This window comes from Malania oleifera, unplaced genomic scaffold (assembly GCF_029873635.1).
Source record: "Malania oleifera isolate guangnan ecotype guangnan unplaced genomic scaffold, ASM2987363v1 ctg584, whole genome shotgun sequence".
Classification (NCBI taxonomy): domain Eukaryota; kingdom Viridiplantae; phylum Streptophyta; class Magnoliopsida; order Santalales; family Ximeniaceae; genus Malania; species Malania oleifera.
In genome coordinates this window covers 1-69,643 of record NW_026652104.1, presented here as the reverse complement: position 1 = coordinate 69,643, position 69,643 = coordinate 1, and the positions used below count along the sequence as shown (strand labels likewise).

Here is a 69,643-nt window from a genome sequence, read left to right as displayed (position 1 = left end):
GGGGTAAGCCGAACCTCGTAAAAGTGGTGTGTACTCCTTTTTCCCTTACTTTCTTTTACATTTAAAGCAACGATATAACCTAGTGGATGTTTTAAGTATTGTTTTAATATCATAAAGTAACACATATTGGAAATTAATTAAACCCAAAGTCCTAATTTGGTTTGGGGGTTTGCGCAACCGAAAGGGAGTTCGTTTGGATCATTGATCCTTTTTCGAAACCAAAAGGAAGCACTTGATTATTTAACATCCCAAAACCATGAGATGAAGGTTTTATTTGAAATTTTGATTTAAAAGGATGCTTGGATGTCATTTAATATCAAGTTCAAAAAGCCAACTTCAGGACTTGACTCTATACATGGTTCACTAATATTCCAAATTGATTTCTTGGTGTATGTGGTTTTTTTTCTTAATAGTTGATTTATTGATTGTTGTTGTTTTGATTGTTTGATTATATAGAAATAGGAGTTGTGGTGGGATTGATCGGTTAACAAGAATACAAGAAAGCCTTTTTAAATGTAAAATGAACAAAATGATCAAGGAAATTTTTAAAAGACCCCAATTCAACCCCCCCCTCCCCTCTTGGGACACCACTTTAGGTTTCAATATGAAAATGTAAATACATGGTTCTAAATACCTATTCCCCATGACGTTCTTGAACTGTCACTTGTTTTCATTCTTGTAATCTTTTGAGTTCCGATGGATCTTTGCCAAGATATGACTTCTTTGTTCTTTATGCCTCCTGACTGTATCCTTCTGTGTATGCTAATATGTTTCATGTTCACAATATCATGCATTAGATCATACCAAGTGATTTTGGTCATTTTCAAAACGGATTGACTCAAAGTCAACAATCTCGCCTTTTTTTGATATGACACTAACCGTCAAAAATATATAATGGGTTACGCCTAACAAGTCCCCCCTTAAATAATGCATCCAATATTCAATAAAGGAAATATGCTCATGTCAAATGGAATATGCTCATGTTTATACATACGTTGTTTAGCTTGATTCCAAATGAAATATGCTCATGCTCATACACATGTTCTTTAATTCTTCTCCTATAACCTGATTGTCTCTCCCCCTGTTACGCAACTCATGTTTGCTAACAATATTTTCTATTCTTCTCACCCTTTTCACAATTTTTCTATTTTGCCCTAATTCTTCTCCCCCTTTTGACATCAACAAAAAGGTGTATAAAAATAGTGCATAAGTGTACATAACCTTATGTTCTTCGTCCATTTTAAATCTTAAAATTTTAAACTTGTTATACCATCAGATAAAAAAATTACTTCTCCCACTTTTGTTAGCAACCAACCCCTTTGCTAATGCATAAATCTGTGTTGTGGAATGTAAATTGCATTGTGAACATACACAGTGTGCCAAGTTTCAAACATTATGTGAGAATACCAAATGTTGATTAATGTGATGCCAAATGTTTACATCTAAAAATGTGATACCGATTGTTGAATAAATTAGCTAACCATGAGAATTTTAACAAATTGTGAATGTTAAGTGACATTGCTCCCCATTAATTATGTCATCTACTATAATTCTATGCAACCTCTCGACTATGCATAAAGCCTAATTCTCGCCTAATTTGGATAAACATATCCTCCGTAAGTGGTTTGGTGAATATATCTGCCCATTGTTTATCCGTGCATACAAACTCAAGTGTCACATCTCCTTTTTGCATATGATCACAAAGAAAATGATGTCTTATCTCTATATGTTTAGTTCGTGAATGTAATATAGGATTCTTTGAGATGTTTATTGCACTCATATTATCGCATCTTATGGGGATTGTTTCATAATTTAACCTAACATCCTTCAGTCGTTGCTTCATGTATAGCTTTTGAGCACAACAACTACCTGCTGCTATGTATTCAGCCTCAGCTGTGGAAAGAGCTACTGAATTTTGTTTCTTGGAAAACCAAGAGAATAAGGAATGTCCTAAGAAATAACAAGTACACTAGTTCTCTTCTTATCCACTTTGCTACCCCGCAAAATTAGCATCTAAATAGCTAATAATCTCAAAATATGTGTACTTAGGATACCATAATCCAATTTCCACGGTTCCTATTAGGTATCTAAGTATTCGTTTAACAGCTAGTAGATGTGACTCTTCTGTTGCCACCTGAAATCTTGCGCACAAACATATGCTAAACATTATATCAGGTCGACTGACATTCAAATAAAGTAAGCTACAGATCATTCCCCGATATCTACAGGAATACCTTGTTCATCTTTGTCTAATTTCAATGAAGAGCTTATAGGTGTACCTAGTATTTTTCCATCTTCCATATTAAACTTTTTGAGCAGATCTATAATATACTTCGATTGATTTATGAATATTCCATGTTTTGCTTGTTTGATCTAAAGTCCTAGGAAGAAATTTAGTTCACCCATCATGCTCATCTCAAATTCATTTTGCATAGTATTGGCAAATTCATTACACAATTCTTTATTTGTAGCTCCAAATATGATGTCATCTACATATACTTGCACTAGGAGTAAGTAATATTTCTTAGACTTTATGGGCAGAGTGGTATCTATCTTTCCTCTTATAAATCCATTTTCTAGTTGAAAACCACTTAGCCTTTCATACCAAACTCTAGGAGCTTGCTTTAAACCGTATAGGGCTTTTGTCAGTCTATAGACATGATCTAGATTCTTATGGTTTTCAAATCCTGGGGGTTGTTTTACGTACACTTCTTCACTTCTGTAGCCATTTAAAAATATGCTCTTGACATCCATTTGATATAATTTGAAATCCTTAAACGCTACATAGGCAAAAAGAATTCGAATGGCTTCCATTCTAACTACAGGTGTAAAGGTTTCTTCAAAATATATACCTTCTTCCTGGTTATATCCTTGAGCTACTAGTATAGCCTTATTTCTCACATTTATACCATGTTCATCTTTCTTATTCTTATGTCCATTTTGTTCTAATGATTGACTTATCCTCAGGTCTCGGAACTAATGTCCATATTTTGTTTCTCTCAAATTAATTTAACTCTTCTTGCATGGAAAACACCCATGATTTATCCTGAATTGCTTCACTCACATTCCTAGGTTCTTCTTGAGATAGAAATGCGAAATGAGTAATCATATTCCTAAGAGATGATCGAGTTGCTACTCCACGTAATGGTTCACCTATTATTTGATCAATGGGATGATTCTTTATGTACTTCCATTCTCTAGGTGGTTCATTAACCTCATTTTCAATGTGATTTGTTTCAATGGATGGTTCCTTAATTTCATTTTTCTTTTCTGAATCATTTTCAATGGATAGTTTCTCAAGTTCCTTGTTTATCTCAACTTCATCTTCCTCAGCTCTTTGGGAGAATGGATTTGTCTCATCGAGCACAACATGAATAGATTCTATAACCATCAATTTTCGTTTGTTATATACTCTATACGCTTTACTATCTAAGACATACCCTAGTAAGATGCCTTCATCACATTTCACATCAAACTTTCCTAGATGTTCGTTGTTTTAAGAACAAAACATTTACAGCCAAAGACATGAAAATCTGATATTTTTGGTCTATGGCCATTCCATAATTCATATGGAGTCTTATTAAGTGATGGTCTAATCAGAACTCTATTTAGCACATAGCAGGCAGTATTCACTGCCTCAGCCCATAAATACTTACGCAATTTATGTTCGTTAAGCATAGTTCTGGCCATTTCTTCTATAGACCTATTCTTCCTTTTAACTACACCATTTTGTTGTGGTGTTCTAGGGGCTAAAAAGTTATGGGCTATTCCTAATGAGTTTCAGTAGTCTCCCATGTCTTGATTTTTAAATTCTCTACCCCTATCACTTCGAATTTGGTGACAGTATAGCGCTTTCATTTTGGATTTTCTTGCACGAGTTTATGAATTGTTCATATGCTTCATCTTTGTGACCTAAGAATAATACCCATGTATATCTTGAAAAATCATCAACTATTACAAATGCGTATGATTTTCCTCCTAAACTCTGAATTGGGTTTAGACTGAATAAGTCTAAGTGTAGCATTTGGATTTGCCTAGTAGTGGAGATTTCTTTCTTCTTCTTAAAGCTTGTTCTTTGTTGTTTTCCTAGTTGACATGCATCACAGATTTTGTCTTTCATAAATTTAGTCTTAGGTAGTCCCTTAACTAATTCTTTCTTAACAAGTTTTGAGATTAAATCCATGCTTGCGTATCCTAGTCTCCTATGCCATATCCAACTAATTTCATTCATAGAAGAGAAGCATGTCACACTCTATGATGTTAAGTTATCAAAACTGGTGGTATATACGTTTTCATGACGCTCAGCTTTGAATAGTATTTTATTATCAGTTATGTGTTCAACTATGCACTTGTTATGTTCAAAAGATACTTTGTAACATTTATTACACAATTGACTTATACTCAATAAGTTGTGCTTTAAACCATCTACCAGTAAAACATCATCGATAATTAATGACGAATCATTACCAACTTTACCTACACCTGTGATCCTTCCCTTAACATTATCTCCAAGAGGGAGAAATCCTTCATCCTTGGGTGTGATGGATATGAACTTTGCTTTATCCCCAGTCATGTTACGTGAACATCTGCTATCCATATACCATTTGTCTTTTGAGGATGATGATCTTAAGCATATCTACAAGACACAATCAAACAACCAGCTTTGGTACCCAGATTTTCGTGGGTCCATGGGGGTTAGTGTTAGATTCTCCTTTTACCTTCCATACTTTATTAATTTTGACATCTCTATTTTTGAAAGGATAGTCGAATTTTATGTAACCCAACTTTTTACATTAAAAAAATGTAATATTTCTATGATAGTCCTTAGTTGGAACATATGATTTTGACTCTTTTACAAAGTATCCCATGTGAAGATTTCTTTCCCATTAAAACCAAGACCTTCCTTTTCTAGAGAATTTCTTTGAGCTCCTAGGAGGTTTTCAAAATTCTTTTGTCCTTCAGTAAATTTACAATGGATTTTAGATTTATCTTTCAAATCCTTTTCTAACTCCTCAATTTTCAATTCTTTATCTTTCATAAGGGATGCTTGTGATTCATTTTGACGTTTAACTAAGCTTGAAAGTTCTTTGACTTTACTTTTCAAATTAGAAATTTTCTTTGTTTTCTTCTCAAGCATTTTAATAGAGTACAATTATTCTTGTTTTAGTTCATCATATGAAATCATATAATTTTCATTTTCCGAATCACTGAAATAATATGGAGATGATGAAAGTGATGATTGTACCTCAAGGTCATCATGTGCCATTAGACACAGATTGGTAATCTTGTCGTCGCTGGATTTAGATCCTAAACAACTAGTTCTGTGTGTATCCTAACCAACTTTTAGCACTTTCTTCTTTTTCTTTGAGGCTTTTACTAGTTTGGGACACTCAAGCTTGATGTGCCCAACCTCTCGACAGTTGTAGCATGTTGGAGGACCTTCCTTCTTTTTCTTCATGCTTGACTCTCCTCTTTCTAATTTTGAGTTCCTAAATTTTCTATTGAACTTCTTATTCTTTTCAAGAACTTCCTAAACTTCTTTGTTAGCAAGGCCATGACATCATCTGATTCTGAGTCACTTCCTTCACTGGAGCTGTGAGATGTTGACTTAAGTGCTGTGGCTTTCTTTGCCTTGTTCTGTTCAGTTTTTCTCGCATTTATAGCAAGCTTATATGTGATGAGCGATCCAATGAGTTCGTCCACCGACATCTCCTTGAGATTTCTCCCTTCTACTATTACCGTAGCTTTCGCTTCCCACACTGGAGGTAATCCCCTGAGTATTTTCCTGATCAACTCATAAGTAGAGTAAGTTTTTCCAAGAGAATTTCAAGAATTTATGATGTGTGTGAATCTAGTGTACATGGATAGTATAAATTCATATGCAGTCATTTTGAATGCTTCATATTCACTAGTGAGCATGTCTATCCTACTATCCTTGACTTCCTTAGTGCCTTCATATGTAACTTCAAATTTTTCCTAAATTTCTTTAGCAGAGTTACAAGTCATTACCCTATTAAATTCATTTATATCTAATGCACAGAAAAGCAAGTTCATGGCGGTAGCATTGATTTGTACTGATTTCTAGTCTTCCTCTGTATACTCATCTTCAGTGTTAGGTACATTAATTTTATCAATTACTTTCATGGGAACATCATTTCCCTTAGTCACTATTTTCCATCCCTTCCAATCTACGTTCAATAGATATATGCTCATCCTACATTTCCAATAGGTATAATTTACACCACAGAAAATTGATGGTCAAGTGGATGAGTGTCCCTCACCGAATGGAGTTACACCGATATGTGTCATCTGATATTTTACAAATAAACTATTAATCCTATGTAAACCCGCTCAGATACCAAACATTGATTTAGGTGTAATCCCAAGCGGGGGGGGGGGTGTATTGGGTATTTTAAAAATTCTTTGAAACTTATTCACAATTCAGTCCCTATGTCTAAATTTAACCAATTACTTATCAAGTTCGTGTGAGATTATTCAACGAACATACATGCAATGTAAGTAATGAAATGTTGTTTGAAAAGTAAAGAGATAAGGGAAGAGAGAATGCAAACACAGTTTTTATGAAGTTTAGCTAACTCGGCCTACATCCTTGCCTTGAGCAACCCACTCAAGGATTCCACTATAATCCCTACTCCTTAAATTCGGACGGAGCTTCCCTTACAATTCACTGCTTACAAGAGGTACAACTTCCACCTACTCCATTGCTTACAAGAGATACAACTCTCTTCTCAAACCCGGTTCACAACCCGAATCGTGAATACAATGAAATCTGTAAAACACTCAAAGTTGCTTCCAACAAAGCTAGTGAGTACAATTCAAATTCCTAATACATTAACATATGATGAAACTTGAAGCTCTGAATGTATGAAATGATAGTAAACTATTGCCGAGTTGTGTTTCTGAAGTGTAGAACTAAATGTTGAATTAAGATAACAATGTCAAGGTGGAGGGATAATATGTGTTTTGGCTAGATATGTAAATTATAAGGATGGGGTCACTAAGCTATGTTTATTATCATTGCATTAAGGACCCGGGTAGTGGCAGTGCTCATGCTAGTGGTAGTAAGGGTGTAGGGCCATCGGGTGCAGGAGGGTTCTCAGGTGTAGGCGGGCTTGATTCAGATGCAGTATTACGTAGTGTGGCTCAGTGGGTTATGGTTGAGATCGCACGGAGCACTAGAGAGTAGGGAGGCCCATCTGCAGATCCTGGGTGTATGATAAAGAAATTCACCTAGATGAATCCTCGAGCATTTTAAAGAGGAGCTGATCCTGCAGTCACCGAAAACTGGATGCAGGAAATAGAGAAAGTTTTGGCAGTGCTACAGTGCACGGATGAGCATAGGGTCTTATTTTTCACTTATAAACTGACAGAGGAGGCTAAAAGATGGTGGACTACTATAAAAGTAATAGAGGAACAGAGGGCGGTGCCTATAGCTATGACTTGGTGCTAGTTTAAAGATTTGTTCTTCGACAGATACTTTCCAGCCACTACTAGAGAGGGCAAAGTGGATGAGTTCTTGAATCAGAAGCAAGGACAGCAATTAGTCCAGTAGTATGCAGCGAGGTTTATAGAATTATCCCACTTCGCCCCGTATATTGTACCCGATGAAGTAAAGAAAGCGAGACAGTTTGAAAGACGAATGAGGTGAGAAATTTATAAGCAAATAGTAGTATTGAAAGTCCAGGACTTTGTTGATTTGGTAGATAGAGTAGCTATGGCCGAGGCTTGTGAGCGGATGGGTGTAGAGGAGCAGAGACAGAAGAAGAGGTCCACGCATTCAGGCTATCAGCAGGGATCTAGTACGAGCAAGTGGAGGAGAGGTAACTATGGCAGGGGACAAAGGCTGGAGAGGATAGGTCATGAGACTCACGGTATGCAGATCTACCTAGTTTGTCAGACATGTGGAAAGAGACACTTGGGAGAGTGTAAAGCAGGGAGATGCTTTTGCTATCACTGCGGTGTCTCGATACATTTAGTATGAAGATTGCCCTACACCATCTGGTACTGGACCTGCTCCTAAACCACACCGATGAGATTATCAGGTGCCTTGTGGAGGCTAGCAGAGGAATGTAGCCCTGGCAATGGTTTATGCTTTGACGTCGGGAGATGCGGAGACCGCAGATGACGTCGTGATAGGTACCTTTACTGCTTTATCATATCAGGATATAATTTTATTTGATATAGGTTCCACCCACTCTTTTGTGTTTGCGGGATATGTTAAATTGTCGGATTTTGAGACATAGTTATTAGATGTTCAATTGTCAGTAGCAACACCAACAGGGTCAGTGGTGATGTGTCGTAGGGTGCTTAGGGTTTACCTAGTAGAAATTCAGGAGAGAGTATTGCTAGTTGACCTAATTATGCTAGATTTATATGGATTCAATGTAATACTGGGTATAGATTGGCTAACTACTAACCATGCTAGTATCACCTGTCATATGAAAGAGGTGATTTTCAGACCACCAAGAAAGCCTGAATTCAAATTTGTGGGATCGTGGGTGCGTTCCCCACCTCAATTAGTGTCAGCCTTGTAGGCAAGGAGACTACTTCTAGACGGATGTCAGGGGTTTATGTCTTTTGTAAAAGAGGTGACAAAAAATGAATTGAAACTTGTCAATACACTAGTAGTTAAGGAGTTTCTAGACGTTTTTCCAGAGGAATTACCTAAGTTGCCTCCCGATCGCAAGATAGATTTTAACTTACTTCCAAGAATGGCGTCGATCTCTAAAGCTCCTTACCAAATGGCTCCAGTAGAATTGGGAAAATTAAAGGATCAGCAGCAGAATTTATTGAATGAAGGGTTTATCAGACCTAGTGTATCACCCTAAGGAGCTCCAGTTATATTTGGGAAGAAGAAAGACGAATCTATGAGGATGTGCATAGATTATAGAGGAAAAAGAAAGTAACAATTAAGAACAAGTATCCTCTATCCCGTATAAATGACTTATTTGATCAACTTTAGGGTACATGGGTCTATTCCAAGATTAAATCAACCCGCTAAGTGAGCCTTATAGTGGTAATCCTTGTGCTTGCTAGCCAAGGCAGGGACGTAGGTAGTTTTCTGAACCTTGATAACAGTTTTGGGTGTCATCTCTTATTTATCGCTTTCTGGTGCATGCTTGATTAATTTTATTGTGCAATTTAATTTCCCCTGCATATTTAAATTGATTTAATTTATCTGCATTAGATTGACCATAAGGTTTTGTAATACTGCTGTTAGGGGAATAACCTAGGGCATTAATTTTTCAAAATACCAATTCACTCCCCCTCTTGGGTTCACGGTAAATCTAACAATTGGTATCAAAGCCATGTAGCATAGACTTAATAGTTATTTTGCAAAAGATCTTAGATGGCTTATAACATCATGACTCCTTTCCCTAAGGGACCATCTTCCACACAACCTCCGGTTTTCAGTGGTGTTAATTACATCTTTTGGAAATAGAGGATGCACATCTACCTTAAAAATATAAATTGGAAGGTGTGGAGGATTGTATCTAAGGGGAATTATGTTCCTATTAAAATAGAGGGTGAGACTAGAGTTCCTAAAACTAAAGAAGAATATTAAGATGAAGATATGAAAGTCGTTAGTTTGAAAGCCACTGCTATGAATAATTTGTATTGTGGTCTTTATGTGAATGAGTGTAATATAGTAGTGACATGTGCTACTGCAAAAGAAATCTGGGATAAATTAGAAGTCACATATGAAGACACTAGGGATGTAAAAGATAGTAGGATTAATATGCTGACTAGTGAATATGAGAGTTTTAGGATGAATATAGGTGAGTCCATTCAGAGTAAGTACACTAGATTGACACACATTATAAACTCACTGCATGCATTAGGTGAGACCTATCCTACATATGAGATAATTAGGAAGATCCTTAAAGGCTTGCCTCCTGTTTAGCAAGCTAAGGCCACGACCATTTTTTAGGGTAGAAACCTTAAGGCCATGACATTAGATGAACTGATAGGTTCTCTAATCACTTATAAATTAGCTATAAATGAGAGACTTAATGAATAGAATAAGGTGAAGAAGATGACTGCATTAAAACCTCCCTTAATACATCTAGTGAATGCAGCAAACTTGATTCTGAGGATGATATGGCCATGCTAACTAGAAAATTTAGCAAATTATTCAAGAAGAATAGAAAGCTATACAAAAGATATAGGGAGACTGCATCTGAGAAGGGAGATTCTAGTAAAAGAAAAGAAAAATCAAATGCTCCCACGTGCTACAATTGCAACAAGGTTGGGCACATCAAACCGGATTGCCAACTATTGAAAAAGATGCTAGGAAAAAGAAGAAAGCATGAAAGCAAGCACTTCATGGAATAAACTAAGTAGCAGTGACTCAAACTCATACTGCAGTGACTCAAAGGTTGCTAATCTATGCTTGATGGCACGTGATGATGAGGTATCGTCTTCTTGCTTCATATTATTCTTCTGATAATTGTGATTCTGACTACATGCCTACGTTTAGAGAATTACAATTTGAATATATTCTTGTATCTAAACTGTTGAATACAATGACCAAAGAAAATGATGATTTGAAAAAGAAATGCGAAAATTGGTCAAAATTGTTTGGAATCACAAAAACCTGTCATGTTTCAATTTTGAAAGAAAAAGATGTGACTATTGCTGAACTTGAGAGAAAATTGGAGGATAGCTCCAAAATTATTTTTAAATTCACTGAGGGCCAACGCAATTTTGAAAAACTACTTGGTGCCCAAAGAAATTCTCTAAGTAAAGAGGGTATAGGTTTTAACAGTATTGAAAATGTTAGATGACCTAATCTTTACTTGAGACATTTCACACGTGAATCAAAATCTCAAATCCCACCTAAAGATCCTAAGTGTAGAATGAAATGTTTTAAATGCAAAAAAAATTGGCCATATTTAGTTTGATTGTCCACTTAAGAATAAGCATGTGAAAATTAGAAATTTGTGGGTAGTTAAGGGTGATCCAATCACTAACCCCCGTGGACCCAATAGAATTTGGGGACCATCGTCAATCACTTAGTCTATCTTGCAAGTGTGCCTGAGATCGTCCTCCTCCAAGGATAGGTGGCACCTGGATAGCGGGTGCTCACGGAACATGATTGGCGATAAGGCAGAATTTGCGTCAATCATTCCCAAGGATGGTGGGTACGTGATGTTTGGCGACAATGCAAAGGGACACATCATTGGCGTAGGTAAGGTCGGTAAGGATTCTTCCCTGGTTATTGATAATGTTTTATTAGTTGACGACTTGAAGCATAATTTATTGAGCATAAGTCAATTGTGTGATAAAGGATATAAGGTTTCATTTGAAAATGATAAATGCATAGTTGAAAATAAATCAGATTATAAAATTCTTTTCACTGCGGATCGCCATGAAAATGTTTGTACTACTACTTTTGAAAATAACCTGTTTTTTCTGAAATAAATGAAACTAGTTGGTTATGGCATAACCACTTAGGACACGCTAGCATGGACTTGTTGTTAAAATTTGTAAGAAAATATTTAGTGAGAGGCTAGCCTAAGACACCATTTGTGAAAGATAAAATTTGTGATGCATGTCAAATGGGTAAGCAAACAAAATCTAGTTTTAAGAAAAAAAAAAAAAAAACTTATTTCTACCTCTAGACCACTTGAAATGCTTCATTTGGATTTGTTTGGTCCTAATTCTGTACAAAGTCTTGGTGGAAAATCATATGTTTTTTTCATTGTTGATGACTATTCTAGATTCACATAGGTGCTATTTCTCTCACATAAAAAAGAATCATGTGAACAATTTACTAAGCTTTGTAGGAGAACTCAAAACGAAAAAGGCTATAAGATAACTCACACAAGAGGTGATAGGGGCACTGAATTTCAAAATGAAAGCATAGAAGATTATTGTGACCTAGAGGGTATATCACACAACTTTTCAGCACCTAGTCCACAATAAAATGGCCTGGTAGAAAGAAAGAATATGTCATTACTAGAAATGGGTAGGACCATTGACCTAATATTTCCTATTTTCATGTTTTTGGTTGTAAATGCTTTGTGCTTAGGGATAGTGAGCATCAAGGAAAATTTGATTCTAAATTTGATGAAGGCATTTTCCTAAGTTATTCTCTTAATAGTAAAGCATATAGAGTGTTAATTCAGGTGTAATCCCAAGAGGGGGGGGGGTGAATTGGGTATTTTTAAAATTCTTTAAACTTATTCACAACATAATCCCTATTTCTATATTTAACAAATTTATTGCAGGAGTTTGAAACTGATTCAAATGATTATCTCAATAAATTATATTTTACCTAATTGATTATCAAGTCTGTGTGGGGTTATTCAATATACACACATGCAAGATAGGTAATGAAATGCGTTGCGAAAATTAAAAGGAGTAAAGGAGGAGAGAAGACAAACACAGTTTTTACGAGGTTCAGCCAACTCGGCCTGCGTCCTTGCCTTGAGCAACCCACTTAACGATTCCACTAAATCCTTACTCCTTTAACCAGGACAGAACTTACCTTACATCCACTGTTTACAAGAGGCACAACTTCCTCCTCACCTGGTTCACAACCTGAACCATGATTACAATATAGAATTTCAAATCTGTAAAACAAGTCAATATTGCATCTAAAAAAGCTAGTGAGTATAATGGAAAACCTAACACATATCCATATGATAAAACTTGAAGCTCAGTATGTATGTAATGATGTAATCGTTATATGAATGATATGCTTCCCAAAATTACCCTTTGATCAGATCTCCCAAAATAATTATATAAGTAAGTGTTTTGGAGAAGTTAGGGTTTTAAATAATCTTTGGTTTAAAAGCATATGACTATTCCACTTCAAATATTGAATCCAACCAAATGAGCTCAATACAAATATGTAATTTAGTTTTTCTCTGAATATCTAGATCGATAAATTTTATTCCAAATATCCAAAACACAATATGATCTTTTCATATGTATATGTATATATATAAGATATGTATTCCAAAGATCAAATACCTAATATAATATTTTTTAGAAAATATCCCTCAATAATATATATAGTTATAAGATCTAAGGATATTTAATCAAGTGGTTTTGTAATATTGAAAATATCGAGTCTTTAAATGAATACACACTTGAACAAAAAATATTTAACCATTGGCAAAACTTTTCTCAAGTAGTGATCTTATCAAAACAATCTATATGTATATAAGCACACTCAAGATCAATCTCTCAATTAATATTCAATAATAGATTTTGAGATGAAAAGCTCTTTGAGAATAAGTATTAACAAACAAATCGATTTACCAAACCTCAATACAGGGGTATCAGAGTAATTTTTTTTTTTTTAAATGGTGTAATTTTTGGGTAGTTGTAGTTCGGTATCAGAGGTTAGGTTGCTAGGTTTTGTAGACTCTAGAGTACAATGACAAACAATACCAGAATATAGGAATAGAATCTTAAGTAGAGTGGAACAAGATGACAATGAGTTAATGTTAGGGAATTAAGTTGAGAATTTAGGGTTTTGTTCTACGGTTTGGAGGTAGAGTTTCATGGTGGTTTCTGTGTTTTTCCTAGGGTGACGATTTTAGGAAAACTATAGTAAACTATATGGTAGGGTCAGACCTTAAATTAGTGATAATAGGTAAAGGGAATTTTAGTTAGTATAGTATTGTATGGTTCGAATTCTCAAAATAATTTTGTAATATTACAGGATGGACCCCAAAGGTAGTAGCCCTCACACTAGTGGCAATGACGGAGTAAGGCCTTTTGGTGCAGGAGGCGGGGATTAAGATGTTATGTTACGTAGTGTGGCTCATTAGGTCATGGCTAAGATTGCCCGGAGCGCTAGGGAGCAAGGAGGTCCATCTATAGCTCAGCGATGCATGATAGAAAAATTTATGAAGATGAGCCCACTAGCATTTTCAGGAGCGGCTGATCTTGTAGTTGCGGAGAATTGGATGCAAGAGATAGAGAAAATTTTGATAGTGCTTCACTGCACCGATGAGCAGAGGGTCTTCTATGCCATGTATAAGCTGATAGTGGAGGCTGAGAGATGCTGGATGACCGCTAGATTACTACAGGAGTAGAGATCAATTCCAATGTCGATGACCTGGGCCAAATTCAGGGACATATTCTTTGATATATACTATCCTTCCACGGTCAGAAAGGCTAGAATACAAGAGTTTCTAAGCTTCCCCCAGGGATTGATGGCAGTCCAGTAGTACGTGGCAAAATTTATCAAGTTGTCACACTTCTACACTTATATTGTTCCAGATGAAGCTAAAAAGGCCAAGATGTTTAAGAGGAATTTGAAGCGGGACATTTATAGATAGGTCGTAGTACAGAAGATACAGGATTTCTCAAAATTAGTTGACAGGGCCATAATAGCAGAGGAGGGTGTACCAAGAGAGATTGAAATACAGAGCCAGAAAAAGAGGGTTGCACCTTTGAGTTTTTCAGCGGGTTCTAGCAAAGGCCCTTGAAGAGGAGGTAGATTCGGTGGGGGTAAGAGGCAGCTGACAGAGCACAGTGAATTTTAGGGTGGTCAGGCCGACAAGATCTTTGGTGAGGTGTACGAAGGTATGGATTGCAGGGGTTTGATGTAATAGGTATGGATTGGCTGGTAGCTAATTATGCCAGCGTAAATTGCCATAAAAAAGAAGTGATTTTTAGACCCCTCGGTGAGTAAGAATACGAATTTTTGGGTTCATGTGTGCATCCCTCGCCATAGCTAGTGTCAGCTATTCAAGTGAGGAGACTGCTACAGGGTGGTTGCTAGGGGTATGTTGCCTACATAATGGAATTGCCAAAAGAAGAACTAAAGTAGGGTGATATTTCAGTAGTTAGAGAATTTCCAAATATTTTTCTAGAAGAATTGTCTAGCTTACCACCAGACCGAGAGATTGAATTTACCGTGGATCTACTACTGAGGTTGGCACCGATATCTAAAACACCATATCATCTGACTCTAGTTAAACTGAAGGAATTGAAAGATCATTTGCAGGAATTGCTGGATAAAAGATTTATCAAGCCCAGTGTGTCGCCGTAAGGGGCCCAGTCCTATTCGTGAAAAATAAAGATGGGACCATGAGGTTGTGCACAAATTTTAGGGAGATAAACAAATTGACAATCAATAATAGATATCCTCTTCCTAGGATTGACGACTTATTTGACTAGCTTCAAGGGACCCAGGTCTACTCTAAAATTGACCTGCAGTCGGGTTACCATCAAGTGCAAGTTAGAGTAGAGGATGTTTCGAAAACAGCATTCCGAACCAGATATGGGCATTACAAATTTTTGGTGACGCCGTTTGGGTTGACCAAAGCACCAGTAGTATTTATGAATTTAATAAATTAAGTGTTCCATCATTACCTAGACCAGTTTATTGTGGTTTTAATCGATGATATATTGGTCTACTCGAGAAGTTTTGAGGAGCACGAGCATCATCTAAGGTTGGTGTTGTAGATATTGAGAGAAAGAAAGTTGTATGCAATTAAGAAATGTAAATTCTGGTTAAGGTAAGTTACTTTCCTCAGGCATGTGATCTCCAAGGATGATATAACAGTTGACCCAAGTAAGATAGAGGCAGTGGTGAGTTGGGTAAGACTAGGAAATGTCCAAAAGGTCAGGAGTTTTTCGGGTTTGGCAGGCTACTACCGATGCTTTGTAGATGATTTCTCCAGATTATTAGGTCCACTAACACAACTTACGAGGAAAAATGTGAAGTTTGATTGGACCGATGATTGTGAGCTGAGCTTCCAGGAGTTAAGACGACGATTGGTTTCAGCACTGGTACTTGACGTGCCAGCAGGTTAAAGCTGAGCAATAGAGACTGGCAGGGCAGTTAGAGCCACTTTTCATCCCTAAGTGGAAGTGGGACCACATATCCATGGACTTCATCACTAGGCTACCGCTAGCACTGCATGCTTAGAATGTCATCTGGGTAGTTGTTGATTGGCTAACGAAGATAGTTCATTTCCTACCTATTAAAGTTAGCTACCCTATGAAAAGATTGGTAGAATTTTACATTCAAGAGATTGTTCGACCCCATGGAGTGCTAGTGTCTATAGTCTCGAATCGTGATCCAAGATTTACATAATGGTTTTGGACGAGCTTGCAAGAGGCTTTGGGGTCTTAATTAGCATTCAATACTGTTTTTCATCCTTAGACAGATGGTCAAACAGAAAGAATGATTTAGGTACTTGAGGATATGTTGTGAGCGTGTGTATTAGACTTTGGGGGTAGCTGGACCCAGTATTTGCCACTAGTTGAATGTGCTTACAATAACAACTATCAGACCAGCATCGGCATGGCACCTTACGAGGCACTTTATAGTAGGAGGTGTAGTTCTCCTTTATAGTAGGATGAGTTAGGTGAGAGGCATGTTTTGGGGCCAGAAATGGTGCAACAGGCCTACGATAAAGTTTGACTTATTCAAGATAGGATCGGTACAACTCAGAGTCAGCAGAAAAGCTACACATATACTCACCACTGGGAATTAGAATTTAAAGTGGGTGACCATGTGTTTTTGAAAATAGCACCATTGAAGGGATTCATGAGGTTGGGAAGAAGGGTAAGTTGAGCCCTAGGTTTATTGGTCCGTTTGAGATACTTGAGAAGGTTGGGTCAGTTGCCTATCAGCTAGCTCTACCACCAGTTATGTATAGAATACATAACGTATTTCATGTTTCTATCTTAAGAAAATACGTCTCAGATCCTTCCCATGTCATAACTTATGCAGAAATGGAATTCAGTGATGCTTTAGCTTAAGAAGAAATTCCAGTACAGATCTTAGATTGGAAGGAACATGAATTGAGCAATAAGAAAATACCACTAGCAAAAGTCCTGTGAAGGAATCACGTAGTGGAAGAAGCTTCTTAGGAGCTTGAAGAGAAAATCAGACGGAAATACCCACACCTGTTTAGTAGGTTACAATAGTGATTTGTAAAGTTCAAATAATGATAGTTTTTTTTTGTTTAATACAAAGTAATGAATGTATAATTGTAATTTAAAATATAGGATAGGTAGTGTTTTGGTTTTGGGAGAATTTTCTTTTATGAGTATATTTGTAATCTACTAGGACCCTAAATGTAACCACGGTATTCCTCCACCACAAGTGAGGGTTAGTAATAAAATAAGTAGCCATTTTTCTTTTAGGGTGGTGTACAATATAGATAGTAAATTTAGGGGACGAAATTTTTATAAGGTGGGAAGAATGTAGAGACCTAAAGAATCATAGTAATTAATAATAAAAGAAATGAGAGAAAAGAAATTTTTATTAAGAATGCAACAAGGCCTTGTCGATGAGTGTAGAAATGCTTCTCAACGAGCAGACTCATGGACTCGTCATTAGGGGCATGCCTCTCGTCAACAAGAACTTACCGAGAGGCCTTTTCTAGGGTCTAAAACTCGTCAATGAGGAGATGGTGTTTGTTAACAAGATCCCTTTATTGCATTGTCAACGAGGCGACATGTCTCATCAATGAGTCCACGTGGACAAGATTTCTATATAAAGCTGAAAAATCATTTTCTACGAGAATTTCAATCGAAAATATTCCCCCCCTCTCTCTCTCTCTATGAATTATCTCACTTCTCTCCAAGTTTTTTACTCTGTATCTCCTTGGTTTGACAATCAGAAGCCACCATGGTGATCCTGGGGAGATTCTCTACAACATAACCAAAGTGAAATGTTGATTTGAGAAGTTTGGGAACCATCTCAAAACCAGGGTAAGTGGATTATTTGAGTATTTCCAGTATTACTAAATTCATTTGAGCCTAGATTTCGTATTATATGAAAGTATACTAGAGTTTTGTGAAATAAAATTAGGGTATTATATTTTCAGGAACAGGTTGTTTTAGGAACCTTATAGGAGTGGGTTGAGGACCCCAATGGATATCTTTTAAGAAGCTCGGGTAAATAAAATCAGGGTTTTATTTATTGAGTTGTCACTTTTCTACCCTTATATTGTTCCAGATGAAGCTAAGAAGGCCAAGATGTTCGAGAGGAATTTGAAACGGGACATTTATGGATAGGTGGCAGTACTGAAGATACAAGATTTCTCAAAACTAGTTGATAAGGCCATAATAGCAGAGGAGGTGGTACTGAGAGAGACTAAAATACAGAGCTAGAAAACGAAGGTTGTACCTTCGAGTTTTTTAGCGGGTTCCAACTGAGGCCCTTGGAGAGAAGGTAGATCCGATGGGGGTCAGAGACAGACGACAGAGCACAGTGGATTTTAGGGTGGTCAGTCTTATCCCACCTACCCCAAATGTGGACAGAGACATCCAGGTGAGTGCCAACTAGGGGAGAATGTCTGCTATCATTGTGAGACCCAGCCATATGGCTCGATCATGTCAGGGACTGCCAATTTATGTACCAGCTCCTATAACGAACTGGGGTGGTCATCAAGTGCCCCGTGGAGGCCAGAAGAGGAATATAGTGCCAGCGAGGGTCTATGCATTGATGTTGGGAGATGCAAATATTGCCGGAGACGTTGTCATAGGTACATTTATTGTATTATCATACAAAATTACTATTTTGTTTAGCACAGATGCCACCCATTCCTTTATATCAATAACGTATGTTAAAGTTACTGGGGTAGAGGCACAGTTATTAGATGTTGAATTGTCTGTAGTCCTACCAAAGGGATCTTTGGTGAGGTGTAGGAAGGCACTTCGGAACTTTCCAGTAAGAAATCAGTAGAAAGTACTACCAGTTGATCTCGTGGTACTAGATATGCAGAGGTTTGATGTAATATTAGGTATGGATTGGCTGGCAGCTAATCATGCCAGCATAGATTGCCATAAAAAAGAAGTGATTTTCAAACCCCTGGGTGAGCAAGAATACAAATTTTTGGGTTCACGTGTGTGTGCCTCACCACAGCTAGTGTCAGCTATTCAGTTGAGGAGACTGCTACAAAGTGGTTGCCAAGGGTATGTTGCCTACATAAAGGAATTGCCAAAAGAAGAACTAAAATTGGCTGATATTTCAGTAGTTAGAGAATTTCCAAATGTTTTTCTAGAAGAATTGCTTGGCTTACCACTAGACCGTGAGATTGAATTTGTCGTAGATCTACTATCGGAGTTGGCACCAGTATCTAAAACACCATATTGTATAGCTTTAGTTGAATTGAAGGAATTGAAATATTAGTTGCAGGAGCTGCTGGATAAAGGATTCATCAGGCCAAGTGTGTCGTCGTGGGGGGTCCTAGTCCTATTCGTGAAAAAGAAAGATGGGACCATGAGGTTGTGCATAGATTCTAGGGAGATAAACAAATTGACAGTGAAGAATAGATATCCTCTTCCCAAGATTGGCGACTTATTTGATCAGCTCTAGGGGACCCAGGCCTACTCTAAAATTGACCTACGGTCGAGTTACCATCAGGTGAAAGTTAGAGTAGAGGATGTTTCAAAAACAGCATTTCGAACCAGATATGGGCATTACAAATTTTTGATGATGCTATTTGGGTTGGCTAATGCACCAGCAGTATTTATGAATTTAACGAATCGAGTGTTCCATCATTACCTAGACCAGTTTGTTGTGGTTTTTATTGATGAAATATCAGCCTACTTGAGAAGTTTTGGGGAGAACGAGCATCATCTGAGGATGGTGTTGCAAATATTAAGAGAAAGAAAGCTGTACGAAAAATTCAAGAAATGTAAATTCGGGTTAAGGCAAGTTACTTTCCTCGGGCATATGATCTCTGAGGATGATATATCGGTTGGCCCGAGTAAGATAGAGATAGTGGTAAGTTGGGTAAGGCCAGGAAATGTCCACGAGGTCAGGAGTTTTTCGGGTTTGGTTGGCTACTACCAATGCTTTGTAGATGATTTCTCTAGATTATCGGGTCCACTAACACAACTCATGAGGAAAAATGTGAAGTTTGATTGGACCGATCATTGTGAGCAGAGCTAGCAGGGGTTAAGGCGGTGATTGGTTTCAGCACTAGTACTGGCTATCCCATCAGAGGAGGATGCATTTGTGATATGCAGTGATGCATCTTTGAAGGGTCTTGGATGTGTGTTAATGCAGCATGGAAGAGTTATTACCTATGCATCTAGATAGCTTAAAGAATATAGAAGAACTATCCTATGCATGATTTAAAATTAGTTGCAGTTGTTTATGCAGTTACAACCACTTTTCATCCCTAAGTGGAAGTGGGACCACATATCCATGGACTTCATCATTGGGCTACCACCAGCACTGCATGGTCAGAATGCCATCTAGGTAGTTGTTGATCGGCTAACGAAGACAGCTCATTTCCTACCTATTAGAGTTAGCTACCCTATGAACAAATTGGCAGAGATTTGCATTCAGGAGATTGTTCGACCCCATGGAGTGCTAGTGTCTATAGTCTCGGACCGTGATCCACGCTTTACATCATGGTTTTGGAAGAGCTTGTAGGAGGCTTTAGGGTCTTAATTAGCATCTAGCACAACTTTTCATCCTCAGACAGATGGTCAAACAGAGAGAATGATTTAGGTACTTGAGAATATGCTGCGAGCATGTGCATTGTACTTTGGGGGTAGTTGGACCCAGTATTTGCTGCTAGTTGAATTTGCTTACAATAACAATTATCAGACTAGCATCGACATGACACCTTACGAGGCACTTTATAGTAGGAGGTGTAGTTCTCCTTTATAGTAGGATGAGTTAGAAGAGAGGCAAGTTTTGGGGCTGAAATGGTGCAGCAGGCCTACGATAAAGTTTGACTTATTCGAGATAGGATCAGCACAGCTTAGAGTTAGTAGAAAAGCTATGTAGATACTCTCTGCTAGGAATTAGAATTTAAAGTGGGTGATCATGTGTTTTTGAAAATAGCACCATTGAAGGGAGTCATGAGGTTTAGGAAGAAGGGTAAGTTGAGCCCTAGGTTTATTGGCTCTTTTGAGATACTTGAGAAGGTTGAGTTAGTTGCCTATCGGCTAACTTTACCACCAGCTTTGTGCAGAATACGTGATGTATTTTATGTTTCTATCTAAAGAAAATACATCTCAGATCCTTCCCATGTCATCAGTTATGCAAAATTGGAATTCAGTGATGCTTTAGCTTATGAAGAAATTCTAGTACTGATCTTAGATAGGAACGAACATGAATTGTGCAATAATAAAATACCACTAGTAAAAATATAATGGAGGAATCACGTAGTGGAAGAAGCTTCTTAAGAGCTTGAGGAGGAAATCAAATGGAAATACACACACATGTTTAGTAAGGTACAGTAGTGATTTGTAAAGTTCAAATAATGACAGTTTTATTTTGTTTACTACAAAGTAATGAATGTGTAATTGTAATTTAGAATATAGGATAGGTAGTGTTTTGGTTTTGGGAGAATTTTCTTTTATACGTATATTTGTAATCTCCTAGGACCCTAAATGTAACCATGGTATTCCTCCGCCACAAGTGAGGGTTAGTAATAAAATAAGTAGTCTTTTTTCTTTTAGGGTGGTGTACAATACAAATAGTAAATTTAGGGGACAAAATTTTTATCAGGAGGGAAGGATGTAGAGACCCGAAGAATTATTGTAATTAATAATAAAAGAAAGGAGATAAAAGGAATTTTTATTAAGGGTGCAGCAGGTCCTCGTCGATGAGCAGACTCTTGGACTCGTCGATGGGGGCGTGTGTCTCGTTGATGAGAACTTACCGAGAGGCTTGTTCTAGGGTCTGAAACTCGTCGATGAGGAGATGGTATTCGTCAATGAGATCCCTTCATTTCCATGTCGACGGGGCGACATGTCTCGTAAATGAGTCCACGTGGACAAGCTTTCTATATAAAGCCAAAAAATCATTTTCTACGAGAATTTCAGCCGCAAATCTTCTCTCTCTCTCTCTCTCTCTCTCTCTCTCTCTCTCTCTCTCTTTATGAATTCTCTCACTTCTCTCCAAGTTTTTGACTTCGTCTCTCGCCTGTTCGACGATCAGAAGCCACCATGGTGATCCTCGGGAGATTCTCTACAACATGAACAGAGCAAAATATTGATTTGAGAAATTTGGGAACTATCCCAAAACCAGGATAAGTGGATTATTTGAGTATTTCTAGTATTGCCAAGTTCATTTGGGCCTAGATTTTGTATTATATGAAAGTATGCTGGACTTTTGTGAAACAAAATCAAGGTATTATATTTTCAAAAATAGGGTGTTTTGGGGACCCTACAGGAGTGGGTTGAGGACCCCAGTGGATATCTTTTCAGAAGCTCAGGTAAATGATGAATAGTTTATAATTTCGAAGATGGAAAAATGAAGAAAAATTCTAGGTATTTAGTTGATTGAAAAACCCTAAAAATATTATATATATATATATATATATATATATAATATTTTTAGGGTTATGGAATTATAAATGCCAGAGGGGTAATTTAGAACATTAGTAGGTGAGCTTAATTACAAGGTAAGGGAAATATGCTATGCTACGAAATTCAGAGAAATATTATTAGCAAGTTAGAGTATTTGTTTATTAAGGTACAATGTATAAATTATACAATTTTACAGATTTCAGAACATGAATTGTATTAATTTTGTGGTCTGAGTAGATATTTGTTTGATACATAATTTATATAGTTTTTCAGAATATCATGATTTACAGTGTATCTATAGACATATATATTTTATAGACAAATATTTACCAGACAAATATATTTTACAAATATTGTACAGACAAGTATTTTACCATATTTATAGAATGTTATACTTTCCAAAACCATAACACTCAAACATTACAAATTATTCAATCAAATATGACAGTCAGTTGTTACAATCAGATATTATAGTTATTTTAGTCAAATATTATAATATTTTCACGTCAGATTTATAGTGTTACGGCCATTTTAGAATCATGATGAAAACAGTAGGATATTTATAGAAATAGTATATACAGTATCAGACCCTGATGAATCATGTTTTGATAGATTAGTAAAGCACGGTACCATTGCTATTTTCATATCAAAGTGCAACAACATATCTCAGATAGTATGTGGATTATGTCGACCATGTCTATAGAGAGATTGCAGTCTCCCTAATATTTTGGGTTCAGGAGGCCGATTTGACGAGGTAGTTACCAATTCTGGGCCTAGGTGAGGTTGTAGTTTGGCCTGACTGAGGATTGGTAGAGTACAGTGGACTTACTTGGTAGGCCAACCAGGATTAAGTCCCGCCTACGGGCCGCACGACCCTGTCATGAGGGGTTACATCATGACGTACAGTTTTCCAAAGTAAACATCTTAGTTATGTATGCATATACAAAATTACAGAATATCACTAGATATAGTATGATACTAGAAGTATGAAGAGTAGAAAACTCATATATTACAATTATATTTTAAACTATCATAGATGCAAATTTTATTGTATAATGATTTACGAGCTTTTACATTTTCAGATATTATCAGTATAGTATATACAAAACTCAGTCGCCACACACTAGTAATAGCATATTTCCTCTTACTGAGCGTTGTCTCATACCAATGATTTAACACTTTTCAGGTGATCCAGCTAGGCAAGCAGATCACGCTCGCAGATAGAGAGATCTTTTGTACTACCCTGTTTATAGGGTAAGTGTATTAAGGGGCATTGTATTTTGAGTAGATGATACTGAGGTGATGTGTAAATATGTATGTATGGTTTGGAAACACTGAATTATGGTATTGTAAATATGGGCGTATGACTTTATGTGTTTCGTTGCATAGGTGTGTCAATTTGTATGCAGGGATAACTCGGTGCCCATCTGGTGCTTGACATGTTATAGCAGGTATTATAGGGGTATGAGAGTAATTTTATAAAAAAAAAAAATGGTGTAATTTTTGGATCGTTACAATACCGTAGTTAACACAATATTGAGTGCAACCACACATCTCAGATAGAGTGTAAATGGAACAGTCGATTGAGCCTAGAAGAGAGACACAAGCTCCCTGGCAGTTAAGTCTAGGTTGAGGAGGTCAATTGTACTACAGAGGTTATAGTTTGACTTAGTTTGGTCAGCCAGCCAGAGTTAAGTCCTACCCACGGGCCGCACAACCCAAACATGCGAGGTTAATTCATGCATACAGTTATCCATCCAAGGAAGCTTTAACAGTTATATCGATAAATGTATATAGTTTTAAAGAGAATAGCAACTATCTATTACAGTTATAAGTATGTTCAAATAGAAAGTTTATTTTAAAAGGCATAAGTGTGAGTTATCATTTGTTTTACATTTAAATGTTATCACAGTTACAGTTAAATTAATAATTATGTTATTCAAGAAAAACTCATTTGCCACACACTAGATGTAGTTTATTCCGTCTTACTGAGAGGTGTCTCACCCCAACGTTCCAAAAATTTGAGGTGATCCAGATAAGCGTGCGGTGCGTGCTTCGAGATAGAGGGGACTTTTGTATTGCCCTAACTGTAGGGTAAGTTTTTGGGTAAGGAGTTGTGTTTTTGGATATGCTTTAGGGAATTTCGTTTATTTTGAGAGATGTATATGTGTGTTTTGGGAAATATTGAAACTCTGGTATTGCAAATAAGGTTAAAGTGTTTTTATTTTTCTACTGCATAGATTGTATGTTTTATAATAGGTATTCTCGGTACCACTTTGGGTCCGAGATGTTATAGTGAATAGTATTATGGGTATCAGAGTAATAGTAATTATTAAGTATATTAAAAAAAATATGGTAATAATTTTGGGGTCGTTACAGTTGATCTCTGAAATTCTTTCAAACTTTAATGAGTGTTGCCCCATGTTTGATTGTTGGATTCTAAGAATGAAGATTCCAAAAAAATTTTGAGTATTTTCATGATGAAGACATTGTACTCACGTTACATTGGTGAATTGGCTTGCTTGTTTAAAGAAATTCCTCGTCTATGGAAGTGTCTCCATTGGGCTTACTATGGGTCAACCCTCAATACACCCAACAATCGCAACAACAAAAAGGACATAGTGCTTCCTATACTTATGTATAAGGACAATCAAAATGGACAACCATACGACAAAGTAAGTTATTTTTTATGGCATCTTAATATTGAAAGGCAAGTCTTAGTAGTTTAGCAGCATTAAAACAAGAAAGTCTACTATGTTCATCTTATTTCATGTTACATGTCTGTACTCTATTCTTTTCATATGTTTGGAAAGAACTTGGGTTTGGATACGATGTAAATTATATAGAAATTTATCCAAATCCACTCAAATCTATGCTTCCAAACACAGTCTTTGTATTTTAATAAATTATTTAATATTTTATTATTTTTATTAGTTACTTCATGTTTAAGGAAAGACTAAAAAAGTAGCATACCAACTGAATCTTGAAAGCAATTATTCATTTGGTATGAATTATTAATATCTAGATAACATGGGATGTCATTGAAAATCAATTTGTATTTGCTATAAACATTAGCATTCTGAATGAAGTCATAATGTCTCTCTCCCTTTTTTTTTTTTCAGCGTATAGTGGAGCCTAGCATTCTTAATGTTCATATAATAACCTCACCAACTATAAAATTTTCAAAGAATGTGAACTCATGAAACATTGTCTATAAATGCTAACATTTTAAAAAGGTAAAAGAGACTTATCTCTCTTCAAATTTGGTAAAAAGAAAAAAATATGACTTGAGATTTCAAAAATACCATAAACCTTTCTTGAGGTTTTAAAAATACCAAATATCTCCCCTAAGGTTTGCCAAAAAGACAAAAACTTTCCCTAAATATATATATATATATATATATATATATATATATGTATTTACAAAATATAAGGAGATATTTGTGTCTTAGACAAAGTTTAGAAAAGGTCCTTAAAATTCTTGAAATTTTAAGAGAGATTTTTGAAATTTTAAAAATTCAGAGAAGTCTTTTTTTTTTTTTTTTTAATTACGCACCGAGTTTCCACATGTCTGCTTTACGGTCCACGTGACTAATCTTGCACCCCTTGAAGCTGACCCCACAACTCCAAAGGGAGGTAAATTTCATGAATCCAGGGGTATTAGTGACGAATTGGGTGGCCCATCACTAATAATAGGGTATTGGTGACGGTTTTGAAACTGTCACTAATAGTGTTTTTATATAAAAAATATAAAAAAAATTTAGTTAAGGGTATTAGTGACGGATTGGGAGACCCGTCACAAATAATAGGGTATTATTGACGGTTTTGAAACTGTCACTAATAGTGTTTTTATTTAAAAAATGTAAAAAAAAAAATTAGTTAAGGGTATTAGTGACGGATTGGGAGACGTGTCACTAATAATAGGGTATTAGTGACGGTTCTGAAACCGTCACTGATACTTAAAATCTAAAATCCCTTCCTAATTAACTCACATCTGTGCCCATCCCTCCTCAAAATCTGAAATCCCCAAATTTCCTTCTCCCTCCTGCAGCCTCCTTCCTTCTTCCTACGCCTCCCTCCTCACTCCTTCCTCTCTCCCCTCGCTCCTCAAGTCGTCGCCCACAACGTCTCCACCTATCGCCGCCGCCCACACCGTCTCCACCCATCGCCATCGCCCATAACATCTCCATATGTCTCCTCCACACTTGCTTCTTTTTGGGTGTTTCCTTCCTGCTTCAATTCTCCTAACTGCATTTTTTTGACCTTTTCCCCTGCATCATCATTCTCCTACCTTCCTTACATCCTGCATTTGCCTCCATATTCACTCACAGATTCTAAACTCTTGCTATCTTTCTGTCTCTAAACATCAGAATTCACTTTCCATTTTGCAGGATTATTACAATATGACTGTAAAAGTGATATATAGTGAAGATATGAGAAGAAGTTGAAAACATGGAAGCAGGTGGATGGAGAGGGGAGAAGAAAAGGGTGGTGGTAATAGGAGGAGGTGTAGGTGGATCCTTTGTTGCCAAATCCCTCCAATTCCATGTCAATGTCACTCTTATTGACCCGTGAGCTCCCTTCTCTTTCATTTCTCTTTACTTTCTTCTCTTTTGTGACAGTCATGTATGAAAGAATCGAAAGAGCTATGCTGAAGTGATTTGATTCTTCCAATATTGCAGATGGAGGTCTCTAACTATCTGATCTTCCTTTTCAATAATCATGTCTTACAGATCATCGGCTTTTTTTTGCTGCTCAAAAGTCCATCTTTGTCTATTATCTAATATCTATTTGTTTGATGCCCTTCAAGTGAAAATGAATGCACAAAAGCTTATCTAACCCGTAGAAAATTGAACTCGCTATTTTTTTTTTTATATAAAACATTATACAAAAACTTATTGTACCTGTTTTTGGGGACCAATATTGTGTCATTATACAAAACAATATATGAACTAATGTCGTCAAGCAATGAGATTGAAACACATTCATTTAGACAACTCCTTTCTTCCCTTAATCACCGTGCTACATATGTTTTGCGCGATGTCTCTGTGGAATCCAACATTCACTTGATTTTAGTGTCATAAGATAGCTATTTTTATGCCTACTATAATTTGCACTATTATAAAGTAGCTAGCTGCATGATTAGCTGGGTGAAATGTTAGTGTTAACCAAGTGACCAACTTCATGACCAAGTTGATGAGGTCCAGGTTTGACAATGATGCTTACAAAACGGTTCTAATTAGTAAATGCAATTCAGTATGTATTTTGGTTTGTATAATTGATATTTGATGCTCCTATGTTTTCATATTGATTGATTATTCAAGTCAGTGGAGAAGTTCAAATTTATTGACACAAAACACTTGTAAGTGATGTATTTACCTCTTGTTAAATTCCGCTGAACTTACTAATATACTTTAGTTTCAGGTTATTACTGTTTTGTTTAGGTGGGTGAACTTGAAGGTCATTAAAAGGCTTGTTGAAACTGATCCATTATGGATGGAGAATTTTTTTTTTTGTTTCAAAGGTACTCCTGCTTACATCATTTAGAGGCATATTGGTTTGAAGAACAAGGATTAACAATGATACTGTTGTTGCCAGGAATATAATAGTAGATTTCTTTTGCAAGAAACAATAGCTAGTTCATCTGTAAGGGTATTAATCATATATATGATATGTCACATCAATTCTTTATTTTCTATAAATTATCTTGGTTCATTTATTATTTTCATCATTGTTTGATCTAGTTTTTTGATCGTGCTATTGGTATTAAAATTCCCCAATCTCAATTTCTTCCATTTGAGTCAACTTCAGATTTGCTTCTTATTCAGGTTACACCAAAGTTTGTCTTTAACTATCTTTTGAGCATCTCATGCTTATATGTTATTTGATGCTTTATTTATCTATGATATTGGTATCTGTAGCCAGATATGTACACCATAAACGAGGGAGTTTTAGTTAGAAATAAAGCTAGAAAAAATTCTGTGAATCCTTGCATTGAGTTGGGACCTGAATTTGAAAAGGTAAAAATTTGTTTGGTTTGTTTACACAATTGTTGGTTTTAGTATTTATATACTTATAAATGTTTATTTCGATCTTTTTTTTTTTAAGGTTAGTGACTTTCTAAGTTGATTCAAGTCAGTTCCTAGCATAGTTGAGTTTGATAGTTTGAGGGTAACTGGTGACGTCTGATTTGGAGCTAATACAGCTCTCAAGGTATCAAATGTGCTACTGCTGAATTACTATTACGGATTTATTAAGGTTTTTCTTGATTCATGTATGCCTGGTTTGGAACTGAAACTTTTATAAATGTTGCTGTAGACTTTGTTTGTGGTACACATGCTTAACAGATCTAACAATGTTAAATTGAATTAAGACAAAATATAATATTAAATTATATTAATTTTTATCTAAATTCAAACAAATTTAAATCCAAAACATGAAATCTTCAAACAAAAATAGCAATGCATGTAGTTTAATCTTTTATGTAATTAGATGAACCGATACTCACATCCTCATTAGCTGCCTGTAATATTAGATCGAGCTTGTCTTGTAGAGGCAAATTATAATTTAACTTCTGGACTGCATGTTTGAATTGATATATCGTGTGAACTGCATGCTGGTAGTGGACATTAGGACTGTATGTTTGATTGGAACACCACCTGCATGGTTGATGCAGTGAAGTGTATTGCCTGCTGGTAGATAATTTTATGTTGTTGGATGTCTTAATCTAAATGGCACTTGTATGATGCAAAAATATGGTGAATTGCATGCTTTTGTGACTTGCAGGTTTGGGAAATGTTCTATTTATAGACGGCATGCTGCTGAAATTTTGTTGACTTTTTTCCAAAATAATCATAGTTATATACCATATGCTCATATGGTTATAGTGTGTTGAATGTTAAAACATTTTTGAAAGAATGAGTGAACTTCAAATGAACTTTGAACTTCATCTCTAAATTTACTTTTGCATATGCTAAGTGAAAATTCTATCAATCATGGACTCATTTGCATTATTTAATTATTATAGTTGTTTTAGAGTCCTTTGGAAGCCATGTAAACCATAAAGATCACATTCTATTTTTTCATAGAACTATATTCTAATATATATTGTTTATGGGATGCATGAACACGTTACATTATTTAATGCTTATTCTATGAAGCTCTTGTGGACTCATAAAATTCATTATTGGTTGGATTATCGGGAACTATTTATTGTAAACACCTAGGTTTGAAGCATATCTCTATGAAAAATGTCATATTTACAGAAGAAATGCAGCCAAAAGTTTTTCAAAAAGCATATACTAATTTTTTTAACTTTCTTAATTTGTAGGGTTTGCAACTGTTACAATGTCTGCACGATGTCAAGCACTTCGGATGCAGTTTTTGACTTTTTTTTGTTATCTGAACAGATGAAAATTCTGTATTTGAAATTGAATTTGTATAATGGATTTGTATTTAAATTTGAATTTGTATAATATATTTGTATTTGAATATGAATTTGAATAATATATTTGTATTTGTATTTAAATTTGAATTAGAATTTTTAATAATTTATGAATTTTTTAGCAATTATGGTTTAATCTTATGTATAAGAAAATGAAATTACAGATTTTTATAGGAATTAATAATTGGAAAAAATAATTCATTTAACATTATTAGTGATGATTTTAAAACCGTTACTACTAATTGTCCAATTTAAGTATTAGTGAAGGTTTCAAAACTGTCACTAATAGTATTGTAGTAACGCTTTCATTCGTCACTAAAGCCTTAATATTAGTGACGGTTTCAAAACCATCGCTAAAGCCATAGTATTAGTGAAGGTTTTCCAACCGTCACTAATACTATGGCTTTAGTGGCAGTTTTTGATCGAGCAAGTGTAGAATCTATAGTGACGGGCTTAGGTTTTTAGTGACGGTTTTAGTCTGTCACTAATACTCTATTATCAGTGATGATTTTAAAATTCATCACTAATAAGTATTAGTAATGGTAGATATAACAACTAATTCAAAACCATCGCTAATACTACGGCTTTAGTGACGATTTTTGATCGAGCCGGTGTAGAATCTATAGTGACGGGCTTAGGTTTTTGGCTATTATTAGTGATGGTTTTAAAATTCATCACTAATAAGTGTTAGTAATGGCAGATATAGAGACTAATTCAAAATCGTCTCTAATAACCTTATTTTTTGTAGTGTGGGTGGAGGGGTTTGTAGGCAAGGGGGTGAGGGTGAGGGTGGCGATGAGGAGGCCAAGTTAAGAAGAAGGAGAGACGAGAGGCTAGGGTTTGGTGTGGTTAATGAAGTAGGTAAAGTGTAGCAAGGATGTATATCAAGAATGGGAAGGGGAAGGACTGGAGGAGATGTTGGAGTTGGAGATATGAGATGATAGAGGAAAACATTCTCTTCAAAAGTGACATCACAGGAGAGGAAATTTTTTCTTTTTTCAAGATCATAGACATGATAAGCCTTATGATGAGCAGGATAACCTAAGAAAACACATCGAAGGGCAAGGGAAGAGAACTTATTGCGGTGTTGACTGATTACGCACTAAAACTACGTAATTAGGTATCTTAATCCGGGCATTAGGGCTTTCATTTTTAATTAAAAGCCTAATTACTCTCAATATTTTAAAAAAGTGTCTTATTTATAAGTTATGAGTTTTATTGAACAATTTATGAATTTTTGGCAATTTTTGATCGCAGGAAAATTCCCAAGAGTCAAAACCGGCACCAGTTCATAAATCATGCATAACTTTCCCATTCGAGTTTTGATCGAGACGATTCAAATTTTTGGAGAAAGACAAGAAGGTTATCTACAACTTCTATGTTTTGAGTTTCAAGAGAAACGGCCTCCGGGAGTGATAAAATGGACCATGTTCGCAAAGAACAAAAATGAGAAAAAAAAAAGGAGAAAAAAAAAATATTAAAGTGGTTAATGTGACTTGGCCATGCATGGTCGGGTTGGGTCGTGGATCCAGTGCCACGTTGTAGGGCTTCACTCCCCCATCCTTATTTATTCTTCTCCTCTCTTCTTTCATGGGTGTGCCCCCGCACCACTCTTCTCCTCCCTCTCTTCTCTCCCTTTCTCTGCCTCTCAATCTCTCTCTATTTCTCTTCCTCTCCCACTTGCCATTCTTTTTCTCTTTCTTTCATTCTCTCTCCTTTTCTACTCTCCTTGCCCTCTCAATTTCTCTCCCTCTCCCTCTATTTTTCCTAACATTCATGCTCAGTCTCTCTTCCTCTCTTTCTCTTACTCTTCCCTCTATTTCCCATCTCCAGCTACCAAAGTTCCACTATTAGCAAACCGCTGAGCACCACATCACCAACAACCGTAGCACAGCTCCAACTCCAGCTGCATCTCCAGCCACCAGTAGTCCTCTTCAACTTCTTCAGCAGCCGAGAATAGCACCACAGCAGAGCATCACCAATAGGTAGGACCGTGAGCCATCTGCACAGCAGCAGCCGGCTAGCCACTGCAGCAAGCTAAGACCACCACACCCGACACCAGCTCCTCGGCCACTACTGAAAGCACCCAAGCTCCTTTGCTCACTCTCTCTCTCTCTCTCTCTCTCTCTCTCTCTCTCTCTCTCTCCTCTCTCTCTCTCTCTCTCCCTCTCCTTTTCCTTTTTATTGTTGCAACTGAATATGTTATTTTATTTATCTATTAAAGTTTATTGAAAATTTTAGAATTTGAATAATTGTTTAAGGGATTTTATTTTTTATTGAAGTTTATTTTTTTTATTTATCTTTCTCTTAATTAAAGTTAGTATGATTTAAAGAAATTAGATTAGTTTCTTTTTATTTATCTTTCTCTTAATTTAAATTGTGATTTATTTCTTTAAAAAAAAAAAGAGAATACAATACAAAAGAAAAAAAAAGTGTTTTTTTCAAGAAATTAAATTAGTTGCTTTTTCAAGATTTAGTCTTTTTATCGAAGCTCGGTTTAAGTAGGGTCAGTTTTATCAAAGTTCGTACTTTTATGGTGTTTCATTATTGTTTAAGTGTTAGATTTTTTTTGTGTTTGCGTTTTGGTTCAAGTTCTTGATTCTTGTTAAAGATTCGGTTTTTATCGTTTGCGTATGTGTTTGAATGAGTTTTTCCAATGCATGTTTTCATTCAGTGTTTAAAGTTACTGTCTTTAGTTAACGCATGTTTTGATTCTTGCCTAATTAGATGTTGGGTTTCCGTTTTTGCCCTTTAATTCAGTGTATGATAGGTTTAAGGATTTAATTTGCATGTTCATTTAATTTGTCAAAATAAGTCTCGACCAATCTTGAAAACCCCGAATCTGAACTAAGTTTAGTAACTTTTTATTTTCGATTGGGAAAACGTAAAATTTGAGGTTAAAATGTATTCCATGAGGAAACAATATAACCCTTGGGCTGAAGGGGTACGATTAATTAAATTAGTGGTTGTGAGAATGCATTCACCCCAAAAAAAGACGGGATGATTAGCTTGAAAACGTAAGCACCGAGCCACATTAAGAAGATGTCAACGTTTATGTTCGGCAACACCATTCTATTAAGGTGTATCCACACATGTGCGCTTATGAAAAATGCCTTGATCATGGAAAAAGGTTTGAAGTTGAGTGAATTGAAATTCTATACCATTATTTGTGCGCACGTGCTTAATAGTGCAATTGAAATGATTTTTAACCATGGCGCAAAAATTCATAAGGCAAGAGAAAGTATTAGATTTCATGCGTATAAGATAGACCCATGTAACACCCGAGTAGTCATCCATGATTGTTAAAAAGTAATGTGCACTAGAAAGTAAAGTTGTAGAATAACCACCCCATATATCACAATAAATTTGATTAAAACAAAATGTGCTCTTATTTGTACGTAAAGAAAAAGGTAAATGAGTGTGCTTTGCTCTAGTGCAAACATCACAAGGCAAATGAGAAGAAGAAATATTCAAGGTTTTCAGAATACATGAAATGGAAGGGTGACCAAGACGTTTATGCCAAAGAGTAGTGTCAGAAGCACGTTGAGAATGGAAAACTTAGGCGGAGGGAGGTTTATAGTGATAAAGCCCATCACGTACTTCACAAGTTCCAAGCAGCCTCCTCGTTGATAGGTCTTGAAAGACAAAAAAGGTGGGAAAAAATATAGCAAAAAAATTGAGATCCTTGGTAAGTTTGCTGATGGATAGTAAATTAAATTTAAATGAAGGCACATGAAGAACATTAGAAAGGGAGAAAGTAGGAGAAAACCACATAGTGCTAGTATGAGTTATAGAAACGATGTCACCATTTGGAAGCTTAATAGGGCATGGCTAATTGTGAAGATGAATATTATCAAGAGAAGACAAATTAGAAGTCATATGATTGGAGGCACCTGAATCAACAATCCATTTAGTGTTAGAAAAAAAAAAAAAAGCAAAATGACAAGAGGCAAGATTACTAGCAAAATTGGCAGAGTTGGTGTTCAAGGGCGATAAAAGATCCAAGAGTTGATGGTATTGTTCGCTGGTGAGACCAAAGATAGAAATCTCATAAGAGGTTGAAGAACTTGTGACAATATTTGCAGCCATTGAAAAACCAGATGCTTCCATAACGTCAGATCAGTTCAGATGAATCAAATCGCTGAATCGGGTCAAATCTGATCTTTGCAACAACCAAAAACATAAACCTTTGATTTGATAATCTTCGAGTTTAATTAGAGAAGCCGAATGTGCCATCAGAGTGTTGAGACCACTAAGGCAAGCTGAAACCGGAGATGATCAACTGAAAAATTGTTGAAGAAGATGGGCTTTGGAGAAGAAAACACAACTAAGATGGATTCCCGGAAAGCTACGAACAGAAACTAGCCGAGACGACGAACTGGAATTGAGAGAGATGATTTCAAAGATGGGAAAGAATCGCTAGATAACTGAGGAATGATGGAGACGAGACTTCACCGGACTGAGATAATGTCGAAGATGATGATGTCGGAGAGCTGAACTGATACGGGATCATCGGAGAAGACGGTGGGAGTAGCTGGTTACAGAGGACGAAGACGACGCCGGGAACTGAGAACAGCCGAAAGAATGAGAGATGATGAACCAACGAACATCAATGATGCTGGAAATTCACTAGAGCTCTGCTGGAAGGCCGTCGGAGATGACGGTGAGCAACGGCAGGTGCGGAAGTATCTTGCCACTGGTGAAAGGCTTAGGGAGATAGCCTTGGATGAGGAGGTTCTTGTAAGGAAGTGATGAGAGACTGCTAGTTCTGCAGAAATTAGAAAAGAACCCGAGAGGACTGTCGTTGCTACTCTCTCCGGAAAAGATGGAGATAACGGGGACAACGCCGGAGAAGACGAGAGACCTAAGAGATGGCCAAAAAATTGATGGGGGTACTATTGTTGTTGAAGTTCTTGAGCGGATGACAGCGGCAGCAAGGATCTGAGAGTTTGAGCTGAGGGAGAGGAACGAGAGGCAGAGATGCAGCGTGGCATGACTGGGGTCAATAACTTGCAGAGTCAATGCAGAGGAATAACTGCAAGCCGGTCGTGAAAAAAAAAAAGCAGATAAAGCTGGTACTAAGAAAAAAAAGAAAAAAAAATAAAGAAACCCGGAGAAGGCGACGACAAGAAAGAGAGAGCGATGACAAAAGAGGGCGATGGCAAGAAAGACTAGCAACAGTGGGGGCAGCGCGACAAGGAAGAAAAGCGAGCGTTAGAGACGAGAAATCGGAGAGCTAAGATTGATGCCGGAAAACAGAGATGCAGCAACGAACTCGTGAGTAGAGAGAGTGCAGCGGCGTGATAGAAGAGAAGATGAGTGCAATAATAAACTTGTGAGTACAGAGAAGGGACAGTGCCAGTGTTACAGAGAGTGCAACGATGAAGCGGTGGTAAGGCAAGGAAGGTTAGGAAAAAAAAATTTGGTTTTGAACCTTGTGCTCTCATACCATGTTAAAATTGGAGAAAAAATAATTTCCTCCATTCATTCTTGAATATTACAGGGATATATATATACATGAGAGAATTAAAAAATGGAAAAATGTATTTTTTTTTAAGATGGAAAGTATATATTTCTCTAATAACTTATAAATCTCAACACAAAAAATTACAACAATCCAAACTCCAACTCTGTGAGAATTTGTAATATTTAGTGAAACAATAATTTTAGTCAAACATAAAATATCTCAAGGGAAAATGCAATTAACACTCCAAAAAATACCACAGAAACATTTTTCTCACAAAATAAAAAGATTAAAATGCCTACCCGTTCTTTTTTTTTTTTTAGTCTTTTTTCACTTGTAAAGTGGAAAATTAGAGAGTAAAATGATGATTTAATACATTAAAAAATAAGTGCAGACTTCCAATAAAATCTTCTTCAGGACCTCTCCATCTCAAAATAGTGCAGATTGAGCATTCACATCTTCGACAAGTTCGGTTTTGGGGAACTAAAAGTCCTTTCATATTAAATATTTCACCTCCTTGTCTCTCTTTCTTCTCCGTTTCCCCTTCCTGGTTTCTCTTTCTTAGTTTGTTCTTTAAATAATAACTCCAGCCTTCTCTTCTTTCACTACCCCAACCCCCCCCAACCCCATCTACGCCGGTTCTTACATATCAGTTTTGAAGCCCATCTTATACAGTTTAGTATGGTGGGGTTTCTGAAACTTATTCCAATTCAAAGAAATTAAACTCCTTTGATCTAAATTAGTTCATGGATTTTCTTTCTCTTCCACCTGATTAGCAGGAGCCAGCTGATTGCTTGTCCCCGCCTTCCATGGTGAACCAACCTGAAGGAGAGTCTGCCAATCGACGACATTTTCCTGATACCATTTTCAACGAAATGGCAGAGCTGCTCATGGAGGAGGACATGGCGGAAATATTCATCAATCCATTGGCTCTCTGAGTCACCGAGGAATCGTTGTACGAAGTTCGGGAGAAGCGGTATTCTCCTTCACCCGAACAGCCCACGCCTTTCTGCAGTGTTCCTACTAGCAACTCTGTTCTTCACTCCACTTCGGCATCCACCTCAAAAATGCCCATCAGTGGGAGATCTGCCGCTGCGCCTATGGACCCTCATGTAAGTTCAACACCTTCTTCTTCAAATCCTTTTATTAACCACAACGAGTCCGTATTTCTATTTCAAAGAGGGGTACAGGAAGCTAGTAAGTTCCTTCCAAACATTGATTTGGAAAAGTCTAAGTGCACGTGGCTTCCAAAGTGCAAGGGCGGCGACGCTGATGAGCCAGAGGCGAAGAATGGTCACGAGTCATTGAGAGATGATGAATCCATAATGTTTTTCAGGAGAGGGGTTGAGGAAGCTAGTAAAATCCATCCAGTTATTGATTTCGGCAACTATTACTCTGCTCTGCCGCCAGGATCCAAGGAGCCTGACGGTGGAACGGGGAAGAATAATCATGACAGGGAGGAAACAGATGCAGAAGGAGGGAGGAGTAACAAGCAACTGGCGGTTCGTGCGGAAGAGGAGGAATTGTCGGAGATGCTCGAAAAGGTTTTTCTCTTTCCCCAGGATGATAAGGAGCAGCAGGCGTGTACTGCAGCTCATGAAGTTCAGCAGAATGGACAATACAAGTTGTTGCTTCAGAATAAGCAACCATGTGGATTTAAGCTTGGGGTACTTGCGAGGAAAAGGAGAAGTATAGAAGTGGTGGATTTGAAGGTTCTTCTTTTTCTTTGTGCCCAGGCCATAATTGATACTGATTGGAAGGTAGCACATGAAATGCTGAAGGAGATTAGGCAGTACTCTCCTCCTTTTGGGGATGGAACTCAAAGGATTAGCCATCATTTTGTCAATGGTATTGAGGCAAGATTGGCGGGAGTTGGGAATCAAATTTATCGTACCTGGTATTCTAAGATACTGTCGCCCGACGCTATGTTTAAATCTTATCGGGCATTTGCTTCGGCCTGCCCATTGAGAAGGATTAGTTTATATTTTGGGAACCATAACATTTTGGATGTAACTAACGGAGCAACAATGATTCACATCATAGATTTTGGTATACAACGTGGATTCCAATGGCCCATCATTGTGCGCGATCTCTTAGCGAGAGTTGGTGGGCCTCCCAAACTTCGCATTACAGGACTTGAGATCCCTTTACCTAAATTTTGGAGTGCACAAAAAGTTGGGGAGATGGGACGTCGTATCGCAAAGTATTTTGAGCACTTTAATATTCCATTTGAGTACAATGATATAGATAAGAAATGGGATACTATTCAAATTGAAGACCTTAAGATTGACAAAGACGAGGTCATTGCTGTAAATTACCTATACCAATTTGACAATCATCTACCTGATGACACAGTAGCACCAAATAGTCCAAGGAATATTGTTCTAAACTTAATCAAGAAGATGAATCCTAATATATTCATCCATGCTATTAATAATGGGTTTTTCAATGACCCCTTCTTTTTCCGTCGATTTCAGAAAGCATTCTACCACTACTCGACATTGTTTGATATGATGGATACTATCTTTACCCGTGAAAATCCAGGAAGGATGATGTTTGAGGAAGAGTTTCTTAGGTGTGAAGTTATGAATATTATAGCTTGTGAAGGTTTAGAAAGAGTTGTAAGACCTGAAACATACAAGCATTGGCATGCCCGAAATATGAAGGCTGGGTTTAGGCCGTTTCCGCTAAATAGGGAACTCATGAAGACATTAAAAGAAAAGGTAGTATCTAGCTACCACAAGGATTTTCTGATTGAGGAAGATGGCCATTGGATGCTATTGGGATGGAAAGGCCAAATTTTACAAGCTCTCTCTTGTTGGGTTTTAAAGGAACCCTAGGGCATTTTCATATTGCATAACTATTGAACTATGAAATTGTTTCAAAGTTACTATGCCTCATGTTCCATCATTGTGCTTCGAGAATGAAGATTTGAAGCAAAATGTATGTGTAACGACCCAAAATTTCTATCCATTTTTTTTAATTTATTATTTTTCATGCTATAAAACATAATATCTGATACACTATAAATAAACATCTACACCTTCACAGCCCCAAGTAGGCGCTGTGGTAATTTGTGCAATCCCTATGTTCTACCTATGCAACGGAAAAAGATAACATCCAATACATAACCCAAAATACATAATACTAGAGTTCTACAGACCCACCTGTATATACATACGCATATATATATATATATATATATATATATATCATTTCCAAAAATCTCAAAATACTGTGGGCTATACTATCCAGCTTGAGGTTCACCCTAAAACTATGCCCACTTAGTCGCCTCCTGTACCTCTAAGCTAGCCCTGCCCGCTTCTCTAGGTTACCTGAAATATTTATACTGTTGGGGTGGGACACCTCTCTGTAAGGAGAAAACATTTTATTACCAATGTATGGTATATGAGCCTGTACATAAATTATAACCTTTAATTAAAACTATAAATAGGATATCATGTAAAAAGTATTAGTATAACAATCTACATCTATGTCATTTAAAATACTTTATTTTCTTAGTTATCGATTCAATCGTAGTTCTATCTATAATAAGTAATCTCTGTTTTTTGTGAATGTTATAATACATACATAACTCTGAAAACATCCCCTAGATAGTTGTATGTCACAATTTAATCCCTCATGACCGAGTTGTGTGGCCCGTAGGCGAGGCTACACACTGGTTGAGCCTCCAATGTCAGCCTAGCTGTATGCATCTATATATGCCTCTAGCTCGAAAGGCCTCACTCCACCTGGTCCAGACATCAGGGAGTCCTCTACCCTACCTGTGGCACAATCGATTGTACCATACTCTATCTGAGATGTATGGTTGCACTGTCTATGCTGTATAGCTATGGTACCGTACTCTGTAAACTGCTTTGTTCCATCAGGATTTGATACTATATAATACTATTTATATATAAGATCTATCTATTTTACCATGATTTTGTATTATTTGTATTAACCATGATTCTGATATTCTCTGTATTAACCATGAAGCTGTAAATCTCTCTAATTTTTTATATATGTATTTCTATATAATCTTTATTTCTATATGTCATCATTCTATGTTTTGTATATCATAGTTCTATAAAATTTTTTGTATAATCATGGTACTGTAAAACTTTGTATAAACATGTTTCTATAAAATATTGTATTACATGGTTATTGTTAGAATTGGTGTATTCCCAAGAGGGGGGAGGGGGGGGGGGGTGAATTGGAATTTTAAACTTTTCTCCTAGGTTGAACTAGATGCTAGCCGAATATTACAACCTAGGGTCTTTTTATGCAATTCCAAATACGCCGATAAATATAATATACATAAATTTAAATCAAGCGCATCATTCACATAATAACATACACGTGCAGTAAATATGAAGTGCGGACATATGAACAAACACACGATATGTTATCGGGGTTTGGCCAACTGTGCCTATGTCCCCACCTATAGCTCGCAAGCCCGAGGATTCCACTAATAGCTCACTTAAGGGTGGAGCGGCACCGATTACAACCAGGTCAATTAGCATAGGGCTGACCTCAACCTTAACTAGGTCAATTAGCGGGGCTAACCTCAACCTACACGTCTTAACAAGATGACACACCTAACTTTCCTAATCGGTTCTAAGCCAATCCGGGACTATTCTAGGGCTAGTCTCCCTCTTCAAGCCCATGCCAGGAATACAACAATTTTGCTCAATAAATGAAATGGTACATTGATTATGCTTTCAAGCAAAGCAGATGTGTACCCAACTACGCACAATTACATACAGCACAATATGATTTAATATGTAAGCTCAATGTGGTCTAATATTTCAACTCTTAAATATATTTTCTATTAGTGTGATGAGTACGTGAGAGTATCAACAGACAATTTTTGTATCTCAATATATTCAATCAATAAGTTCACACAAAGATATAAAGTCTCAAATATTTCAATCAGCAGGATGTCTCAAGCATGTAAATATCAAATAATGTATATGCTTGGTTTGCAAAAGATGTGTAATCTTTGTATTCAGCAAATAATATATGAGTGAATGAATATTGCAACAAAGATCACTATCACATAAACAAATATCCTTTCAAAGTTATATCAAAATAAATCCCACAAGATATTTGGAAATGTTTTGAAGAGATTTTGCAATCCACAAACAAATACTGTTGGCCTTACAAGGTTTAAAATCTTGTTATCTTGTTTTGATGCTAACAAACAAGTGGAATTTAACATATTTGTGTGAGTAATGTTATTTCAAGGCTCACATATGAGAAAGTAAGGTCAAAGTGCTCACAAGGATCAAATGAAGCTTAAATGAGTCAAAGCATGGATTTAAAGATGATATATTAAACCTTCAAGAATATGAGGACATGAATGAGTTGTTGAAAGCCAAGGAATATTAAAGTCAAAAGAGCCAAAGAAAGGCAAAGTGAGAAAGCTCAAAGAATGTGAAATCTTGAAGAAAAGATGGACTCAATCCAAGGACAAAGCATGAAGACTTGAGCGTCACTACAAAAAAACCAAAAAAAACGCGCGAAAATATTTTTGGCGCAAAATTTATCTCAGGAAAATATTTGTACGATTCTTGTGGTATTAGTGATGAATTAAATCCGTCACTAAAAGGTAAACTTTAGTGACGATTGAATAACCGTAACTACTATTATTTAAAAAAAAAAAAATTTACTTTAGAGTAGTAGTGACGAATTTATAAATTCGTCACTGTTGGCCCATTATTAGTGACGGATTGTGTAATCGTCACTAATACTTCTACTTTGTTTAAAAATAAATAAAAAAATTTCACTTCGCAGTATTAGTGATGAATGTTTAAATTCGTCACTATTCCCTTGTTATTAGTGACGAATTTCACAACCGTCACTAATACTTCAATTTTTTTTTTTTAAAATAAATGTTTACTTTATAGTATTAGTGACGAATTTACGTATTCGTCACTATTGGCCAGTTATTAGTGACGGATTTGGACCGTGACTAATGTTTTGTTATTTATAAAAAAAAAAAAAAAAAACGGAGAGTTGAAGTGAGAGTTTTGAAACCATCACTAATGCCCAAAAACCTTCTTATGTCCGCGCGTGGGATCTTTTCCCTCATCTTGCTTCTTCCCCTTCACCGCCGCCTGCTCCCACCTGACCTCCCCCTTCCCAGCCGCCTGCTCCCACCTGAACTCCCCCTTCCTCGCCGCTTGCTCCCACCTGATCTCCCTCTGCTCTCCGCCACCAACAACTGCGCCAGCTCCTCCTACTTCTTCCCCTTCCCCGCCGCTTGCTCCCACCTGATCTCCCTCTGCTCTTCGCCGACAGCCACCGCACCAGCTTCTCCTGCTTCTTCCCCTTCCCCACCGCCTGCTCCCACATGATCTCCCTCTGCAGTTCGCCGCCAGCTAGTGCACGAGCTCCTCCTCTCTCCCAGTCTCCCTCTGCTCTAGGTTGGAAGCCCAGGTATTTCTTTCCCTTTATCTTTTTAATTACTTTGAAGCATATACTGAATATTTAAATTTTTTTTGAACTTACTAAACATTGAAAAAAAACGATAATAAACATATTAGGGGCTGATTTTTAAAACTAGAAGTTCTCCTAAAAAAATTTTCAAATAACCAAATTTTTATTAAAGGACTTCACAAGAACCCATAAATACCAATTAAACTATTTTGTATGATTTGACTCCAACACTCAGTTGTAGCACATGCTCCATGGACTTAATTAAAGAATTAAGGGCTAAATTTAAACAAACTACCCCACACTTAGATCATGAATTGAACTCATTTGACTCGGGACTATCACTTGTTCAAAATGGATCATTTGACCTCATGTATTTCAACGATTAGATAGATGAAAATTAGGATGTCTACAGTAATATCAGCAAAAAGAGCTCTACTCATTCAAATAGGACATGAGCTTTAGTATGGACTGGATGTTGTAGTTCTTGATGCATCAACATCAAACTCCTCTGCTGCCTCTAATGCAATTGACTTGTTGTTTTTATTTATGTTTTTTTTCTTTGCCTTGGATTTGTATAAACACCCATGATATATATATGTGTTTTGATAGAATATTTGTAAACATTTCTAATGGTTTTGTGTCATCTTGACACAATATATTGTTCTTGGTGTATTTTGTGTCTTAGTCTTATATTTGGCATGAAGTACTTGTTTATGGTAGTTTTTGGATTTTGGACTAAATGACATTATGATGATATTTTGGATGTCTGGAATTTGTGCTAAACATGGTGATTATGAAATTTACTAGATGGATATCTTGTGCAAATGGATTATTATTTATGGTAGTGGATTCATGATGGCTGCTTGTCCTTGGACTAAATGGAGATATTGATATGGACTTATGGTTGTGTTTGGAAAATGAACTAATGTTTTGCAAAAATGAATTCATGTTTGTGGAATATGATTTTGGACTTATTCTTGTGTAGCTATTGATAATCATATTTTACAAAATAAATCTTAGCCCAAGTGAAGATATTAATATTTGAGAAAGAAATAAATTTTCCAAATGGCAGTCGACCAAACACTTATAGGTGGTTGACTGCTCCCTTTCTTCCTTGTTTTTTTTTTTTTTTTTAATACATATGCAAATTACTTTTGGTGCCAATTGTAGGTGGTTGTCCAATCCCCTAGGGCATTCAATTAACCTAATAGAAATTTAAAATTTGTATTTTTTTTTTCATTGGTTAATCATTTTGGAAGGGCCACGTAAGTGTTGCCTTGTATTAGGTTGTGAATAAGGATGTCAGTAGGTGGTTGTTGGTCGGTTTGTTTGTTTGAATTATGAATTTTCAAAATTCAAAGATATTTCTCTCCATTTTGCATGATCTAATAAAGTCCCATTCATTTTTTTAAATTTGAGACATTAATATCGTTTGTCATAACCTCCCAAATAAGAGTATAAGGCAGATGAAGTTAGGAGTGTAGGGTTGGAATGCTTATTCTGATATAATAAACATGGGTATATGGAATTAAATCGTATTTAATTTGAATAAATGAATTTTTATTTGTTTTCCTAGGTCAAAATTTGTAGTATAGACACAAGGACCGAGGTTTGCAAAAGGTTGGTTGAATATTTGAGTGAGCCCAATTAGGAGAGAGTGGGCCTGAATAGCAGCATGGATAATACATGGGCTTCAAACTCGGGTTTTTGAAAGGAGACAAATTTACCTTTAGACAGTGGCATGATACATGCAAGTTGAATTCTTTTCTTCTTTATTTTTTTGTTTATTTTATACATTATTATTAACTATACAAACTAAGCTATGTTGCTTCCAATAATCTAAGGACAAAATAAAGATTATGAAAAAGAAAATAATTTATTCTTTGAAAATTTGAACTATAACTTCATTCTCATACTAAAATAAACACCACTTAAAGAAAGGAAAAACAAACATAAATTTAGGATCAAACACTTGTGTGAATAAATTACAAATTACACAAATATGCATTTAGATTGTTGGAAAATAGTGTGGATTATTTTATATAATAAATAAAGCATAAAACACTCAAAAAAGGAGAAAAAAAGGACAAAATTTGTTTAACTATTTCCAAATTTTACCACTGGAATGCCTCATCTAGTTGGAATGATAGAGAATAAACAAGTAACTATTAACTTTATTTCTAAATTTTTCACTGTATTCCATCTCATTTCTAAGAATTAACTAGTTTGCAAACCCAAAAATAACCTTTAAAGTTAGTCCTAGCCAAAAGACCAATGAGCCATTCATAAATTTCGAAGGCAGAGATTTGCTAGCTCCACTCCACCTGTCTAGAATGTCATGTGAATATTTTCTCGTAATTTTTTTTTTTATTAAGCATGCCCCTTTGAAAAAAAAAAAATTTGAACTTAAATCGTAGGATTTCCTCTCTACTGGCTCTGCGAATGGAGCCTCGGGCAGCCTCAAAGCGGCAAAGGGTTCAGGACCCGCCAAGGGGAGAGTCTTCTTCCAAGGGTTGAGCTGTACTGAGTGAGCACGAAAGGATTTCAGATGAGACGAGAGCACCAAGGGTGACTCTTGAGGATGGGCAGTTGCCCCCGACACGTTCTGCTGTGGCACCCATTAATATGTTCAGTTTTTCCAAAACAACTGACTGTAACTAATATTTTACTGCTTATCACCACTACTACCTCGACGATTACTTCTAAAGATTCAAGTTGTCCAAAACACGGAACAAAATCCAGCAAATATACAGAAGCCATGCAGGCTGTGCTTAGTCAGTTTAACCCCCCACTCCCTCAAAAAAGAAGAAGTTTGTCCAAGCCATTCAAAAAAAGAACATGAAGTTGCACACATTTTCTTATAATTTTGGCAACTAAGGGACAGGAACTACCACTGCAATTGTCATCCCAACATGTGTCGAAGATGTTTCGGATGCTTCTTCAAACTTCATGAATTGTCCCACTTGAGTAGCTGCCAAATGAGCATAGCATATCATGAGTTGACAAAAACAGACGTTTTACATAAGCTAAGTTCAAACATGTCACATTTTCAGAAATACCTATTAACCCCCAAGTCCAATTCCACTTCATTCTCTCCTTCCCCATTGATTACGCTGCCTTATCTTCTCCTCGTCCAACAAATGGAAACTTAAGCATCTTCTTTGCTATTTATATTCTAAATTTAAGATATGGTTGGCATGTATTACTGTCCTGAATATGCTACATGATTGCATGCTAGTCTAGAACACCTCCTACATAGCGGATGCAGTTGATATGTATTGCGTGCTGGTAGTGGATATAGGTTCTCGTGTGCCTTCAACTTGTTATAAATGTTCTATTTGAACCTATCAAGTGCAGGTTTTATGAGAAAACATCTAATTTGCAGACGGCATGCTGCCGAAATTGCATTAAAATTCGACCAAACAAAAAGAGAAGATAGGCTTAGTCGTTTAATATTAAAATATTTTTGAAAGGATGAGTGAATCTTAGGAATCATAATAAATAAGGCAATGTAGACTTAGTTAATTTAGAACGGACATTCATTTATATGTTTTTGGTCCGGTAAGCTTAAGGCGTACATTACCATGCCGAAATCATTGAAAATGTTATATACACTTGGCTGAGGATTTGAAAATTTGAAAAAGTGGTACGTTGAATATATACATAACTCACAGGGAGCATCAGTTTCATAATTATTTAAATTAAATGCTCTCATCATCTCATAACGTTCATGTCCAAATGCCTGGATGAATAACAATACTACAATAAACCAAATACTATCCACTATTTTCTGCTATTCATATTCTGAATTTAAGATATGGTTGGCATGTATTATTGTCGTGAATATGCTACATGATTGCATGCTAGTCTAGAATGTCTCCTGCATGGCGGATGCAATTGATGTGTATTGCATGCTGGTAATGGATATAGGTTCTCGTGTGCCTTCAACTTGTTATAAATGCTCTATTTGAACCTATCAGGTGCAGGTTTTATGGGAAAACGTCCAATTTACAAACGGCATGCTGCTGAAATTGTGTTAAAATTTGACCAAACAAAAAGAAAAGATAGGCTTAGTCATTCAATGTTAAAATATTTTTGAAAGGATGAGTGAATCTTAGGAATCATAATAAATAAGGCTGTCGCGGCGTCCCGGGCGCGCGTGTGCCCCGGGCGGCGAAATCAAAAATCAATTTAATATTTTCATGGAAAAACATGGATATCGGAGTCGCCACTAACCTTTAGTGCGGTTAGAACACATGATTACTACCCCGTTAGGGGTAGAATCGGTCTACATTACCAGAGTTGGGGCCGAGAGTTCGGTTACGCGAGGGGAAGGTACGAGCACCCCCTACGCGCCCGTTCTTACGAACGGTACCTAATTAATTTGAAATTATCCCTAAGTTAATCTAATAATTCTTTAAATTACTCCTTTTTATGAATTTATAAATACATGTAAAATAAATAAATAAACAAATATATGCATATATATATTCCCTCAGAACTTAGGGTACGTGATGCCCGAAGGCTCATACCCCCGCAATAAAATCATAGGGATATAAATACGAAAATACTTAATACAATAATACAAAAATACTAGAAATAGTAAATATTGTAATACAATAGAAACATAGAAAATAGTAAAAAATAAAAAATATATATATATATGATAATAATAAGGCTAATACATCATAATGATAATACACTACATGTAATAACTATTCTACTATGATAGTGATACATATATATATCTCATAATATTAATAACATATAAATGTTAAAACAATATTTTAATATTATATATCGTAACACGTAAGTACTAACATTGTACAATAATAGTATTATTAGAATGATAATATACCTATATCACACTATTAGCAATAGTAATACACATATATTATAACAATACTACTAGAATACTAATACACATATACCACAATAATATACATATCTTAATACGTAAATATTAATATTATACCATAATAATACTACTATACTAATAATACATATATATCATAATTTAATAACTATACAATATGATAATAATACATTTTAACAAATACATGCAAAAACCCTAATTATAAATAATCAAAACTTTAACATAGCACTAACAAAACCCTAATATTTAGAATAAAGGAAACATTTAAGAACTCGCCAATAAATCAAACCCTAAAAGTTAAAAACAAACATGGAAACAAATAAGATGAAATTATGGAATTAGCCAATCCCTAAAATAAATATACAATATATGCAATAATAATTATGGAAATAATTGAAGCCTTACCATTAATGTACAATAAAAATGTGGAAACAAATTAAACCCTATAATACACATGCAATATATACAATAATGGAAACTATTACACAAGTAAAATCATGGGAACCAATTTAAACCCTAGAATTAAAATATACAATAATAATTGTGGAAATAATTTAAAACCTTACCATTAATATATCATAATAACATGAGAGACCAATCACACCCTAAATAAAACACATGATGAACAAAACCCTAAATGTATCATTAAAATCCTAAACAAAACATGTAATAATCTAAACCCTAAATACACAATACATAAATAACATACCATAGGATAATTTACAGCAATAACTTAGATACAATTATTAATTAAATGCTACAACAATATGTATACAAAGGAAACCCTAATACGAAAATCACACATTTGAATCGAGACCACAATAATAAAAACCTTATAATATAAATATCAAACACACAATAAACACAACGAAATGAAAACCTTAGAAATACATTTTAAAATTAAATCCAATTTAAACTTTACAATATGAACATTAACATTTTAATAAATACCACTATGATAAAATCTTATAATATTAATATTACACACATAACAAGTAGCAACGACACCCTAAAGATGTATTAAGCATCGAATTACATATGTCAACAATACAAATCCCTCAATGTAAATATTAATGTTTTGATAAATACAATCATATTAAAATTCTCACAACAATTAGAACAACTAACAACACAAACCTAGCAATACATATTAAATTAAATATAACCGCACTATAAGCATTAAATATAACAACAAGATAAATAATAATAATTAAAATTATATATGATGAATAGATAACAATATAGATTATATATAGTAAATATGTATAACAATATTAACAATTATATCATAAGCACATGCTAATAATAATAAAAGGAAAACTCTAATAATATACTATAAAAGAAAACTCCCTATAAAAAGCACAAAGTATACCTAACAATAAAACCTTTTAACAACAATATACAAAATAAAAATAAACATTATAATAAAATCCTGACAATAATAATCTATCAAGTTACCCCAAAAAAAAAACGCTGCCTGCGCTACTTCGCCGGTGAAGACCTCTGCTCTGCTCCGACGTTGCTGCTGCTGCTACTGTTCTTGCCGTGCGTGAGGGGGCTGGGTGTGCTGGCCGTGCTTGTGGCTGCAGGAGGAGAGCTAAGGTGCTGATAGATGGCCGGAGATCCAGCTGATGGAGACGCTGCCGTGATCTGCAGGGGCTGCTGGTGTATGGGTGGTGGCTGGGGGTCGGCGACGGCATGCACGAGCTGTGATGGCGAGCGACGGCGACGACGACAGCAGATGGTTGACGATGAAGAATGCAGTGGGGTGGTGATGTCGAGGCCGGAGGAGCCGTGGACGTTGGTGAAAGGGAAGGAGTTGTAGAAGCTGGCCGTGGAGCAGCTGCAACTGGATTGGGGCCGTGGCTACTGCTGTGTGTGTACTTGTGGCAGAGGAGGCTACGTTGATGGTTGCAGTGGATGGAGATGGAGGCTAGGCGTGAGGAAGCGGGTCCTGGGCTACGGGAGAGAGAGTGAGAGAAGAAGATAGTCAGATGTGCAATGGCCGTGAAGAAGATGGCTTTTTTTTTTTTTTGTGTTTTCTGTGTCTCCGTGCGCTGCCGGCTGTGTGCCCCCTCCTCCCGGCTGTATTGTGTAACCTCCTCTGTTATATAAAAAAAAAGTTTGAAAACCTAAGAAACTTTCCTTTTTTTTTTATTTCATTTTATTTTATTTTTTAAGCTTTTGGTAATAATGAAATGGGAAATAATAATAATAGTAATTATCATAATAAGGTAATACTACTAAATAGTAAACAATAATAAATGATTGTATATATAAAAAAAATAAAAAATAAAAATGAAGATACTATCAATAATAATAATAATAATTAAAATAAAGTAATAATAACAATAAATAATAATAATAATAATGATAAAATTACCAAAAACAATAAAAATAATAATAACCAAAATAAGATACTAATGCTAATAGTAATAAAAATAATAATAATAATAATAATAATAAGTATAGTAAAGTAAAAATAAAATAAAGATAATGAAAGTACTAGTAAAATAATAGTAAAGTACTAATAATATAGGAAAATAATAATAATAATAATAATAATAATAATAATAATAATAATAATAATAATAATAATAATAATAATAATATTAAGAAAATAAGAGGGAACCCCTTGTTTTATTTCGCTAGGGCAAAAATAAGGTGTCTACAAAGGCAATGTAGACTTAGTTAATTTAGAACGAACATTCATTAGAGATTCCAATCCATATTGGTGGTTCACAAAAGCATTACATAAACAACCCTCTGTCCAATTCCTCCACGTAACACTTGACCCCTACCTCAAAGGCACTCTATCCAAGAACTTACAACTAACTCAATCACACGCCTTCTCAAAATCAGAAAATCTAATTTCAACACAATGCCCTTTTTCTCTGTTCGATGAACATCCGACCACTTAAATGTCTACTAAAAATAACATACACAATCTGCCTCTCTCCCACAAAAAACACTTTGTGCAAAAGAAATAGTATTACTAAGGAGGAGGTTAGACTTCACATTTAGAGTCCAATACTCCAAACTTCAAGGTAATATGAATAATATAAGAATAATTAGGATTTGGATGAGATTTGGAAACAATATAGGAATAATTGGGAATTGTATTATAAAACTTCAAAGTAATATGAACTTTGCAATTTTATAAAGTATATTTATTTTTTACATTGGATTTATAATTATGTAGGTTTTTCCTTAGATTTTGCCATCATTGAGAAGGGTTTGTTAATTAATTTTTAGGTCTACTTTTCATAACTTCTATTTTTGATAGTGGGCATATCATTTGCAGTGTGTATATAATGAATGGAGGGGCTTTATCTAGTTTACTCGGAGTTTCTTTTCAAAATTGATTTGAAATGCGATAAGCCTGCCCATGTAGACAAAATGAATTTTAGCCTTTCATCTACTAGATTGTCACTTATAGTTAAGGTATGATTTAAATATTAATTTTATTTCTCTTGAATCTTGCCTTGTGGATGCAATGACTACAAGAAGGACATCAAGATTCAAGAGAAATAAAATTAATATTTAAATCATACCTTAACTATAAGCGACAACCTATCAGATGAGAGGCTAAAATTCATTTTATCTACATAGGCAGGCTTATCGCATTTCAAATCAATTGTGAAAAGAAACTCCGGGCAAACTAGATAAAGAATCATTGATGCAACCACCTCCATCCACTGCCTCGTCGTTCTCTGTCATCCATAATCTCATTGCAGCTAGAGATGGGTATATATCTAACTTCAGTTTAAGACATGATTTAACTTCTGGATTGCATGCTTGGATTGGCATATCTTGTGAATTGCATGCTGGTTGTGGACATTAGGACTGCATGCTTGATTGGAACGCCACACATACCCTGGCCGATGCAATGATGTGTATTGCCTGCTGGTAGATACTTTTAGGTTGTTGCATGTACGTCTTAATCTAAATGACATCTGTATGATGCAAAAATATTGTGAATTGCATGCTTTTGTGACTTACAGGTTTGGGAAATGTTCTATTTACAGACGGCATGCTGCCAAAAATTTGTTGAAAATTTAAGGGAAATGAAAGAAAAATTCATGAGACTAATTTTGGACTAGATGATATGATTTTTCATTGATTACTTGCTTGCTTGGTGGGTAAGCCAATTTTGGTTGGAGTCTGTTATTTATGTTTCAAGGTTTAAGTTTAATTTATGTACAACCAAAAATTACTTGTTAATTTTCAAAAAAGGAGATTAAAAGTAATATAGGGTCCATCAGAATGGATGGAACACTAGAGGAAGTGGCATTGTTTCCCATGCAAGTCTATAGAAATTTGTTCCCCATTTTGCTTGTTGGTTCCTTCCTCCCACTCATTTTAGAGTAGCTAATGACAATAGGGTTTGATTTTGGGAGGATGCTTGGCCTGGTTACAGTCGTTCGAGTAGATGATACTTCATCTTCTTAAGATTTCCACTTTTCACAATGCACGTATCATCTCTTTCTTTTCTTTGGAGAGGAGCTCTCTTTCTTAGGATTTTCATTTTATAGTGAATCTCATACCAACTGTGTCTACTCTCTATGAAATATTATTTATGGGGATAATCCACTATATTCTGATATATGTGTTTTATGGGATGCATGAACACATTACATTATTTAAAGCTTATTATATGAAGCTCCTGTACACTTGCAAAATTAATTACTAGTTGGATTATTGTGAACTGTTTATCGTAAACACCTAGGTTTTGAGTATCTCTATGGAAAATGTCTTATTTATAAGAGAAATGCTGCCAAAATTTTTCAAAAAGCGTATACTAATTTTTTTAACTTTTTTAATTAATTTGTAGGGTTTGTAACTATGACAACGTCAGGACGATGTCATGCACTATGGACGCAGTTGAAAACTTTCTTTGTTATCTGAACAGATTAAATATATTTGAATTTGAATTTATATAATGTATTTGTATTTAAATTTGAATTTGTATAACATATTTGTAATTTAATTTGAATTAAAATTTTTAATAATTTATGAATTTTATTGCAATTATGAATGTATAAGAAAATGTAATTTAATCACAGATTTTTACAGAAATTAATAATTGGAAACAAAATTAATTTCACTAATAATTATCCAATTTAAGTATTAGTTACAGTTTCAAAATCGTCACTAATACCCCTTTTAAAAAGTTTTAGTGAAAGAATTCAAACCATCACTAATAATAGCTTTGTAGAGCAATAGTGACGATTCTAAAACCGTTACTAATACTAGAGCATTACTGACGGCTTAACAATCGTCACTGATAGAGTAATAGTGAAGGTTCTAAAACCGTCACTAATAATAGAGCAATAGTGACGGTTCTAAAACCGTCACTAATAATAGCACATTAGTGACGGTTTCATGACCATCACTAATAATGGAACAATAGTGACGATTCTGAAACCGTTACTAATACTATGGCTTTAGTGACAATTCTTGGTCGATTCAGTGTAGAAACTATAGTCACGGGCTTAGGTTTTTAGTGACGGTTTTAATCCGTCACTAATACTTTACTATTAGTGATGGTTTGGCATATTCGTCACTAATAATTATTAGTAACGGATGGTATAACGACTACTATAAATTCGTCACTAATAATCGTAAAACCATCACTAATACTATTAGTGACGATTTTGTGAGTATTAGTGACGGTTTAAATCCGTCACTAATAATCTTTTTTTTTGTAGTGCATTTAGAATGTTAATGTCTTACAAGTCTCATGTAAGTGCTTTAATGTTTAACATATCGTTTAAAATATTTTGAAGCTTTTCTAAGAGATTATAAGGACCTAAAGACCTATTTAGGATTATTGAAACAAGTTTTGTAAAAATCAAAATAAGAGAACAAATTATATTTTAAATTGAAAAATTTTTTAAACAATTTTTTATCTGCTCAGATGACTGAACTTTAAAGTTCAGATGGCTGAAGTGGTAACTTCAGATGGCCAAACTTCATGTTCAGATATCTAAGGAATTACTTCAGATATATGAAGAATAAGTGCAAACGTCAGAAGATTTTCTGGGACAAAACTGAAACAGGCAGTAGCTGTTCAGGCATCTGAACTTGAAACTTCAGACATCTGAACTCGACACTTCAGACATCTGACCCTATGTCTAGTTCATTTTTAAAAGGGTTTTAGGAACTTTAGATGACTAAACTTGACTCTTCAGACATCTGAACACTATTCAACGAATAAAATTTTTAAAATCTAATATTTTAAATAATAGACGTTTGAGCTCCAAATTTTCTAACAACTTGGGAAACTCTATAAGGAAACTTTTGCAACAAGGAAACTTGTTTGAAAGCCTATAAATACATGGTTTTGCAAATTAAAATATATCCAAGAATTGAAAAATCTGTTTTGAGAAGCTGAAAGTACTCTTGTTCTTCCAAAGTTCTCTTGCTCACTCATTGCAAATCTCTTTTATGGGAAGATTGTCAAAATTAAAAATCTTTAAATTTCAAACTTGTGGGAAAATTTTCAAAATTAATTTTATAATTTAATAATTTTTTTGAAAAGTTACCTAAATGGAAGATTTTCAAAATTAATTCTATAAATTAATATTTTTTGAAAAATTTACCTAAATGGAAGATTTTCAAAATTAATTCTATAATTTAATACTTTTTGAAAAGTTACCTAAAGGCTTCATATTAAATGAGGAAACTTTTCTTTGAAAAAGTCTATGAATACCTCATTGAGCAATGAAAAAATACACAAGCAAAAAGTAGCAAAAAGATCAAATGAGCAAAACGTGAAAGTTATATACGATCCCTGCACTGAAATTCTACTAAAAGTTTTTGTGTGCTCACATCATTTTGCCGAAGAAAAACTATACGATATTGGTTCCAAGTTGCATTCAAATTTTTTTAAGAACCATTGGTGACTTCTAAACCTTTAAAGCTTCACATTTTCTATTTAACTTTGGTTTTTGAAGTACGATTTAGAATTTAATTTTTATAACCTACTATGAATTGTGAGAGAGTTTTTGTATGTAGATCTATTTCGTTCATTTTGATCTTTGACGATTCAAAAGTTTGTTGGATCGTTGGACCAAGCACAAGTTGTTGCTTGGAGAGGTTTCTCTTCCTAAAAAAGAGGGTAATTATTGTAAAGTTTTTGTTCCACCCGGAAGGAAGAAGGTATAGTGAATTCCTTAGGTGGTTGACCTAATGCGAGGACGTAGGCTGGGGTAAGCCGAACCTCGTAAAAGTGGTGGTGTCACTCTCTTTCCCTTACTTTCTTTTACATTTTAGCAACGATATAACCTATGTGGATGTTTTAGTATTTTTTTAATCATAAAGTAACACATATTGGAAATTAAGTAACCCAAAGTCTAATTTGTTTGTGGGTTTGCGAAAACCGAAAGGGAGTTCGTTGGATAATTGATCTTTTTCGGAAACCAAAAGGAAGCACGTTGATTAGTTAACATCCCAAAACCTATTAGATGAAGGTTTATTTAAATTTTGATATTAAAAAGGTGCTTGGATGTCATTTTAATATTCAAGTTCAAAAGCCAACTTCAGGAACTTGACATTCATATACATGGTTCACTAAATATTCCAAATTGATTTCTTGGTGTATGGTTGTTTTTCTTGAATAGTTGATTGATTGATTGTTGTTGTTGTGATTGTTGATTAATTATAGGAAATAGGAGTTTGTGTGGATTGATCGGTTAACAAGAATACAAGAAAGCCTTTAAAATTGTAAAAAGGAACAAAAATGATCTAAGGAATTTTTAAAAGACCCAATTCACCCCCCCCCTCTTGGGACTACACTTTAGGTTTCAATATGAAAATGTAAATACATGAGTTCTAAATACCTATTCCCATGACGTTCTTGAACTTGTCACTTGTATCTTCATTCTTGTAATCTTTGAGTTCGATGGATCTTGCCAAGATATGAATGCTTTGTTCTTTATGGCCTCCATGACTTATTATCCTTCTGTGTATGCTAAATATAGTTCATGTTCACAATATCAATGCATAGATCAAATACCAAGTGATTTGTCATTTTCAAAACTGGATTTAACTCATAGAGTCAACAATCTCTCCTTTTTTTGATGATGACAAATACACGGGCAAAAATATATAATGGGTTACGCCTAACAAGTCCCCCTTAAATAATGCATCCAATATTCAATAAAGGAAATATGCTCATGTCAAATGGAATATGCTCATGTTCATACATACGTTGTTTAGCTTGATTCCAAATGAAATATGCTCATGCTCATACACATGTTCTTTAATTCTTCTCCTATAACCTGATTGTTCTCCCCTGTTACGCAACTCATGTTGCTAACAATATTTTCTATTCTTCTCACCCTTTTCACAATTTTTCTATTTTTGCCCTAATTCTTCTCCCCCTTTTGACATCAACAAAAAGGTGTATAAAAATAGTGCATAAGTGTACATAACCTTATGTTCTTCGTCCATTTTAAATCTTAAAATTTTAAACTTGTTATACCATCAGATAAAAAAATTACTTCTCCCACTTTTGATAGCAACCAACCCCTTTGCTAATGCATAAATCTGTGTTGTGGAATGTAAATTGCATTGTGAACATACACAGTGTGCCAAGTTTCAAACATTATGTGAGAATACCAAATGTTGATTAATGTGATGCCAAATGTTTACATCTAAAAATGTGATACCGAATGTTGAATAAATTAGCTAACCATGAGAATTTTAACAAATTGTGAATGTTAAGTGACATTGCTCCCCATTAATTATGTCATCTACTATAATTCTATGCAACCTCTCGACTATGCATAAAGCCTAATTCTCGCCTAATTTGGATAAACATATCCTCCGTAAGTGGTTTGGTGAATATATCTGCCCATTGTTTATCCGTGCATACAAACTCAAGTGTCACATCTCCTTTTTGCATATGATCACAAAGAAAATGATGTCTTATCTCTATATGTTTAGTTCGTGAATGTAATATAGGATTCTTTGAGATGTTTATTGCACTCATATTATCGCATCTTATGGGGATTGTTTCATAATTTAACCTAACATCCTTCAGTCGTTGCTTCATGTATAGCTTTTGAGTACAACAACTACCTGCTGCTATGTATTCAGCCTCAGCTGTGGAAAGAGCTACTGAATTTTGTTTCTTGGAAAACCAAGAGAATAAGGAATGTCCTAAGAAATAACAAGTACCACTAGTTCTCTTCTTATCCACTTTGCTACCCGCAAAATTAGCATCTAAATAGCTAATAATCTCAAAATATGTGTACTTAGGATACCATAATCCAATTTCCACGGTTCCTATTAGGTATCTAAGTATTCGTTTAACAGCTAGTAGATGTGACTCTTCTGTTGCCACCTGAAATCTTGCGCACAAACATATGCTAAACATTATATCAGGTCGACTGACATTCAAATAAAGTAAGCTACAGATCATTCCCCGATATCTACAGGAATACCTTGTTCATCTTTGTCTAATTTCAATGAAGAGCTTATAGGTGTACCTAGTATTTTTCCATCTTCCATATTAAACTTTTTGAGCAGATCTATAATATACTTCGATTGATTTATGAATATTCCATGTTTTGCTTGTTTGATCTAAAGTCCTAGGAAGAAATTTAGTTCACCCATCATGCTCATCTCAAATTCATTTTGCATAGTATTGGCAAATTCATTACACAATTCTTTATTTGTAGCTCCAAATATGATGTCATCTACATATACTTGCACTAGGAGTAAGTAATATTTCTTAGACTTTATGGGCAGAGTGGTATCTATCTTTCCTCTTATAAATCCATTTTCTAGTTGAAAACCACTTAGCCTTTCATACCAAACTCTAGGAGCTTGCTTTAAACCGTATAGGGCTTTTGTCAGTCTATAGACATGATCTAGATTCTTATGGTTTTCAAATCCTGGGGGTTGTTTTACGTACACTTCTTCACTTCTGTAGCCATTTAAAAATATGCTCTTGACATCCATTTGATATAATTTGAAATCCTTAAACGCTACATAGGCAAAAAGAATTCGAATGGCTTCCATTCTAACTACAGGTGTAAAGGTTTCTTCAAAATATATACCTTCTTCCTGGTTATATCCTTGAGCTACTAGTATAGCCTTATTTCTCACAATTATACCATGTTCATCTTTCTTATTCTTATGTCCATTTTGTTCTAATGATTGACTTATCCTCAGGTCTCGGAACTAATGTCCATATTTTGTTTCTCTCAAATTAATTTAACTCTTCTTGCATGGAAACCACCCATGATTTATCCTGAATTGCTTCACTCACATTCCTAGGTTCTTCTTGAGATAGAAATGCGAAATGAGTAATCATATTCCTAAGAGATGATCGAGTTGCTACTCCACGTAATGGTTCACCTATTATTTGATCAATGGGATGATTCTTTATGTACTTCCATTCTCTAGGTGGTTCATTAACCTCATTTTCAATGTGATTTGTTTCAATGGATGGTTCCTTAATTTCATTTTTCTTTTCTGAATCATTTTCAATGGATAGTTTCTCAAGTTCCTTGTTTATCTCAACTTCATCTTCCTCAGCTCTTTGGGAGAATGGATTTGTCTCATCGAGCACAACATGAATAGATTCTATAACCATCAATTTTCGTTTGTTATATACTCTATACGCTTTACTATCTAAGACATACCCTAGTAAGATGCCTTCATCACATTTCACATCAAACTTTCCTAGATGTTCGTTGTCTTTAAGAACAAAACATTTACAGCCAAAGACATGAAAATCTGATATTTTTGGTCTATGGCCATTCCATAATTCATATGGAGTCTTATTAAGTGATGGTCTAATCAGAACTCTATTTAGCACATAGCAGGCAGTATTCACTGCCTCAGCCCATAAATACTTACGCAATTTATGTTCGTTAAGCATAGTTCTGGCCATTTCTTCTATAGACCTATTCTTCCTTTTAACTACACCATTTTGTTGTGGTGTTCTAGGGGCTAAAAAGTTATGGGCTATTCCTAATGAGTTTCAGTAGTCTCCCATGTCTTGATTTTTAAATTCTCTACCCCTATCACTTCGAATTTTGGTGACAGTATAGTGCTTTTCATTTTGGATTTTCTTGCACGAGTTTATGAATTGTTCATATGCTTCATCTTTGTGACCTAAGAATAATACCCATGTATATCTTGAAAAATCATCAACTATTACAAATGCGTATGATTTTCCTCCTAAACTCTGAATTGGGTTTAGACTGAATAAGTCTAAGTGTAGCATTTGGATTTGCCTAGTAGTGGAGATTTCTTTCTTCTTCTTAAAGCTTGTTCTTTCTTGTTTTCCTAGTTGACATGCATCACAGATTTTGTCTTTCATAAATTTAGTCTTAGGTAGTCCCTTAACTAATTCTTTCTTAACAAGTTTTGAGATTAAATCCATGCTTGCGTATCCTAGTCTCCTATGCCATATCCAACTAATTTCATTCATAGAAGAGAAGCATGTCACACTCTATGATGTTAAGTTATCAAAACTGGTGGTATATACGTTTTCATGACGCTCAGCTTTGAATAGTATTTTATTATCAGTTATGTGTTCAACTATGCACTTGTTATGTTCAAAAGATACTTTGTAACATTTATTACACAATTGACTTATACTCAATAAGTTGTGCTTTAAACCATCTACCAGTAAAACATCATCGATAATTAATGACGAATCATTACCAACTTTACCTACACCTGTGATCCTTCCCTTAACATTATCTCCAAGAGGGAGAAATCCTTCATCCTTGGGTGTGATGGATATGAACTTTGCTTTATCCCCAGTCATGTTACGTGAACATCTGCTATCCATATACCATTTGTCTTTTGAGGATGATGATCTTAAGCATATCTACAAGACACAATCAAACAACTAGCTTTGGTACCCAGATTTTCGTGGGGTCCATGGGGGTTAGTGTTAGATTCTCCTTTTACCTTCCATACTTTATTAATTTTGACATCTCTATTTTTGAAAGGATAGTCGAATTTTATGTAACCCAACTTTTTACATTAAAAAAATGTAATATTTCTATGATAGTCCTTAGTTGGAACATATGATTTTGACTCTTTTACAAAGTATCCCATGTGAAGATTTCTTTCCCATTAAAACCAAGACCTTCCTTTTCTAGAGAATTTCTTTGAGCTCCTAGGAGGTTTTCAAAATTCTTTTGTCCTTCAGTAAATTTACAATGGATTTTAGATTTATCTTTCAAATCCTTTTCTAACTCCTCAATTTTCAATTCTTTATCTTTCATAAGGGATGCTTGTGATTCATTTTGACGTTTAACTAAGCTTGAAAGTTCTTTGACTTTACTTTTCAAATTAGAAATTTTCTTTGTTTTCTTCTCAAGCATTTTAATAGAGTACAATTATTCTTGTTTTAGTTCATCATATGAAATCATATAATTTTCATTTTCCGAATCACTGAAATAATATGGAGATGATGAAAGTGATGATTGTACCTCAAGGTCATCATGTGCCATTAGACACAGATTGGTAATCTTGTCGTCGCTGGATTTAGATCCTAAACAACTAGTTCTGTGTGTATCCTAACCAACTTTTAGCACTTTCTTCTTTTTCTTTGAGGCTTTCACTAGTTTGGGACACTCAGGCTTGATGTGCCCAACCTCTCGACAGTTGTAGCATGTTGGAGGACCTTCCTTCTTTTTCTTCATGCTTGACTCTCCTCTTTCTAATTTTGAGTTCCTAAATTTTCTATTGAACTTCTTATTCTTTTTCAAGAACTTCCTAAACTTCTTTGTTAGCAAGGCCATGACATCATCTGATTCTGAGTCACTTCCTTCACTGGAGCTGTGAGATGTTGCCTTAAGTGCTGTGGCTTTCTTTGCCTTGTTCTGTTCAGTTTTTCTCGCATTTATAGCAAGCTTATATGTGATGAGCGATCCAATGAGTTCGTCCACCGACATCTCCTTGAGATTTCTCCCTTCTACTATTACCGTAGCTTTCGCTTCCCACACTGGAGGTAATCCCCTGAGTATTTTCCTGATCAACTCATAAGTAGAGTAAGTTTTTCCAAGAGAATTTCAAGAATTTATGATGTGTGTGAATCTAGTGTACATGGATAGTATAAATTCATATGCAGTCATTTTGAATGCTTCATATTCACTAGTGAGCATGTCTATCCTACTATCCTTGACTTCCTTAGTGCCTTCATATGTAACTTCAAATTTTTCCTAAATTTCTTTAGCAGAGTTACAAGTCATTACCCTATTAAATTCATTTATATCTAATGCACAGAAAAGCAAGTTCATGGCGGTAGCATTGATTTGTACTGATTTCTAGTCTTCCTCTGTATACTCATCTTCAGTGTTAGGTACATTAATTTTATCAATTACTTTCATGGGAACATCATTTCCCTTAGTCACTATTTTCCATCCCTTCCAATCTACGTTCAATAGATATATGCTCATCCTACATTTCCAATAGGTATAATTTACACCACAGAAAATTGATGGTCAAGTGGATGAGTGTCCCTCACCGAATGGAGTTACACCGATATGTGTCATCTGATATTTTACAAATAAACTATTAATCCTATGTAAACCCGCTCAGATACCAAACATTGATTTAGGTGTAATCCCAAGAGGGGGGGGTGTATTGGGTATTTTAAAAATTCTTTGAAACTTATTCACAATTCAGTCCCTATGTCTAAATTTAACCAATTACTTATCAAGTTCGTGTGAGATTATTCAACGAACATACATGCAATGTAAGTAATGAAATGTTGTTTGAAAAGTAAAGAGATAAGGGAAGAGAGAATGCAAACACAGTTTTTATGAAGTTTAGCTAACTCGGCCTACATCCTTGCCTTGAGCAACCCACTCAAGGATTCCACTATAATCCCTACTCCTTAAATTCGGACGGAGCTTCCCTTACAATTCACTGCTTACAAGAGGTACAACTTCCACCTACTCCATTGCTTACAAGAGATACAACTCTCTTCTCAAACCCGGTTCACAACCCGAATCGTGAATACAATGAAATCTGTAAAACACTCAAAGTTGCTTCCAACAAAGCTAGTGAGTACAATTCAAATTCCTAATACATTAACATATGATGAAACTTGAAGCTCTGAATGTATGAAATGATAGTAAACTATTGCCGAGTTGTGTTTCTGAAGTGTAGAACTAAATGTTGAATTAAGATAACAATGTCAAGGTGGAGGGATAATATGTGTTTTGGCTAGATATGTAAATTATAAGGATGGGGTCACTAAGCTATGTTTATTATCATTGCATTAAGGACCCGGGTAGTGGCAGTGCTCATGCTAGTGGTAGTAAGGGTGTAGGGCCATCGGGTGCAGGAGGGTTCTCAGGTGTAGGCGGGCTTGATTCAGATGCAGTATTACGTAGTGTGGCTCAGTGGGTTATGGTTGAGATCGCACGGAGCACTAGAGAGTAGGTAGGCCCATCTGCAGATCCTGGGTGTATGATAAAGAAATTCACCTAGATGAATCCTCGAGCATTTTAAAGAGGAGCTGATTCTGCAGTCACCGAAAACTGGATGCAGGAAATAGAGAAAGTTTTGGCAGTGCTACAGTGCACGGATGAGCATAGGGTCTTATTTTTCACTTATAAACTGACAGAGGAGGCTAAAAGATGGTGGACTACTATAAAAGTAATAGAGGAACAGAGGGCGGTGCCTATAGCTATGACTTGGTGCTAGTTTAAAGATTTGTTCTTCGACAGATACTTTCCAGCCACTACTAGAGAGGGCAAAGTGGATGAGTTCTTGAATCAGAAGCAAGGACAGCAATTAGTCCAGTAGTATGCAGCGAGGTTTATAGAATTATCCCACTTCGCCCCGTATATTGTACCCGATGAAGTAAAGAAAGCGAGACAGTTTGAAAGACGAATGAGGTGAGAAATTTATAAGCAAATAGTAGTATTGAAAGTCCAGGACTTTGTTGATTTGGTAGATAGAGTAGCTATGGCCAAGGCTTGTGAGCGGATGGGTGTAGAGGAGCAGAGACAGAAGAAGAGGTCCACGCATTCAGGCTATCAGCAGGGATCTAGTACGAGCAAGTGGAGGAGAGGTAACTATGGCAGGGGACAAAGGCTGGAGAGGATAGGTCATGAGACTCACGGTATGGCAGATCTACCTAGTTTGTCAGACATGTGGAAAGAGACACTTGGGAGAGTGTAAAGCAGGGAGATGCTTTTGCTATCACTGCGGTGTCTCGATACATTTAGTATGAAGATTGCCCTACACCATCTGGTACTGGACCTGCTCCTAAACCACACCGATGAGATTATCAGGTGCCTTGTGGAGGCTAGTAGAGGAATGTAGCCCTGGCAATGGTTTATTGCTTTGACGTCGGGAGATGCGGAGACCGCAGATGACGTCGTGATAGGTACCTTTACTGCTTTATCATATCAGGATATAATTTTATTTGATATAGGTTCCACCCACTCTTTTGTGTTTGCGGGATATGTTAAATTGTCGGATTTTGAGACATAGTTATTAGATGTTCAATTGTCAGTAGCAAACACCAACAGGGTCAGTGGTGATGTGTCGTAGGGTGCTTAGGGTTTACCTAGTAGAAATTCAGGAGAGAGTATTGCTAGTTGACCTAATTATGCTAGATTTATATGGATTCAATGTAATACTGGGTATAGATTGGCCACCTACTAACCACGCTAGTATCACCTGTCATAAGATAGAGGTGATTTTCAGACCACCCAGAACGCCTGAATTCAAATTTGTGGGATCGTGGGTGCGTTCCCCCACCTCAATTAGTGTCAGCCTTGTAGGCAAGGAGACTACTTCTAGACGGATGTCAGGGGTTTATGTCTTTTGTAAAAGAGGTGACAAAAAATGAATTGAAACTTGTCAATACACTAGTAGTTAAGGAGTTTCTAGACGTTTTTTCCAGAGGAATTACCTAAGTTGCCTCCCGATCGCAAGATAGATTTTAACTTACTTCCAAGAATGGCGTCGATCTCTAAAGCTCCTTACCAAATGGCTCCAGTAGAATTGGGAAAATTAAAGGATCAGCAGCAGAATTTATTGAATGAAGGGTTTATCAGACCTAGTGTATCACCCTAAGGAGCTCCAGTTATATTGGGAAGAAGAAAGACGAATCTATGAGGATGTGCATAGATTATAAGGAAAAAGAAAGTAACAATTAAGAACAAGTATCCTCTATCCCGTATAAATGACTTATTTGATCAACTTTAGGGTACATGGGTCTATTCCAAGATTAAATCAACCCGCTAAGTGAGCCTTATAGTGGTAATCCTTGTGCTTGTTAGCCAAGGCAGGGACGTAGGTAGTTTTCTGAACCTTGATAACAGTTTTGGGTGTCATCTCTTATTTATCGCTTTCTGGTGCATGCTTGATTAATTTTATTGTGCAATTTAATTTCCCCTGCATATTTAAAATGATTTAATTTATCTGCATTAGATTGACCATAAGGTTTTGTAATACTGCTGTTAGGGGAATAACCTAGGGCATTAATTTTTCAAAATAACCAATTCACTCCCCCTCTTGGGTTCACGGTAAATCTAACAATTGGTATCAAAGCCATGTAGCATAGACTTAATAGTTTATTTTGCAAAAGATCTTAGATGGCTTATAACATCATGACTCCTTTCCCTAAGGGACCATCTTCCACACAACCTCCGGTTTTCAGTGGTGTTAATTACCACTTTTGGAAATAGAGGATGCACATCTACCTTAAAAATATAATATTGTAAAGGTGGGGCGGGGGGGTTGGGTGTGGCTCTCGGGGGGGGGGGGGTTTTATCCTTCCTTTTTTTGGGGGTGGTGGATTGTACTAAGGGGAATTTATGTTCCTATAAAATAGAGGGTGCGACTAGAGTTCCTAAAAAAAAGGAGAATATTGGATGAAGATATGAAAGTCGTTAGTTTGAATGCCACTGTATGAATAATTGGTATTGTGCGTCTTTATGTGAATGAGGTATATAGTAGTGGACATGTGCTACTGCAAAAGAAAATTTTTTTTTTTTTATCTGTTTTTTTTTTTTACTGCTTTATTATTTGATTTGTGTAACGCCCTTATGCTAAAAATGTTTTTATTTGTTTATTTTTTTAAAAAAAACTTTTTGTTTCCTTTTTAAATCTCTTAGGATAAATTAGAAGTGTCACATATGAAGACACTAGGGATGTAAAAGATAGTAGGATAATATGCATGACTAGTGAATATGCGGTTTTAGATGAAATAGGTGGAATCCATTCAGAGTTAAGGCGACACAGATTGACACACATTATAAACTCACTGCATGCATTAGTGAGAACCTATCTAGCAAGATGAGATAATAGGAAGATTCCTTAAAGTCTTGTCTCCTGTTAGCAGCTAAGGCCACGACCATATTTTAGGGTAGAAACCTTAAGGCCATGACATTAGAGAACTGATAGGTTCTCTAATCACTTATACATTAGTATAAATGAGAGACTTAATGATAGAAATACGGTGAAGAAGATGACTGCATTAAACCTCTCCTTATATACATCTCGTGAATGCAAGCCAAAACTTGATTCTCGGGACTGATATGGCCATCGCTAACTAGAAATTTAGCAACTTATTCAAGAAGAAGAGAAGCGATCAAAAGATATAGGGAGACTGCATCTGAGAAGGGAGATGCTAGTAAAGAAAAGAAAACAAAATGCTCCCACGTGCCTACAATTGCAAACAAAGGTTGGGCACACAAACCGGATGCTAAACTATTGATAAAAGATGCTAGAAAGAGAAGGAAAGCATGAAAGCAAGCACTTCATGGAATAAACAAAGTAGCAGTGACTCAAACCTCATACTGCAGTGATAAAAAGGTTGCTAAGTCTATGCTTGATGGACACGTGATGATGAGTATTCTTCTGACTTCATATTATTCTTCTGATAATGTGCTTCTGACTACATGCCTACGTTAGAGACTTACATTTGAATATATTTTGTATCTACACTATTGAAATACAATGCAAAGAAATGATGTATTTGAAAAGAAATGCGGAAAATTGCCGTCAAAAGTGTTTGGATCAGAAAGACCTTCATGTTTCAATTTTGAGAAAAAAGATGTGACTATGCTGACTGAGAGAAATGGAGGATAGTCTCCAAAATTTATTTTAAATTCAATGCAGGGCCAACGCAATTTGAAAACTACTGGGTGCCCAAAGCAACTTCTCTAAGTAAAAGATGGTATAGGTGTAAACAGTATTGAAATGTTGATGAACTAATCTTTAATGAGACATTCACACGTGAATCAAAATCTCAAAATCCAACCTAAAGATCCTAAGTGTAGAATGAAATGTTTTAAATGCAAAACAATGGCCATATTTAGTTTGATTGCCACTTAAGAATAAGATGGTGAAAAATTAGAAATTTGGGGGGTAGTACGGGTGATCAATCAATAAACCCAGTGGACCAATAGGACCATTTGGGACCACGTCAATAACTGAGTCTATCTTGCAAGTGTGCTGAGATCGTCCTCCTCCAAGGTAGGTGGCACATGGATAGCGGGTGCTCACGGAACATGATGGCCGAAAGGCAGAATTGCGTAATCATTCCCAAGGAGTGGTGGGTACGTGATGTTTGTGGGCGACAATGACAAAGGGACACATCATTGGCGTAGGTAAGGTCGGTAAGGATTCATCCCTGGTTGTATTGATAATGTTTTATTAGTTGACGGACTTGAAGCCTAATTTAATTGAGCATAAGTCAATTGTGTGATAAAGGCTATAAGGCTTCATTGCAAATGATAAATGCATAGTGGAACATAAATCAGATTATAAAAGTCTTTTTCAACTGCGGGACGCCATGAAAATGTTTGTACTACTACTTTTGAACATTAACCTGTTTTTTCTGAAATAAAGGAAACTAGTTGGTATGGCAAAACCACTTAGGACACGCTAGCTGGACTTGTTGTTAAAATGGTAAGGAAAACATTTAGTGAGAGGATAGCTAAGACACCCATGTGAAAGATAAAATTTGTGATGATGTCAAATGGGTAAGCCAACAAATCTAGTTGAAGAAAAAAAAAAAAAAATTATTCTACTTAGACACTTGAAAATGTCATTTGGATGTGTTTGGTCTAATCTGTACAACGTCTTGGTGGAAAAATCATATGTTGTTTTCATTGTTGATGACTATTCTAGATTCAAATAGGTGCTATTTCTCTCACATAAAAAAGACTCATGGGAACAATTTACTAAGCTTTGTCGGAGAATCAAAAACGAAAAAGGCTATAAGATAAACTCACAAAAGAGTGATAGGGGCCTGAATTTAAAATGAAAGCATAGAAGATCATTGGCCTAGAGGGTATATACACAATTTTCAGCACTAGTCCACAATAAAATGGCTGGTAGAAAGCAAGAATATGGTCTATTACTAGAAATGGGTAGGACCATTGACCTAATTTATAAAAAACAAAAATACTTCCTATTTTCATGTTTTTGGTGTAAATGCTTTGTGCTAGGGATAAGTGAGCATCAAGGAACATTTGATTCTAAATTTGATGAAGGCATTTTCCTAAGGTATTCTCTTAATAGTAAAGCATCTAGAGTGTTAATAGTGTTAATCCCAAGAGCGGGGGGGGGTGAATTGGGTATTTTAAAATTCCTTTACACTTATTCACAACATAATCCCCTATTTTCTATATTAACAAATTTATTGCAGGAGGTTTGAAACTGAGTCAAATGATTATCTCAATAAATTATATATTACCTAACTTGATTATCAGTCTGTGGTGGGGTTTACTTCAACATCTACACACCTGCAAGATAGTAAATGAATGCGTTGCGAAAATTAAAAAGGAATAAAGGATGAGACAGAAGACAAACACTTTTTACGAGGTATTCAGCCAACCCCGGACCTGCGTCCTTGCTTGAGCAACCCACTTAACGATTCCACTAAATCCTTTACTCCTTTAAACCAGGACAGAACTTACCTTACAAACATTCCACTGTTACACGAGGCACAACTTTCTCCTCCACCTGTTCACATCACATAAACCTGAACCAATGATTCAATATAGAATTTTCAACTCTGTAAAACACGTCTATATTGCATCTAAAAGTGCACTAGTTGAGTATAATGGAAAAAAAACCTACACATATCCATATTATAAAACACTTGAAGCTCATATGGTGAATATAATAAGATTAATCGTTATATGATGGAATGCTCCCTAAAATGACCCTTCTGATCAGATCTCCCAAAATACTTATATAAGTAAGTGTTTTGAGAATTAGGTGTGTTTAAATAATTCTTTGGTTTAAAAAGCATATGACACTATTCTCCACTTCAAATAGTGACCACCAAATGAGCTGCAATACAAATATGTAAATTTATATATTTTTTCTCGTGAATATCAAGAAGAATCGATAATTTTATTTTACAAATTCCAAAACACAATATACTTTTTCATATTTATATGTATATTATAAGATAAGATATCCAACGACATCAAATCCCTAATAATAATATTTTTAGGGAAAATTCCCTCATAATATATATAGTTATCAGTCTAAGGACTATTTAATCAAGTTGGTTTTGTAAGAATTGAAATACGAGTCCTTTAATGAATACACACTTGACAAAAATATTTAAACATTTGGCAAACTTTTCTCAAGTAGTGATCTTATCAAAACAAGCTCATGTCAGTAGACCACACTATGATCAATCTCCTCAATTATATTTCAATAATAGATTTTGAGATGAAAACTCTTTGAGATCCTATAGCAAACAAAATCGATTTACCAAACCTCAATACAGGGGTATAGTCAAGGTACTTTTTTTTTTTTTAAAATGGTTAATTTTTTGGTAGCTTGTAATTTCGGTATCAAGGTTTAGGTTGCTAGGTATTTTGTAGACTCTAGAGTACATACAAACAATACAGAAAGTATAGGCAATAGAATCCTTAAGTAGAGTGGAACAAGATGACAATGATTTAATGTTAGGGAATTAAGTTGAGAATTTAGGGTTTGCTTCTACGTTTGTCATGCTAGAGTCATGGTGAGTTTTCTGTGTTTTCTTCCTAGGGTGACGATTTTAGGAACTTAGTAACTATATGGTAGGGTCAACCATTCAAATTCTGATAATCGGTAAAGCTAATTTTCATTAGTAGAGTATTGTAATGGTTCGAAATTCTCTCAAATAATTTTGTAATATGTACATGGATGGACTCCCATCCGTAATTAAGCCCTCACACTAGTGGGCAATGACGGAGTAAGTCTTTTGGTGCAGGAGGCGGGGATTACGATGTTATTTACTTATGTGCTCATTAGGTCATGGCTAAGATTGCCCGGAGCGCTAGGAGCAAGGAGTTCCATCTATAAGCCTCAGCGATGCATGATAGAAAAATTATGAAGATTGAGCCCACTACATTTTCGGCAGGAGGCGGAATGATGCTTGTAGTTGCGGAATTGGATCCATAAATAGAGAAATTTGATAGTGCTTACTACACCGATGCGCAGGGTCCTCATGCCATGTATAAGCTGCATAGTGGGGCTGAAGATGCTGGATTACCGCCTAGATACTACACAGGAGTATAGATCAATTCCAATGCGCTGACCTGGGCCAAATTCAGGACACATATTCTTTAGATATAGTACTATTCGTCCTATGGTCAGTAGAGGCTAGAATACACGAGTTTCTAAAGCTCTTCCTATGCGATTGATGGCTCCAGTAGTAGCGTCTCAGAAATTTATCAAGTTTCGCACTTCTACACTTATATTGTTTCCAGATGAAGCTAAATAGGCCAAGATGTTTAAATAAGAGGAATATGAAGCGGGACCTTTATAATGGTTCGTAGTTACAGAAGATATGGATTTCTCAAATTATTTGACAGTTCGCCATAATAGCCAGAGAGGGTGTAACCAAGCGAGATTGAAATATAGAGCCAGAAAAAGAGGTGTGTTCAAACCCTTTTGAGTTGTTATTCAGCGGGTTCTAGCTAAGGCCCTTGAGTAGGAAGGTAGATTTGGTAGGGTGTTAAAGGCGGATGACAGAGCACAGTGACTTTCAATGGTGGTTCAGTAGCCGACAAAGATCTTTTCAGTGTAGAGGTGTAACGAGGTATGGGAGTGCAGGGTTTGATGTAATAGGTATGGATTGGCTGTAGCGAATAAGGCCAGCGTAATTGCCATAGAAAAGAAGTGATTTTTGACCCCTCGGTGACGTAAGAAATACGAATTTTTGGGTTCATGTGTGCATCCCTAAACCTTACGCACAATAGCTAGTGTCAGTCTATTCAAGTGCGGAGACTGCTATCAAACAGCGGTGGTTGCTAAGGGGTATGTGGCCTACATAATGAATTGCCAACAGAAAACTCAAAGTACGGTGATATTTCGTATTAAGATTTTCCAAATATTTTTTCTAGAAGAATTGTCTAGCTTTCCCACCAGCCGAAGATGGAATTTTACTACTGTGGATCTACTCTGAGTTGGCAAAACCGATATCTAAACACATATCATGTGACTCTAGTTAAACGGAAGAATTTGGAAAGATGCATTTGCAGGATTTGCTGGACTAACGATTTATCAAGCCCATTGTGGTCGCCGTCAGGGGCCCAGTCCTATTCGTGAAAAATAAAGATGGGACCATGAGGTTGTGCACAAATTTTAGGGAGATAAACAACATTGACAATCAATAATAGATATCCTCGTTCCTAGGATTGACGACATTCAATTTGACTAGCTTCAGGGACCTCAGGTCTAACGCTAAAATTATACAACTGCAGTCGTGGGTACACCATCACTGGCAGGTTGAGGAGAGGGAGGTGTGCGAAAACAATCATTCCGAACCAGATATGGGCATTCCAAATTTTTGGTGACCCGTTTGGGTTGAACCAAGCACCAGTAGTATTTAGTGAAGTTAATAAATGAAGTGTTCCATCATTTACCTGACCAGTTTATTTGTGGTTTGTTTAATCGATTATTATGGGTCTCTCGAGAAGTTTTGAGGAGCAATCGAGCATCATCTCAATGTGGTGTTGTAGATATTGAGAGAAGAAGTGTATAGCAATTAAGATATGTCAATTCTGGTTCGGTGAGTTCTATTCCTCTGGGCTAATGTGATCAGTCCAAGGATTGATATATCGGTTCTTGACCCAAGTAAGAGTACTAAGGACAATGGTAGAGTTTGGGTAGATAA

General features: G+C 35.8%; 2 protein-coding genes across 2 annotated transcripts; one reads left to right on the top strand and one right to left on the bottom strand.

Moving 5' to 3' along the window:
- Positions 1–36,256: 36,256 nt before the first annotated feature.
- LOC131147223 (scarecrow-like protein 14) lies at positions 36,257–38,029 on the top strand. Its single transcript, XM_058096984.1, has one exon. It carries the CDS (start codon positions 36,257–36,259, stop codon positions 38,027–38,029), a length of 1,773 nt encoding a protein of 590 aa, XP_057952967.1.
- Positions 38,030–41,282: 3,253 nt separating this feature from the next.
- LOC131147221 (uncharacterized) lies at positions 41,283–48,209 on the bottom strand. Its single transcript, XM_058096983.1, has 2 exons — positions 47,982–48,209; positions 41,283–41,651 (listed from the first exon to the last, which is right to left on the bottom strand). The coding sequence occupies exons 1-2, from the start codon at positions 48,207–48,209 to the stop codon at positions 41,283–41,285; spliced, it is 597 nt and encodes a 198-aa protein (XP_057952966.1).
- Between the last annotated feature and the right edge of the window lie 21,434 nt (positions 48,210–69,643).

Excerpts from the sequence above, each read along its gene's own strand:
- LOC131147223 (XM_058096984.1), top strand. The coding sequence starts at position 36,257 with ATGCCCATCAGTGGGAGATCTGCCGCTGCGCCTATGGACCCTCATGTA.
- LOC131147221 (XM_058096983.1), bottom strand. The coding sequence starts at position 48,209 with ATGCCGTCGCCGACCCCCAGCCACCACCCATACACCAGCAGCCCCTGC. Across the intron at positions 41,652-47,981 it reads GGCGAAGTAGCGCAGGCAGC|ATAAAGGGAAAGAAATACCT; the intron begins GTTTTTTTTTTG and ends GTAATTAAAAAG.